Source organism: Equus caballus, chromosome 1 (assembly GCF_041296265.1).
Source record: "Equus caballus isolate H_3958 breed thoroughbred chromosome 1, TB-T2T, whole genome shotgun sequence".
NCBI classification, from domain to species: Eukaryota; Metazoa; Chordata; class Mammalia; order Perissodactyla; family Equidae; genus Equus; species Equus caballus.
Window position 1 is genome coordinate 37,803,829 of NC_091684.1, and position 72,089 is coordinate 37,875,917.

General features: G+C 40.5%; 1 long non-coding RNA gene across 3 annotated transcripts; it reads left to right on the forward strand.

Moving 5' to 3' along the window:
* Positions 1 to 387: 387 nt before the first annotated feature.
* Positions 388 to 49,571, forward strand: LOC138923378 (uncharacterized). 3 transcript variants are annotated; one of them, XR_011436896.1, is made up of 5 exons: positions 388 to 477; positions 38,368 to 38,500; positions 40,987 to 41,095; positions 43,879 to 44,138; positions 48,714 to 49,571. It is a non-coding gene; the product is annotated as an uncharacterized lncRNA (long non-coding RNA). The 3 variants fall into 3 exon arrangements; XR_011436895.1 differs by lacking the exon at positions 388 to 477 and adding an exon at positions 1,919 to 2,008; XR_011436897.1 differs by lacking the exon at positions 388 to 477 and adding an exon at positions 1,996 to 2,041.
* Positions 49,572 to 72,089: the final 22,518 nt, after the last annotated feature.

A 72,089-nucleotide genomic window follows, 5' to 3' on the forward strand; every position in this document is an offset into this window, starting at 1 on the left:
CTTTAACAGTAATTGACCCTAACCGTGTGAGTTGGGTTGCTTGGATAAAGGAGACAAGTAGTGTTCTAGGTAGAGGAACTAGCATGTGTGAAGGCCCAGAAATGACGCAGGGTATTGGCTCATCTAAGAACCCAAAAGAAGTTCAGTGAGACTGTTCGTCAAGTGTGAGTTATGGGTACAGTACTCAGTGGAGAACAAGGAAGCAAGTGCTGAAATTTACCAGTGTGGGGGAGCAGGTAGAGTGGTTGAGAAAGGAATTGTAGAAGCAGCAGGGCTTGAGCTGAATCTTCATGTATTCATTAATCCAATTGTTGGAAAAAACCCAAGACTATGTGCCAGGTGCTGGCAGAGTGCTGGGTATAAAAGCAATGATCCAAACAAATATTCCCCGGACCTGTTCTTGAGCAGCGTATGATCTAACTCTAGTGGGAAAACACACTAGAAATAATCACATAAATAGCTATTTAATAAACCAAGGTAAGTTCTATGAAGGCCAAGTGGAAGATGGTGTAATAGAGAGACCTAATTTAGATTGGTGGGAGAAAGCCTCTTTGAAGGAATGACATTTAAGCTGAGACCAGAATGATAAATAAGAGTTGGATGCGCAAAGAGTCATGGAAAGTGGTTCGGTAGAGAGAAAAACACACGTGAACTCCCTGAAGTGGGAAGAATTTGATATATTTGAGGACTTGAAGGAAGAGCAGTGTGGCTGGAGGAGATTGAGAATTCAGAAAAGATAGGAGATGAAGTCAAAAAGGTACAGGGAGCCAGGTTGTGTAGAGTCCTGGTGAGGATTCTGGATTTTTATCCGATTTTTTTTTTTTAAAGATTGGCACCTGAACTATCAACTGTTGCCAATCTTTTTTTTTTTTTTTTCCTGCTTTTTCTCCCCAAATCCCCCCAGCACATAGTTGTATATTTTAGTTGTGGGTCCTTCTAGTTGTGGCATGTGGGATGCCGCCTCAGAGTGGCCTGATGAGTGGTGCCATGTCCAAGTCCAGGATCTGAAGCGGCGAAACCCTGGGCCGCTGAAGCGGAGTGTGCAAACTTAACCACTCGGCCAAGGGCTGGCCCCTTATCCTAATTTTAATAGGAAGCCACTGAAGAGTTTTGATCAGATTTACCTTTCAAGAATATTTTTCTGACGTTGTGTGATGAATAGGTTGGGGAAGGGGAAGAGTGGAAGTGAGAACATCAGTTTAGAGTCTATGAAAGTAGTCTAGAAGGGGAAGGAAGGTGGCTTGGATGGGGCCAAATCCTCAGGAGAAGAGGGTGGGATTAAGATAGGTTTTGGAGGTAGAAGCATCAAGAATTGGTGGTGGATTAGATCTGGAAAGTAAGGAAGAGGGAAATATCAGTGATGACTGCCAGATTTCTGGTTTGAGCAAGTGGTTTAATGGAGGTGTCATTCACTGAGATGCGGAGCCTACAGGCTTGGGTGGGGAGACTACAGAAAGAATAAGGGTTCTATTTTGGACATGCTAGATGTGAGAAGCTTACGAGATATCCAAGTGGTATATGAGTCTTAAGGTCAGGAGAGAAACCTGATTTGGAGATAAAAACTGGAGTTGGTAGCATGGAATTGATGTTGGAATAAATGAGAGTGGATAAGATCATTCATACAGAGTGAGAAGAAAAGACACCAGGGTAGATGCCTGGAATAACTCCACTCTTTAGAGATTGGAAAGAGAAGGGAGAGCTGGAAAAGATCAAGATGGAGCAACCAGCAAGGTAAGGAAGAAACTAAGGAGAGCAAGGTTTCATGGAATCAGAAGAGAAGGGTGTTTCAATATGGAGGGGGTGGTCAATTGAGAGGTTTAAGAAGATGAGGATTGAGAAGTGTCTATGCGACTTGGCAACCTGAGTTAGAAAAATTTCATTAGAATGGGTCAGTGAAGGGGGCGGATGAGGGGAGGTTGAAAAGTGCATGAGAAATAAGGATGAGATAAGAACCAGGTGCTTGGGTGCAGGCACAGAGGTGGTGAGGTTCCGGCTGGGGTTTTGCCAGGTGAGATATTTGCCTGTGAAGTCTGTAGATATGGTGAGACTTGGTGGGGATGTGAGGATTTGGGATAATGTTTGGTTGGGAACGGAGCAAAATTCTAAGCTAAAGGAACAGGTGTAGGGTTGAGGAGGGGTTGTGAGAGCTGGGGCTTGAAAGTTTTGAAAGGAGGTATAAAAATTGTCCCTTTGTCTTTTGTGGACTTTCCATTCATGTCCTTTTCTCATTGGCCATTGTCCTTTATATGTTGATGATCTGAACTTTTTCTTGTCTTGTAATTATTTTCTTTGTTTTTTGTATGCACTTTTATTCAGTTTTGTTTGTGGCCAGTAGAAATTAAATTTTTTTAAGGTTAAGTTGATCCATCTTTTCAGACCTTCCTTTCCCATTCTACCTGTGGAGGTTATAAATTCCTTTCTGTCGGAGATTGGGTAAATTTTAATCTATATTTTCTTCTTAAGGTTTTAATTTTTTCACATGCAATTTTTAAATAGTCTGTGTATAGTGAAGGTCGAAATAGACTTTTTGTACAAAAAACTAAGCAATGGCATTATTTTTGAATAATTCTTCCATATCTTCTTCATCATTTATTGAATTTATATATGTATATATGTATGTATATGTATGTATGTATGTGTTTCTAAGTTATTTGTCCTGACATATTTTGGTATTTATACATCCTGATATTTTTCTGAGTGTTTCTACCTATGTCTAAGTCTACATTTGTGTCTGCGTGTGCGCATGCATGCACACACACACACACACACATTTAAACAGTAAATTTACATGGTAGGGTCGTGTGTTAGTCGAGGTCTTGCCAGAAACCATGCTCAGGGGGGTTATTAGAGGGAGTTTAATGGAGGGAGCATTTACAGAGGTATGGGGACAGGGTTAGGGGAAGCAGCAAGTATGGAAGCATCTAGGGACTAGATATCAAAGGAAACCTTTTCTACCCTAGGCCCCTGGGTTTGAAGGGGTACAGGGAGGAAGCTGTTATTGGAACCTAGTGGAAACTGAAGTTGTGAGAACAGGGCTATTTAACAGGCACTGTGGCTTTAGGTAGAGGAACACAGCATGGCAAACCACAGCTGGATGTGGAAAAGAAAAATTCCAATCTCCCTCTCCTGCTTCCTGTCTCTTGCTGGTGCCTCTCTTTGGCCAAATGCAACAAAAAGTCACTTTTGCAAATACTTAGTATTATTATGCTTGTAGGATTTTTCACATTTGACAGGTGGAAATATCTTTATCTCATTTTAATATGCATTCTCAAATTAATAGTAACACATGTTTATTCTCTTTCTATTCACCATTTGTATTTCTTAAAAATGCACTGTTACGGATTTTGCACGTTTATCTAACAAGGCACATTATTTTGTTAGATAGCTTTTTATATTTGAGTGATCCACATTTTCTCTGTCATGTATGTTGTATTTTTCTCTCCACAATTTGCCCTTTTTCGTTTGTGGTATTTTCTGTTAGAAAGAAGTTTAAAGTTTTTATTGTCAGTTTTTATATTTCATATTTTGACTTCTTTTGGTTTGTGCTTAGAATAACAATTGATATGAGATGTTACTGTCATCATGTCCTGGTATTTTTCTGGATTTTAAGTTCTGTTCCACTGATCTATGATTTCTCAAATTCCAGACTAATGTTTACGTTATTGTGGCTTCTTAGTACATTTTCTTATCTCGTTGGACAGGTTTCCCTGCAGTGATATTCTTTCTCAGTATTTTTCTGTTTTTTTCTCTTGCATGTTTCTTCTTGCGGATGATATTTTGAATCATGTCAAATTGAAGAGAAATCCTGTTGGCATTTTTATTGTCATTGTGTTTTTTATATTAATTTCCAGAGAACTGACATCTCACCACTGAGTTTTCTTCATATTAGATCTGCATATTTATTTTAAATATATTCTTAACTGTTTTGTATTTTTACAAAATATTAGCATGTATGGAAACCATTATTTTTATATATTTTGTAATAAACCACTGACTTACTGGAATTCCTTCCACTAGTCTTTTATTTGATTTATTTTTGTAAATTCTGGTAGAAAACCAGTTCATTTGCAAATCGCGATGTTTCTATCACCTCCTTTTCAATATTCATACCTCTTATTCAATTTACTTATTTAATTCTTCTAGCTAGAAGTGTCAGATTAGTTAAAAAAATAAGGTATAACTAGTGGGCATTCTTGGCTTTAATGGGAAACCATCTAGAATTTTATCATTAATACCATTTTGGGTATCAGCTTGCGAGATATTTTCTTTTATTGCTTTATGAAATAGTTATGAAATTCTCTTAGAATTAAAAATAGGAGAATTAAAAAATGGTAATTGAATTTTTAAATTTCAATTAATTTAGCATGTTAAAAACTTTTCAGAATTATGTAATCTTTGCATTCATTGCATAAAGCTTACATGATTAAAATATTCTAAAATATACTGCTGGATTAAAATTTTCAATATATTCTTTAAGATTTTAAAAATGGCTTTATTGAGGTATAATTGATATACACTAAGCTGCACCTATTTAAAGTGTAAAATCTGATAGGTTTTGACATATGTATGTAACTGAAAGCATCACCACAATCAGGCCCAAATGTTTCCTCATTCCCATTTGTCATCCTTCCCTTCCTCCCCCTCCCTGCCCCTGTGTGTGTATTCCTCCCCACACCCCATCCTCAGGCAACTGCTCTTCTGCTTTCTGTCACCGTAGATTAGTTTCTATTTTCTAGAATTTTATATAAATGAAATCATAGAGTAAGAACTCTTTGTTGATTTCTTTTTAGTTTGGCTTCTTTCACACGGCTTGCTTACTCTGAGATTCATCCATGTGGCACGTATAGATAGATAGTCCATTCCCTTTTATTGCTGAATATTAGCCCATTGTATGGATATACCATCTTTTATTTATCCATTCACCTCTTCGTGGCCATTTGGGTTGTTTCCAGTTTTTTGTCATTACAAATAAAGTTGCTTTGAACATTCATTTACAAGTCTTTATATGGATGTATGCTTTGGGTAGGTAACGATGAGTGGAATGGCTGGCTCCAATGGTGGTTGTATGTTTTACCTTTTTTCAATATTTTGTTTTGAAATATTTTAAACACATAGTGAAGTTGAAAACATTTTTACAGTGACCACCTGCATACCCACCATAAAATTTTATCATTAATATTTTATGTGCTTGCTTTATCAGATATCTATCAATGAACCATCCCTATGTCCACCCATCAATCTATTTTTCTGAGGCATTGCAAGGTAGATTGCAGACATCAGTGCAGTTTACCCTAAATATTTCAGGAAGTGTCATTAACTAGCGTTCAGTATTTATTTAGAGCTTTTTCTTGTGAAATAAAGTTTACACACAATGTAATGTACGCAAAAGCGTACATTTGCTGAGTTTTGACAAAGGCATGCATGTCTGCAACTCAAACCAATATACAGATGCAGAGCATTTCCAGCATCCCAGAAAACTGCTCATGATTGTGCTTAGTCAACCCCCACCTCTGATTCACCCCAAACTGGAAGGTTCCTACCTTGCTGGTGAGAATCTAAAATTGTACGACCACCCTGGAAAAAGTTCTAGCAATACTTTATGAAAGGAAGCATATACTTATTGTATGATGCAGATATTTAATTCCTAGGCATTTACCCAAGACAAATGAAAACGTGGTTCACAGAAAGACTTGCACAAAAACATTCGTAGCTTTATTCATAATAGCCCCAAACTGGAAACAGCCCAGGTGTCCATCCATAAGAAATTGGATAAACAAACTATGGTTAACACATACATTTGACTACTCCTCAGAGATAAAATATATATTGATTGGTATATTGTGTATTGATATATACACAACACAGATAAATTTCAAAGGCATTGTGATGAGTGAAGGAAGCTTTACACAAAATGTTACAGACTGTGTGATTCCATTTAGATGAAGTTCTAGAACAGGCAAAACAATCTATGGTGGAAAAACTGAGAAAAATGTTTAATTCTTTTAAAGAAACAACTTAACCATTTTCCAAAATGGTAGAAGCTTTTAACATTTCCCAGTTCTTTCACATCTTTACCAACACTTGGTATGATCAGTCCTTTAAATTTCAGCTCTTCTGATAGGCATATAGAGGTATCTCATTGTGGTTTTAATTTGCATCTCCACAATGACCAGTGATAGTGAGCATTGCTTTATGTGCTTACTTGACATTCATATATATTTTGGTGAGTTGTCTGTTTAAATATTTTTGTCTATTTACAAAGTTGGGTTCTTTGTTTTCTTACTGTTGAGTTTTGAGAATTCTTTACATATTCTGGGTATGTCTTTTATAAGGTAAATGCTTTGTGAGTATTTTGTCTCTGTCTGTGGCTTCTTTTTCACTTCTTAATAGTGTCTTTTGCAGAATAAAAGTTTTTAATTTTGATGAAATCTAATTTATTAATTTTCTTCCTTTATGAATTGTGCTTTTATTGTCATATTTGAGAAAGCTTTGCCAAAGGTCAAAAAGATATTCTCTTATGTTTTCTTCTAAAAGTTTTATACTTGTTAGGTTTTTCATTTAGGGCTATGATCAATTTTGAGTAATCTTTGCTTATGGTGCAAGGTTTGGATCAATTGTTGTTGCTGGCATTTTGCATAGAGGTATTCAACTTTTCCAGCACCGTTTGTTGAAAATACTATTCTTTGAAGAATTTTTTTACCCCTTGCAACTTTGTCAAAAATAAGTTGTCCATGTATGTGTGTGGGTTTTTTTTCTTTTTCTGGACTCTCTATTCTGTTCCAGCAATCAATTCATCTATCTTCAAGCTAATACCACAGCATCTTGATTATTGTAGCTCTTTAATAAGTCTTGAAACCAGTCAGTGTTAGTCCCCCAAGTTTGTTCTTTTTCAGAGTTGTCTTGTCTCTTTTAGGTCCTTTGCATTTCCAAATGAATTTTAGAATCAGCTTATTACTTTCTAAAAGACAACCTGCTGAGATTTTGATTGCGATTGTGTTAAATCCGTAGACCAATGTAGGAAAAATTGCCATCTGAGCAATGTTGGGTTTTCCAACTTGGGAACTTGGTATATCTATTAATGTATTTAGTTCTTCTTTAATTTTCTCTCATCGTTTTACAGTTTTCGGTGTACAGGTCCTCTGCACCTTTTGTCAGATTTATCCCTAAAATATGTAATATTTTTTGTTGTTATTATGAATGATATTGTTTTAAAAATTTTAACTTTAATTATTCATTGCTAGCATACATAGAAATATGATTGATCTTTATGTATTGGTCTTGTATACTGCAATGTTGCTAGACTTACTTATTAATTCTAGTAGCTTTTTTGGTAGATTCCATCAGATTTTCACGAGAAAAACATGTCGTTTGTGAATAAAGACAGTTTTACCACTTCCTTTCTAAGCTGGATGTTTTTTATTTCTTTTTCTTGGCTGTTGCACTGGCTAGAATCTTCACTACAATGGTGACTAGAACTGGTGAGAGTGGACATCTTGTCTTGTTCCTGATCTTAGGCAACAAACATTCTGACTTTCACCACTGAGTCTAGTGTTAGTTGTGGGCATTTCATGGGTATTTCTTATTGTACTGAGGACATTCCCTTCTATCGCTAGTTTGCTGAGAATTTTAGCAGGAATGGATGTCAAATGCTTTTTCTGTGTCTATTGATATGATCGCACGGCTTTATATTTTTAGTTTAACATGTGAATTACATTAATTGAATTATGAATTAAGATATTTTAAAAATACACTGCTGAATGACAATTTTCAATATTTCGCTTAGGATTTTACATCTCTATATGTTAGATAATGGTATTTTTTTGCATATTTTTTCAGGTTTAAATATCGAGGTTATATCATCTGGTAAATGAATTAGGAAACATTCCTTTTTCTACGTTCTTTAGCATATAGAATATGTATTCCTTTTCAAGATTTGCAATAACCAATCTGTGAAACCACATGGGACTATATCTCTATTTTTTGACACATTTAAACGTTTCCCTCTGTTTATTATCCTACTAGCTTTATCATGTTTTCACCAAAGATTTTGTTTTACATAGATATTTTTTCCAGGAAATTACCTATTTCACAGAGATTAAAAACATTTATCTGGGTTGGTGTTCCCTTTCTCGTTCCTTATGTTGTACATTTGTGTTTTTTCTTCTCACGTTGATTAAACTTGCCAGAGGTATGTTTGTATTGGTCTTTAAAAATGAATGACTTCTTAAAATAATTAATACTTATGCTGTATTGTCTTGCTTCATCTTTTCCTTAAATTTATTTTATGGTGCTTTTTACAGCTCCTTGAATAAAGTATATTTAACTTATTTTTATTTTTTGTTTGTTTAATTATAAGTACTCAAGGAGTTACATTTTCCTCTGAGTACTTTCTCCACAAGTTTAGCCATGTAGTATCCTAATTATTTCCTAAAGAGTTTGTAACTGCAAGTTTATATTGTTTTGTGGCCCAAACTATATAAGATAGTGTTTAATAATTCCAAATGGTTTACTTTTTTGTTTGTTTTCCCTTTTATTAATTGCACTGTGGTTAGGAAATGTAGCCTACACAATGTTTTAGTTTTCAGAACGTGTGGAGTTTTTCTTGTTGATTAGGAAGTGATAAAATTTGAAGTTTATGGGATACAAAGGGAGATATAATTAACTCAAGGTTTCGATTATACTTTCATAAGTTAACCATTTGCTTTTGTTAATTAGATCTGTTGAGAAGAGAGAGCTATGTTAAAACCACCTACTATGTTTGCAGTTTGGGACTTTAATCTGTATTTCCAGCAGCCTTGGCTTTATCCATTTTGACACTATGTTATTTGGTGCATGATTGATTACGATTATATTCTTGGTTGCATTTTTCCTCTTATCCATTTAAATTACCACTTTTTCTTTTTTAAAAATTCTTTTTCCATTGAATTCTATTTCATCTGATATTAATGTAGTGGGGGAGGAGTCCCAGCTGGTCTTCAAATTTTGTTTTAGACATTTTTAGCTGAGTTTGACTGAACAGTGAGATCAGGCCTCTTTTCTGCCACAGTGCCTTCTGGTATGTGGATGATACCATTACTTCATTTCCAACAATAATAAAAAATGTTTCTGGGGCCAGCCCCGTGGCTGAGTGGTTAAGTTCATGTGCTCCGCTTCCGTGGCCCAGGGTTTCGCCAGTTTGGATCCTGGGCGCGGACAGGACACTGCTCATTATGCCATGCTGAGGCAGGGTCCCACATGCCACAACTAAAAGGACCCACAACTAAAATATACAGCTACGTAATTGGGGGATTTGGGGAGAAAAAAAACAGAAAAAAAAAGAAGATTGGCAATAGTTGTTAGCTCAGGTGCCAATCTTAAAAGAAAAATGTTTTTGTTAGTATTTGCATGGTTATTCCAATGGGAATTGGTAAATGAAGTGGTGCTCTGACTCCTGTCTTGGACTAGAAGTCCCTGCCTCCAGGCTTGACTTGTTTTTGTGTAGCCCATCCTCCATACGGATCCTCAGGCATCTTTCTAAAATGCCAATCTGATCGTGTCTCTCCTCCAGGACTTTAATCATTTGATGTCCTCCTTTGTGTACAGTACACTACTCCTGGCCACTAAGCCTTCTTGGCACTCCAGCCACCCTGAGGACATAGCCCTTTCTTGGTACCTCACTTTTGCACAGGCTCTTCTCACTTTCTGGAGTGCCTTTGATCTTTTCTCCACTTTAAACAACAAATTTCTATCTCCCATTCATCCTTGATCCAGCTTAAATGTACCTCTGAAATGAAACCTCCCACTTCCCTCAGGCACAGGCAGTGTCTTCCTTTTCTGTGTTCTCATATCATGCCATTTATGCCTCTGCAGTAGTGGTTAAGAGAGAGAGCTCAGGAACTAAACTCTTCTTAAACTGGCTATGTGACTTTTGGGGAGTCAACCTTGCCAAAACCCCAACTCATAAAACTGTTGTGAAGGTTAGATGAGATAATGCATGTAAAGGGTTATACAGTGTCTGGCACATAGTAGATACTTAGTAAATGTTATCTTCACTGTTATTCTGAATTGTAAGCTATCTGCTTATATTTCAAAGTCCTTCACTGTCTTGGGAGTCCCTCCATAGTACAGGCTCTGTCTTATTCACCTTCGCATCCTCCAGTGCCTGGCACACCACCTTAATAATCACTGGTTACGTGAATGATTACTCTCCTACATATTACAATTCTGTGTTTGGAGAGTCAATCTTTCATCAAGTAAAACTCCCACTCTCCCCTGAATTACATCCCAGCGAATGTTCAAGTTTTGAGTAAGCAAGAGTTGGCATTGGTTTAAAAAAAATTGTAGCATACTTAAAAGATCTGTAGTTTTTCCAGAATTCAGCAGTTCGAATTTAGATTTGCTGTCCTCAAAACAGCTGGAAATGTTTATTTTCCTTTTTAAGCATGCAATTTATGGTAAAATGCAGAATTAAATTCTTGGAAAAAGGCAACATGGCTTATTTAATTATTGGCATGAATAGAATCCGCACTTCATAATAATACAGCAACAGTGTAGAAGACAGCTTTTTGATGAAAGGCAGTATTTTGAAAGAAACTATAAATAAATAAGCAGTTTTCCTATACAAAGATGATATCACTGGGTATTTGATTTGACTGGTTTTTAAAACAGTGGTGATGGGTCTAACATAAGCTGCTCATACTCTTTTCTGTATATTCAAAAATAATGAAGATAATCATAATAGTAACAATAGCTGCTGTGTACCATATGCCTACTTACTATGTGTCAGAGCTGGTATTTTGCATTATCAAAACAGCCCAGCAAGGCATATATTATTATTTCTGTTTAACAGACGAGAAAAGTGAGGCTTAGCAGGTGTATTCATTTCTCTTGGCTACTGTAACAAATGGTCACAAAGATGCTGGCTTGAAGCAACAGTGATATAGTCTCTCACAGTTCTGGAGGCAGAAGTCTTCAATCAGGATGTCAGCAGGGCTGGTTCTTTTTGGAGGCTCCACGGGAGCATCCATTCCTTGCCTCTTTCAGCTTTTGGTGGCTGTCACATTCTTTGACTTGTGCCACATCTCTCCAACCTCCGCCTCCATCTTCACATTACTCTCTCCTCTGTGTGTGTGTGGTGTCTATTCTCCCTCTGTTTCTCTCTTATAAGGGAACTTGTGATGGCATGATGACATCCTTAATTCATCACACCTGCAAAAACTTTACCATATGAGGCAACATTCACTGGTTCCAGGTATTGGGATATGAACACACCTTAGGAGCCATTATCAGCCCATCACGTCACAGTTAAGTAACTAAACCAAGTAACTTAACTTCTTCTTTTTTTTTTTAAATATCAGAGATTTATTTCCTCGCAGCTCTTGGGAAGTTGGAAGCCTGAGATCAGGGTGCCAGAAGGGCTGGGTTCTGGTTAGAGCCTGATTCCTGGCTTGTAGATGGCCGCCATCTTGCTGTGCCCTCTGTCATTCAATGTTTCTTCTTTTATCTTCGTTACAACTAGTAAGGGGCAGTTGTGAGAACTGAATCCTGATCTTGACTTCAGAGTTTGTACTCTGCACTATTTCACAAAGTAGGCATTTGCAAGATAGCTGTTATGTCAGGAAATGGTGGTGAGAGGGCAGAGATGGAAGAGTTCGGAAGTGGGGATTCACCCCAGCAGGAAGGAAGGCAGTGTAGTAATCTAACTTCTTTCAACCTTAACTTCTTCTTTTAAAATGATGACTCTCCAGAACAAGGCAGGTGCCCACGGGTGCTTTGTGCAGGTGACTGCAGCACAAGAAGAGGGCCAGGTCCTCTGGGATCTTACACCAAGTGTCTCTACGAAAGAGCCGAGTGGCAAGAAGGCTGGGTGGGGCCCTCAGTTTTGGCAGGCAGGCAGGCAGGCAGCATTCAGGATCCAGGATGACTGGGAGTCACAGGAGAAGCATTTTGATTGTGGGGGCTGAAAGGATCCTACAACACAGACTCTTTTCTCCCGGCTCCTATTTTTTATTTTCTGTGGAGAACAGTTGACCCTGAGGCCAGAAGGACTTCACAGGCCTGAAGGAAAATTCTGTCAGGGACAAAGACACTATGATTGTCTCCTAGTGTCTAGCTTAGATTATGAATTAAACCAGCAACTATGAAACAGATTATTTTTTCCTGCTTCAGTTCAAGAAGGTTACACAGATCCTAGTATCTTATGGCCTGATTTTCATCTTGCTCTGTCCAGCAGAGCTGATACTAGAAACATCTACAAATTTAGATTCCTTTTAATGTTTTAAAGTAACCAGTGTCACAACTGCCAGAAAAAGTAGTTTAAAAGAAATCCATATTGTGAAGAAAAAGAAAATATGTCCAGTTATGGTAAGTACCATGTAGACAGAAATATTAAAAGGGAAATAACATAGCTTGAAAAAAAAGTTGTCAACTGCTGTCAACTTTAGATAATGTCAGCTTTAAATAATGGAGTGTTATAAAAAGGCTGGAAAAAGGCACATATACTGTATATAAAATAACAGTGCCACAAAAACATCCACCTCTCCTTTCCTAACAGGAATGGGAAGGGCACAATTAAGTGGAAAATCACTGTGTAGCAGTGAAAAGCAGGGAGGAAATCTTTCTTTTTCCTGTTGCCAAGGACTAGTCAGCCTGGATCCATCATTTCTGATCAGAATGATTTGAACACCCAAACCTAAGGATATTTCAGAGAATTCGATATTAAACTTTTACCATTTGAAAGCTATATGAAAGAGCACATATAAATACAAAAACTTGGGGGCACTCTATAAACTTTTAATGTTTAAACATTTGCATAATAGTTAAAACCTGTGGATAATTCATAGACATTTTTTTCTAATATTTCATTATGAAAGCTTTAAAATATATAGAAAAGTTGAAAAAATTGTAGAGTGAACATCCATATACCCACTATTTCAATCAGGAGTTGGCAAACTAGTTCGTGGGTCAAATCCATCCTGTTGCTTGCCTGTTTTTGTAAATAAAGTTTTATTGGGACACAACCATGTCCATTAGTTCATGTATTGTTTCTGGCTGCTTTCGCACTACAACAGCAAAATTGAGTAGTTGTAACAGACTGCAAAGCCTAAAGGACTTACTATATGACCCTTTACAGAAAAAGTTTGCCAGCCTCTGAATTAAATGATGCAATTGTTAACATTTTTCTGTATCACATATCTACTTGTCTATCATAAACTTATTTATTAATGGGAAAAAATATAGTCATTTGGTGGTCAGGTTTATTTCTCAAGTAGTTAAGGATTATTACTAAAAATTCCCAAAGAAAAGAGTAATGCAAAACGGAAAAAAAATTATTTAACTTTGCTGTTTGGCATTATAATTAGGCTTATTCTCAGCCATCATGTGCATAAAATTAGTTACAATGTGAGAAGCAAAAATCAGATTAACTGAATTTTTGAATTTTACTGTATTTCTGCTTGAATCATACTGATTTATTTAGGTTTTGATGTCTCCAAATCTAGTACTAGGTATCTTTTATCAAGGTAGTTATAATCTGAGAGACAAACTTTCTCTATATAGTTGAGCGAAAACTAATTTTTCTCTAATAGTAGAAGTGTATATATTGTTGGTTAGTTGTTAGTGAAATTGTGTGTAGTTGGGGTTGTTACCACTTGTGAATTAAAGTCTACAAGAACTATTTATTGATTCTTTTCTATGCCTTAGACAGAGTTACAGTTTCAGGTACTTTGGGGGATGTGAAGATGAGTCCAAGATTCTGTCCTCAAAGCCTATAGTTGAGTATAGGGATCAGATATGGACACAACTATTGTAAGACAGGGTGGAAAGTGCTCGATGTTGTAAGAATACAATAAGTGTTGTGGGACGACAGAGTAGGGCAAGATCTGGCATTTTTTTCTCTTGGTAAGGTGGAATCCTGAAGGAAATGACATTTACTTTAGGTCTTTATGGACTGATGACATTTAGAAATATGGAGAAGGAAATGAAGGGCAGTCTTTGAAAAGCAAGGTTGGGAGATTGTATGCAAGCACCAAACTAAAGTTGGATTTCTCGTGGAATTTCTTGTGAAATTTAAACATGATTGTGAAACCCATATAGGATTTTCATTATCATTGGCTCCTAGTGTCTTGCAATCATGGGACAACTCTTAGTAAAACAAACAATAATCTTATGAAATTGTGGTTTACTAGGGGGTAGTTGCTAATCATTCTCTTCCTGCTAGCACTTTAGCCAGTTACCTTCTTGGCAGTGATACAATTTAAACAGTCATTTCCCATGTAGAACACTGGCTTAAATGAGTTACTGTAACTCCCCAGTAAAGATATTTCTATCTTAAGGAAATAATAAAAAATGTGGACAAATATTTAAATATGATGATAATCATCATAGTATTATTTATATAAAACATTGAAAAATATGTCTATGTTCAATATAGAGTAATTGTGAAATAAATAATGATACTGCATGGGGCTGGCCTGGTGATGCAGCAAAGTTCGCCTGTTCCACGTCGGCGGCCCGGGGTTTGCAGGTTTGGAACCCGGGTGCCGACATGGCACCACTTGGCAAGCCATGCTGTAGCAGGCGTCCCACATATAAAGTAGAGGAAGATGGGCATGAATGTTAGGTCAGGGCCAGTCTTCCTCAGCAAAAAGAGGAGGATGGGCAGGAGATGTTAGCTCAGGGAATCTTCTTCAAAAGAAAAAAAAATGATACTGCAGTGAAATAATATGCAAGTCCTAAAAATTAGTTTTTTTGGATGAATTCTTAGTGATACAGGAAATGGTAATTGTCTAATGTTTCAACATAAAAACCATATACAAAAAAGGCAGTTTATAAAATTATGTATACAACATGTGCCCAATTTTGGATCCACTACTTAGTTTGAACAAAGGAATTTCAGCTAGTGAAATGAACCAAAGTGATTTGGGAAGTGGAAACGCCATTTTCTGATAAAAATTTTGCTAAGATAATGTATGCTTTCCATTCAATAGGAAAATTTATAAAAATATTTTTCCCTGGGCTCTGGTAATGTGGCTCATTGAAATACCTCATGTTATCTTTTTTCCCTCACTCTGAGTACATATAAGTGCAGGACAAAATATTGCAACAAAAAATTTAAATGCAATAGCCAAGCTCAAAATAAAAAAAGAGAATTCCCTGGGAGCCAGAAACAATGAGGGAATGTGAAGTCGGTTGTGTAACTTAGTGACCTGATGCCACAATGGTCCAGGAAGGTATTGGTCTGGAAATAGATCGAAGGGACTAATGACTGGGAATTTAATGTTTCTGTTCACTTGAGGACAGAAGATGCTGCCCTGGGCTCCTAGATGGGAAGCTAGATCTGAGACCTCTCTGTAGAGGTAGAACCCTTGCAGGGCTGCAGTTTTAGTGAAATGGACTAGACACCGTGTGTCTGCTCACCGAGGGAAGGAATCCACAACATTTTTCTGCCCTTGGGAATTCAGAGACCCAGGTTTGTGACTTGTGTAGGTGGGATTCAAATTGATATTTACTCACCTAGTCCCAGAATCTTCAATCCAAGAGAGAAGATAAAAAAAGTAAGAACTCAGTGGAATTTGTAGAAGCAAATACCAAATCTCTCTGTAGCAACACTTCTGTAACAGGATACACAGGATTTCCATGGGCATCCCCTGCTCCCCTAAAAAAAAAAAATCCCTGCTGAAAATGTGCTCACAGTAAAAACCACAAACTCCTAAGGAGGAAATGACTCTCCCGGAGGGCAAGTCAACGGGCCAGACAAGTCGAAGGATTGGTAACCCACATATTTGAGATCAACAAGTTGAAAGATACGTAAAAAGAATGTTTAAAATGATAAAATAGATAACAGAAGTAATAAAAATCACAATGAAAGGAGAGGACAGTATGAACAAAGGAACTTTCGGATTTCAAAATGGTTCAGTGGAGCAGTTTAAATATTTAGAAAACCTTATGATCTAGGTAACAGCATAGATGATTTCATGGTACCCAAAGATTATCCTCTGGGCTGGCTTTCCAGGAGTTGGAACGGACTTATTTCTGCACCATCCATACTCTTTTTGTTTCATTTCTTGTCTTTGTGTGACCAACGACATGAGTAGGTGGGAGGACTGGTCAATACCGAGAGTGAAACGTGCTGCTTTAAAAATAGAATGGCTGCTCCTTTGTCCTTGGTCTCTTCAGCACTATTTTAAAACCAGTTGAACAAAATAGTCACAAAAGTGGTGTGATGCCTTCAAGTTAATTATTTAGTACAGCAATAACTTCAATCAAAATAGTTTATCGACTGATCAGCAAGTCTGCAGACATAGAAAATTTGAATTATGAAGTTCGGTGATGTGAACTGAGAGCTGGGGGCCAAATCTAGCCTGCAGGGGTGTTTTATTTGGCCATAGAGTATTTATAAAACAATTTTTGAATTAGTTGTCTATAGTTAAAAACTGGGACATTTCACATAAATACATGGATTTTTGGCTTCACTTGAGAAGCTGCATTATCTGGCCATGTTGAGAATGGTACTTCCGGCTGGCAACAATGAGCTGGAACTAAGTAGCAATGGCCCCTTCTCCAGTTCTATTCAGACCCTTCTATTCCTTATTGAGTCTCCAGCACTGTGGACCAGTATTAGCGCTGTTTGTTATCACCCTTTAAGTGTGTGGGTTGTATAGTTCAGATCACCTGCCTTTCTATCAACAGGGATACTGGGAGTCAGGGCAAGTCACATGATTAGAAGCCGGGGTCAAGCTGCAGCTGGACTCAGGGCAGCAGCACTGGTGTTGCAATCTGACAGTCTGACACTCACTGAGTCCTCAAAGATTTAAATGCATTATTCTTTCATTCATTCATTCATGACACATTCCTTGAGCAACTATGCTGTGCTAGGCACGGGGACCAAAAGATACAGGACCCACTTCAAGAAACTCAAAATTTAGTAGGGAAGATCGCACCATGGGTGACGGAGAGTGGGGAAGTTAGTGGTTATCTCTCTACTCTGGATAGGGCTGCCAGATCCAGCAAATAAAAATATAGGATGCCTGTCATATTTGAGTTTCAGATAATTATGCAATTTTGGGGACATAATTGTACTAAAAATTATTTATTGTTTGTCTGATTCAGATTTAACTGGGCATTCTTATTTTGTCTGGCAACTCTAATTCTAAGGCATCTGGGTCTCTGTCTAGTTAATGACTTGGCTGATGACCTGAACTGTTTACATTTATTTCCTCCTGGAAAGAGAGAGCAAGAGGTAGTAGCCTTTTCCTCTTAGAAATTTCTGGTCAAGTCAGGCTCCTGAGTAATGTTTGGCCTGCCTGATGAAATCCAAACATAGATGTTGGTCATCTTGAAATCTAACCACTACCCAGAAAATGGGAATCAATAGATGGAGATGTGTTAATCATTCTAAAGGATAAAATTTTAGGGGACACAGCATGAGAAGTAGCAGCAGAACATATGGCATTTATAATACTTGCTTTTCCAACAAAGCACAAGTCTCCCAAAACTGGACAAAATTGTTTGTTTTGAGTCAGAGGTAAGAGTGTATCTTCTACTCCGGAAGAGATGAAATTATAGCTTAAAGGTGTTTATTCAAAAGGTTCTAAGGACTGGCAATTTGCACGGGACATATTGGTGAGGTGATGGATATGACATCAAATTTTGAATCTAATATTTATTTGTTTTTGACATACATTTCCTAACTTTATAAAATATCATAGCTACCTAATAAAGGTAACAATTATACAAATATCCATTTCTTATTGAATGCTTCCTATGCTATTGACTCTGTGGCAAGCATTTTGCCTGCCTTATTCCATCTTATTCTTATAACCCTGTGAAGTAGGTTTCATTATTTCTACATAGAGATGAAGAAAGTGAGACCTGTAGGGGCCAGACCTCAGAGCAGTGAGGTCTTTCCAAAGTCACACCATAGTAAGCGGTGGGCTTGGTCTTGAACCCTGAGTGAAGTGTCTTACTCTGCATTCTGAGTCTTATCTACTTGACTGTGTCAATGACTCAGTGCCAATAGTGGGAGGACTCACCAGCAAGGTCATGGGTGAAGTCCTTTCAGGGACTGAAGAGAGGGGGTGTTTTTGATGCTGTCAAAAATCTGTGGATTCCTTTGTGAAGAATTGTCTTTTCAGAAGAAATTGGATATGAGCACATTGCCTACAATGAGTTTAAGGTTATCGAAAAGTGAAGTTTTTAGACTTTCTTATCTAAAAGACCTATACGTTAACAAGACGGTTGAACCTTTAATTCTTTAGCTCTTTAGATGTAAGTAATTGAAACTTTTATTTTAAGAAAACAAACAAACAAAACCCACCACTCATTAAGACATTGTGTTCTTTTGGCTATGTCATTTCTCAATGGAGCTCGCCCTCCTTATAAGGGTTCTTTTCTTGGGTGACACCCTGGGAAATGTGTATCCTCGTGAGTAAGGGAGTGTTCTGCCAGTGAATCTCTTTTCCTTTTTCCCAGTGACGTCAGTTCCTTGCACTCGGACCAGCCTGATGCTTCATTAGACTGAACTCAAAAGAGTTTCTGAAGGACAAGTGTACAAAAGAGTAACCCACTTGGAAATCTTTAGGCATAGTTAATCCTCCAAGGACTATCTCCAAGTGAAACACAACAAAACAAAAACAAACAAGCAAAAAAGAAGTAAGGATTTTTCGAAAACAGCTATTGGTCATTAATTTTTTTCCACCTAATAACACATATGCTATTTGTTCATACAGTCAGTCAACAGTGACCGTCACTGTTCCAGGTGCTGGCATTTTCCAGTGAAGAAAACAAGACTTCCTGTCCTTATGGAAATTACATTGTAATTGGGGCAGACAGAAAAGAAATGAAATGAATAAGAAAATTACATAGAATGTTAAAAGGTGATAAGTGGTGTGGAGAGAAGGAAGGCACAGAATGGGGAGAAGTTGCTGTTTTAAATAGGGTGCTCAAGGTGCCTGAAGGAAACGTCTGACCACGTGGATATCTGGGGAAGGAGTATTTCAAGTCGAGGGAACAGTGAGTGTAAAATCTAAGTACAGAATCTACGATGGTTAAAAAAAGATTCAAAGAGTACAGAATGTTTATAATGAAGAGCAAGGAACCATAGTTTCATCCTTTCCTCTGAGGCCCCACTGCCCAAAAGCAACCATCTTGTTTCGTTTTAATTGTTTCTGTTTTTAATTCTGTTGGTTATGTCTAGTTCTCTAATTTATGTGCTCAAATAACTCCATCTCGATTTACCAAGTTCACATGTTACTAGTAACCTCCTGCATTAGATGAGGCTTCAGCTCACACCATCCCACATTCCCTCCTTGTTCCTCTCAATATTTGATAGATATTCATGATCTTTTAGTTGTGACTTTAGTTACCATTTTCCTTTAGCATATTTGAGCTTCTATTTATGGTTCCATTGATTTTGGGAAAGAACAACTGGAATTGGGAAGCACAGACAGATCCATGGGGCTGGGCAAAGGTCAGAAGTCTGGATATGGGCCCAAAGTGCAGAGGCTTTGAAGAAGCACACAGAGTTCAAAGCTGGTCAGAGTCTAGATCAGCCTCCATGGACAAAGATGATGAAATGTCAGTACCATCGGTCAAATGCAAACAGAGATTAAGAGTGGGAAGTACAAGTGTGTCTGGGCCTGGTGTGGGGGACCTATTCGTGGGGAGACTGGAATTTAAGGGCAAGAAATTTGAACATCCGGAGAGACTGAGGCACTGGGTTCTCTTCCATGAACGGAGGAGAAGTATCCTTTTCATGGCAAAATTCCAGCTCTTTGCTGGTGCACCATGCCACTCCTCTGCTTATTTGAACTGAGATTCCCATATCTACTTCCTCCACTCTTCTCTAAATCTAAGCATGGCTGCCCCTGTAGACTGCATTTCCCAAGTTTCCTTGCCAACTGGCTTCTGTTTACATTTCACCACTGGGAAGCCCAGGAGGGAGACTGGAGAAAAAAAGAAAAGGAGAAGCCAGGGTTTTTCATCCCTCCTTTCTCTGCTTCAGGAAGTGGTGTGAGTTTCCAGTTTCTGCCCTGTTGCTCTGGCTTCCAGGTTTTGATAATATGGTGTAGCAACTTCCTGCTGTTTTGAATCTCTGGGTTATCTCATTGTCCTTTGTTCAGCCTCTCAATTTTTCCGACACCTTTATAACTGGTTCCCTGAATTAACTTATCACCATTGAACCAACTGGCATGAGCGCGATTTTCCTGAGAGGACCTTGATTAATACATGCTCTAAACACTGAAGATACTTTCTACCACTGAATTAAATCCATTGACTCCTGAGTAGTAAATGAAGATAGTATTGGATTTTAGGAAGATCCTATATTATTGTTACTATTTTTTTTTTTTTTACCTTATATTTGATTTTCCTTCCTTTTAGTAGCATTTTTCCACACATGATTATTGTCTGGTGTCTCTGAGACGCTCCAGCAATGGCACCTCAGACAAGGTGCTGGATGCGTAAGTTGCTTTGGGTAGCTGCCAAGCCAGATGCTGTATGTCAAATGATAATACATGCACAAAATGTTCTAGAACAAAATGACAATTTAGATGTAAATAAACCATTTAAGCATATGGCATCCACCCAACTGTTTCTGTAGGTAAAATCGTGGAAGCATTGCCTAAAATAAGAACTTTAAAATTACTAAAAGTGACCAGATAACTGGTGGATTAGCAACATACATCTATCAGGAAGTTCCAGAGGTGACCGTGGGAGTTATGGGCTGCTAAATTATTTTCACTATAATTCTTGGCACTATTGAATCAATTGAACTTGGCACTAAGAATCAAACATAAAGTCTAGGGTCAGTAGCATAAAATAAATATAACTGAATGTGAAAAGGTACTTAGTACAGAGCTTTGCATGTAATAGATGCCAAACGAACAAGTATGGAATGTTGGAGAAATGTGCTTTATGAAGGGGTAAATCTGTGAATGAACATATGCAAACCAGTGAACAAAATTTATTTAGACGTTCAAAAAGCCTTTGACGTAAAGTAATAAGATGGCATTTTTCCTCTATTCAAATTAGAAAAGATTTTTTAAAATTATGGTATGCCATACTGGAGAGAAAAACAGGCATCCTGCGAGGGAAATCAGTACAATGTTTCTGGAAGGTAATTAGGTAATAAAAATCGTAAGTCTTAACTGTGTTTGACTCAGCCTTTTCACTGCTAGGAATTTATTCTATGGAAATAATCATGGATATATGCTTTGATTTATCATCATGGTTGATTACAGTCTAATTTGTGACTGGAAGAAAAAATACCTCACCTACATTTCCATCAAAGGGATTTGGTTAAGTAAAGTAAGATCCATCTATACAGTGGCATAATGGGCAGTCATAAACATGACATGTAAGAATAATGGATATAGGGGGAATGTCTATGATTTTTTGGTAAGTAAAAAAGCAGGTTATAGAGTAGTTTGACCCCATTAAACAATTATACAGAGGAAAGTAAGTCACTAAAATGTTAGTAGAGTCAGATTAGGTGATTTCCTTTTTTTCTATGTGCTTATCTCTATTTTTCAAATTTTCTAGAATAAGTTTATTTTGTAAATAGGTGAACATAAATAAATATTGTAACACTTGCTGTGAATTCTATTTTTAAAAACTCAGCAATTGATTCTTTTGGAACTGAGAATCGTGGCATAGAGGAGGTGTTTTGTCTCGGTAGTAAACTTCTTTAGAGACTTAGGGTGCCCTGAGGATTTTGTTACATTGTACTAAGAAACAAAGGGTGGGGAAAAAAGTGACTTTGGACAGTGGTTTAAAACTTTGTTAAATGTGTTTCTTCACATAATTTTATAGGACATTTGGAAAATAGATGTGTCAGTGCCATTACTCTCATAGACCATTGTTACTGGCATCTTGAAATGTCTTCCAGTCTTTTTTATTTTTAACAGCGTGGAAGTCATAACGTTACTTTGTATTATGTCTCTTCACTTAATGCTGTACTGTGAGTCTTTCCCCACTGTCATTGGGATTATCATGACTACATAGTATTCCCCCATGGGGACGATTGCAGAGTATTACCTTAGTGTTGGGATTCTTTCATGGATCAGTGCTAAGGTGATGTGATAACTAACACATTCCTCAGTGATCTGAAAGAGGCCCTCACTTCCGGTTTCTACTGACTGTGTGGGGTGCACGAATAAGCTAGAGGTGACCCACAGAAGAGGTGCCTGGCAAACTGGGTGCTGTGCGCCTGGGCAATAGCACAGTGATGGAGCACCAGTGTGGACTTGAGACTCTGCTCATGATGTGAGTTCTATGACCCAAGGGACTTTGTCATGATTGACCTTCCAGGAGGGATGCTGCTCATTTATTCCCACTTTCTGGATTGCGCTTTCTCCCTATTTCTACTGTGAATTCATCCCTTAACACCTAGACGCCTGTCTTAACATTTCTTTCCCTGTGCATCTATGAATACACCTTCTTCTTACTCATTGTTATGGCTGAATTGTGTCCCTCCCCTTCACTTCATATGTTGAAACCCTGACCCCCACTAACTCAGAAAGTGACTGTATTTGGAGATAGGGCCTTTAAAGCAGTAATTAAGTTAAAATGGTGTCATTAGTATGGGCCTTCATTCAATATGACTGGTGTCTTTACAAAAAGAGGCAATTAGGACCTAGACAACATAGACAGAGGTACAACCATGTGAGGACACAGTGAGAAGATGGCCATCTGCAAACCAAGGAGAGAGGCATCAGGAGGAACCAAACCTGTCGACACTCAGTCTTGGACTTCCAGCCTCCAGAACTATAAGAAAATAAATTTCTTTTGTTTAAGCCACCTGGTCTGTGGTATTTTGTTTTGGCAGCCCCAGCAAACAAAATTACTCACGGAAAAGAGGACTAATAAGTGGGTCAGGTAGCGTAAGTGACGGCAGCAGAATGGTGCCCTCCCCCCACAATTGCATCTCTAAAATGAAGCATTTGGACATGATGGTCCATCTGCAGGATCCCTTTCCGTGTTGATATTCTAAAATTCTGTGTATCATTCAATAATTCTGTGAGTTATTTCTCACCCAGATTAAAACATCAGCCTCTCAATAGATTTAGCTCCTCTGATCCATTCTCCTTATATAGCCAGAGTATTTCCACGAATCTGATCATATTACATTAAAACTCTTCAGTTTTTTGTTTTTATCGCTGAGGAAGAGTCACCCTGAGCTAACATCTGTGCCAACCTTCCTCCACTTTGTATGTGGGTCACTGCCACAGTACAGCTGATGAGTGGTGTAGGTCTGCGCCTGGGATCCAAACCTTGGAACCTGGGCCACCAAAGAGGAGTGTGCTGAACTTAACCACTATGCTCTGGGACTGGCCCTGAAAAACTCTTCAGTTTTAATGGGATGGCTGCCCATCCCCTTCAGTTTGAAGTCCAATCACTTTAGCATGGCATACAAGGCCATACGAGGCCCTTCCTTACCCGTGCCCTTCTTCAGACTCGTCTCCCAGCACTGTCCCATCCCAACCTGCCCTCTGGCCTTGCTAAACTTCTTATAGTCCCCCAAAGTGCCATTAACTCTCACACTCTGTGCTTTTGCATGTGTCACACTCTCTTCCTAGAACATCCTCCCCTCTCTGTCTTCTTGGCTTGTCCTACTCATTTTTAAAGACTGACCTAGGCACCATTTCTTTCTGGAAAGCCTTGCCTAACCCACCCCTCTTCTCCTCCATCCTCACTCTCTCTGGGTTAGGTACCTGTGGGTCCCCTCAGCTCTATCAGATCTTTGATCACACACTTGGATAAAGTGGGATTCTAGTATTTTGTGTACACACTAAGCACTCTTTGCAAACAATGCTGACAGTAAGAAATAGCCCATATTGGAGTCTCTAAATTGGGAGGGGTGGGATTATTTGTCAGAAATTTGGCCTAACATCAAGTCTTAAAGAGCATATGAGTCGGAGGGCAAAGTGAGACAGTGAGCTAGAAAACAAGCAGGTACTAGAGTTCCTACCAATCTGTCCAACATTTATTGAGCATTGTTATGGGCACGGCTCAGTGCTGGGCAGAAACTGGGGCTTGCACTGAGATGCCACTATTCAGAGCATCTCCAGCTGGTTAGAAATGGCCTGACTTCCCCTCTGTGGGAAGCTGGGGACCAGGAGCAGAAGAAGCATTAGAAGGGTCCACCTCACAGGTGTGGGTCATACGAACCAAGAATGCTGGAGGAAGTGGTTCTTACCTGGAGCTTCATGTGCTCCAAATCTAAGGTTTATGCTAAAACCAAGAGGGAATCTGAAGCAAATATTAGGAGCTGGGGCACATAGCCTCCAGGTCAAACAAAAAGTGGAGGTGGACGGGGCAGGCACAACTCAGGAGACCCGAGTTCAGTTTCTGCCTCTGCCACTGGTCACTGGACAATTATGACATTGGCCAATTAATTTAAGCTTCTTAAACCTTTGGTTTCCTTTTTAGAACACGGGGATGCTAGTATCTACCCACCTACTTCTCAAGATTGTTGTATCTAATGAGAAAATATCTGTGAAAGAGCTTTGCACACCAAGAAACCTGAGCACAAGAAGAGCATTACCAGTGAGGGGTTCCATCCTGCAGGGGCAGGCACGGGGCTCTGGCCTTCCTGGGCCGGCAGGGACAAGCAGTGAAGGGGCTGCTCTTGGCCAGGGCGGTATGTGGGCAGATTCTGGAAAAGGGCATTGGCAACAAAACTGGGTTTTCTACCATTGCTGACCAACTCTCTCAAGAATGACCTGCTGGGGCTGGAAGAAACCCAGGGGAGGAGAAGTAAGTGGTAAAGGGAAGGGAGTGAATTCTAGGAGAAGGTACATTGAGGAGATAAGGATTCCCCACACAGGATGATAAAGACTGAGAGACTATGAATGAATTCGTAAGAAGTATTTAATCCAGCAATGGTGTGATAGAATCAAGCAGTAAATAGGTAAAGTTCAAGAAGGATTTAGATATTCACGGGTGACAAAATTGATATAAATTATTGAGCAGCTTTGGGGATGTTTAGGGTAAATCACCACCATGAAGCCACTATCACAGAGGACTCCCCTTTAAATAACTTTTTTTTTTTTTTTTACCTCTCATGAGACTAGGGCTGGATAGTTCCTAAGTCTGACACCTATTTTCAAATTCTCTTCATTATGGAATCAAGTGGAAGTGTCCTTTTCTTGATAACGGGACTTCTTTGCAATGCTTAGAGCACCTGTAACTACTGGTGTGATGTCTATAATTCCTTCTATGTGGAAGCTCCGTGAGGAGAGGAATAGGTCAGTCTTATTCTCAGCCGTACTCTGGTGCCTGGCACAGCTCCCAGTATACCTTGGTGCTCAATCAGTATTGTAAACTGAATGCTGTTTTCCCAAGAGTGGCTGATGTCTAGATGTCCTTCTTGTCCAGAGAAGCTGCCTCTTTAGGACCCTGGCCTGAGCCAATGGAAGCATTCCAGAATCTCACACAGAGAGATGTTGGGCTTCTGCAAGGTTTGCCTTGAGCCATCCGCACTCCCCTCTTGGGCCAGCCTGCCTCTGTCTGCTCCATGGCCGACTCTCATTCCTTCACAGGTTTCTGCTTTCTTTCGCCCTGTCTGTGGTTATGGACCTTCTGTTTTCTTCTTGTGAGCACAGGTAAATCTCTAAGTTGATGGCCTGTCTCCTTGGATTCCTTTCTGAGTCATCTAATTTCTCAGGCCTGGCCATTTGCAAATTTCTTTCTTGGGCGGACCTACTGGTTCCAGCCTCAAGCCCAGGTTTTGGGGTGTTGCCTTCCCTCTAGCCTTGAGGAACAGGGGGATGGGGCTGGACATTACACCAAGGATCCGTGGTTCCAGGGGCACTGGGGTACGGAAGAGAGGGGAATGAGCAGAACCCAGGTCAGTCCTTCCTCTTTGCCTGAAGAAGGAGTTGCCTTGAGGATAGATCATGCTTACTTGGTAAGGTAGTGGGGGGCTTGTAGAGGAACTGACCCCTGTTCTGGGTCAAGCTCTGCCCTTCCTGCAGCATCACCACAGCCAAAACATAGCATTCCCCTCCCATATAGTCATCAGTGCAATTCTTCTGGATCCCTGCGAGAGCTAGAAGTTGTTGCGGGCCTTTGGGCGACCATTGTCCTGGGGAGGCTGAGAGCAGAGATCTTAGTGTCCTCATCAACGGAGCCAAGAGGTTGGTAATTGTTGATTCTCACTGGAAGCCCAACATGTGAAAGCTACGCTAGGCTCCTGGCCAACATGCTCCTGCAAAAGCCTGCCCTGGCAAAGAGCGTAGGAGGGGGCACAGACTTGGGCGCGGCCTCTGTGTGATCCACTTGCCTCAAGGTAGCTGGGCCTGGCCCATGGCCTGTGACTTGGCCTGGAGCAAGGCAGCCCCTTGCTCAGTTCCATGAATGCCTGGCAGAGCCTCTCTGGGATGAGCTGGCATGGACCCCAGGGTTTCTGGTGGGAAAGGAGGTTGGCCACTGTCTGCATTTACTCCTTAGTTCTCACACCAACGCTGCCCCGACTACAGCTCTGAGCAGCCCTGTCTTAGTCAGTTTGGGCTGCTATAACAAGGCACCAGGGATTGGGTGGCTTAAACAACATTTATTCCTCACAGTTCTGGAGGTTGGGAGGTACAAGATCAAGCTGCTGGCAGATCCAGTGTCTGGTGAGGGCCCTCTTCTTGGTTTGCACGTGGCTGTCTTCTTGTATCCTCACATGGTGGAGAGCAGAGGGGGAGCAAACTCTCCTGTTTCTTCTTATAAGGGCACTAATCCCATCATGAGGGTTCTACCCTCATGACCTAAATAACTTTCAAAGGCCCCACCTCCTAATACCATCACACTGGGGGTTAAGATTTCAACATAGGAATTTGGGTGGGACACAAATGTTCACTCCATAACAAGCCCTCAGCCAAGGCCTGGGTCCCAGGTTGCTCACCAGAATCCTGAAGTGCTAGGAAAACTTCATGGCCCTGGGCCTCCAAAAGTTGTGTCTTTGAGGAACTTGAGGGGGAGAAGGAAATGACCTTGAAAACTAGGGTTTGTGGCAGCCCTAGCAGTGTCCTTGAGTGGCCTCCTCATGGCACCCACATATTTCACTGCCTGATAAGGAATGGTCTGCCCAACCTCCAGAACCAGAAGGGGAACAATGGTAATAATAAAGTGAACATTTATCAAGCATTTCCTACCTGTGCTGCCACAGGGCTTGTCATATTTAACACTCTAAGGTAGGCACGATCTTCCTCCATTTTACAGGTGAGAAAACTGAGGAACAGAAGTGGTTAAGTAATTTACCAGCAGTCACACAGCTAGTGAGTGGCGGCGCGGGAATTTGAACAAAGGCAGCCTATGCTCTTCACCAACGTGCTACACATCCTAGTCAGAGCACCACTTGCACCCTACTCCCCCAATCTTCACATTTTTTTCTCTTTATTAGAATGAATTACCTTTTTGGACATAACCACCTTCTTAGAAACTCAGAGAAGCATGCATTCGAGCAGGCCTAGGCTGAGTGTCCGGTGTACATATTGTCCCTCAAGGTGCTCCAGAGGGTCCTGTGGTTACAGCGTCGGGGCCACTCCCAACTATTGAGGCTAGGTAAGGGATTGTGGGGTCGTGGGCTGCTGCTATCAGGGCATCCCACAGTTCCCCACTCTACTGCTGGACCAGCTCCAGATGCTACACCTGGGGCATCTGCAAGTCAGAGGTATCTGTTCTCAGCCTGGACGTGACCTTTATGAAGCCTCTTGCTATTTATCGCTGGATTTCTGAACAGGAAGGTTCTATATTCTTGTCAGGAGTGTATGAGATCATTTCTCTTATGAAATATTTTGCCAGCATAGAACGTTATTTTAAAAACATGACTGTTGAAAAACATTTCATTATTATTTTGATTTGTATTTCATTATTAATGAGGTTAAATATTTCTCATGTTTATTACTCAGTAAAATACCTACTTTTTGTGCATTGTTTATGTCTTTCAATATTTGCATTGTTAGTATTTTTTCTTACCAATTTATAGTTCTTTATGTATTAAGAATATTCTTGTTGCTGTATTTTTCCAGTTTATAGTTTAATTTTATTAATATTATTTTGAAGTATAGAAATTAAAAAATTCAATATAAACAAATCTATCCATATGTTATTTTATGTTTTCCCCATTTTTTTATGTTTAGAAAGTCTTGCCTCATCCAGCAATATGATAAAATGTGCCTATATTTTCTTACTTTGATCTCTACATTTATCTTTGTAATCCACATAGAATTTAGCTATGCATGAAGTGAGGCTCAAAGCTTTTTCCCAAATAGTTAACTTTTTTGACTGTCATGTATTTAATAATTCATTTATTTCCCAGTTGTTTGTGATACTTTATTATATATTAAATTTTTTTAGATATCAGCGTATATTTCAGGGTTATTGACTCTGTTTAATGGATCAGTGATAATTCCTGTGCTAGGACCACATTGATCTGATTATTTCAGCTTTATAATATATTTTTATGGCCAGTAGAACAAGACCCTCTCTAAATATTTTTATTCTGAAAGTTTTGAAGCTAATTTTGCCTGTTTGTTCTTTTATATCAACTTTAAATTTATTTGGCCAAAATAAAAAAATATTTCCAATTGGATTTTTATTGCAAGTGAGGGAAGACTTGACGTCTTTATAATAACCAGGGATAGTGTATATCTTTTTAAAATCAAATATTCTATACATCTCTCAATAATGTTTTTTACTTAGACACTTGTGAATGAGTAAATGATACAATAATTTGGCTTCCTGAAGTGCTAAATGGAATGTGGAAACAAAAGTTTCATTGACTGTAGTGAACTTCCTGGTGACTGATGTCTTTGGTTGTATCTCACTTTCTTCTCTGAGCACTTAGTTTTCCAAAATTACCCAACCAATCCTTACCTTAGTCCTTTCTCTGTTAGCTTACGTTAGCTCTGTTAGCTTATCTCCCAAGCTCACTGACTTCACTGCTCATTTCACCGTTATATCTTTGTTTCAGACCCTTAGTTATCTGAATGTTCCCATCTTTCCTTTCCCAATGCAGAATACTGTCTCAACTATGTTTCCGGCTCTTAGGTCTGGCTATGCATTCACGGATTATCTTGGGTAATGCTCTTCTAGGCTTAACCAGGACCTATCTCATCTGGATGCTTCCCTGTAGATGCTCATGCACTGTGTCCCCAACTTATGGGTGGTACCTGAACAGAGTCACCCAAAAAGGACAAAGAGAGAGTTATGCCCTTACCTTTTGGAGTAGACTTCTCTATCAACACCTGCATGCCCACATCTCTCCCAGTAGGAGGTGCTGATGCTGTCTATTTATAGCCTTAGTTTATCACTTAGCTTGGTGTGAAATTAATATTTCTGCCATAGACCTGTGATGTGTATAGATTAAGCCCTAGGCATCTGAATGTAAACCAAATTAAAAAACTCTCCTTCCTGACATTAGAGTTCAAAAGAGATGATAGGATGTTATCTATTATTAATCACATGTATTGAGCTCCAAATGTATAGCAGGTTTCTCATGTCACAAATGAGACACATTTATTCATTCAAACAAGCAATAATACTGAGTACTCTGTGAGATATAAAGATGATGAAGAGATGGTCCCTGCATGCAAATAATTTATTGTAGATATAGGAGACAAGAGATTTTCTAAGTAACTATAAGACAAGGCAGACAGAGAAAAGTCCTATAAGAAAAGTAAGAGTCCCACAGGAATTCAGATTACTTCCAGTTGGGGTGATCCAGGACAGTTTCATGGAGGAGGCAACAGATGAGTTGAGCCTTAAGGGGTGAGGATTCAGGAGGCAAGGATTCAGGAAAGCACAAAGCTTGCATGAGGAAAAAGGCAAAGTTCGATCTGATTAGAGTGAAGGAAGATGGGAAAGAAGCCTGGAAAGATGGCAGTTTGACCACATAGGGCAAAGCTCCAAACAAAAACATTACAATTTGGCTTGACTTTCACCACAAACAGCACATATTGCATGGATGTATTTGCTCTGGCCAGAAGTTCTCAGCTGGCCAGCACAGAGGATCGAATCTGTATCTTTCTGGAGGAGGTGATACCAAGGAAACTGGACTCTCCACTGCTGTGTCAGCAGCAAGTACCAGGTACATCATCTCAGCTATTTGGCAAGCAAATAAGCAAAGAGCAGATAAAAACTCTGGCCAAAGTCACCAAATAAAAGAAGAGATAAGAGTGTCAAGGGGGAAAAAAGATAAGCTGCAGTTATTTGTGACTTGGGATGGCTCAATTTGATGCAAATTGAATGGCTGTGGAGTGGTGTGAGGATGGAGACCAGGACCATTGACCACCCATCAGCACCATCTTAATTAAATATTATGTTGAAAAACAGTGACTAATGGCAGTCAGTTATAATGGTTTTGCCCAGATGGTTTCTGTTAACACAAGAAATATTAAACTACTCCAGTCTGTAAGGCTATTTTAATTATTTTTACATTTTTAGGTTTCAATTTGATCTTAAGTTCTCTGGAGTTGATATTTAGACTGGGAAGAAATAATGGAAAAACGCTGATGAAAAAATGCATAATGGAAGTGGAAAAACTAGTCTAGATTTGGTTAGTAAACTAGATTATATACCTAAATGTTAATTAAAATGATTATCAGATCAGATGAGAGATGCTAGAAAGACAAGAAAGTGCCAGAAAGATAAGACTTTCCGATTTCTGTTCTCACAACAATTACCCAAGATATTTTAAAAACATAAATATATAAAACAATAAATTGTCCTCTATGATGCTAAACAAGATATTGGAGAATGAACGGCTGATGAGTGGCAGATTTTCACTTAATCATTCCTCTCCCCATTTCTTTCCTGGTAACTACAGAAGGGAGCTAATCCTTCTTTCATATAATTATTTATTTTTGTTGTTGCTTTGACTAGATGAAAAGTCATAGAATATTAAAACTAGATTATTTGATATCATTTATTCATTCATTCATTAATGAATATTTATTGAGTGCTGACAATGTGCTAGGTGCTGGGTGTACAGTAGGGGCTCAGAGGGCCAAAGGGAGCTTAACGTTCTAGTGGAGAGCACAGACTGACACCAAGAAAAACAAAAAATAATCACAAATTATGTTAAATTATGAAAGAGTCAAACAATGAGCTGAAATAGAGAAGAATGGGGAAAGCTTACTTAGAGGAAGAGATCAGAACAGGGATTGGGGTGCAGCAGGTGAAGGGGCCCGCCCAGGGTCACCAGACAGTCAGTGGTAGGGCCACAACACCCTTCTCCTAACTCCTGGCATCTTTGCACTTCATCACATGTTGTCTATTTTGACTGCTTTCTGTTCGTTGGCAATCTGTATGGACACAGGACGATTTCTTGGCTGGTTTCCAAAAGCAGGTGGGAGGCTGAGCTGTGGGGAGCAGAGGGGTTCACTGACTGGAGGTGTGCTACGTGCTGTCATCTGTCTCTGACAAGCTCACAGAGAAGGAACACAGCATCTCTTAGAGGTCATTGTCCTTCCTGGAGAAGACCCACCTTATAGTGTGATGTAATTCTTAGCAATGAAACATGAGTGGGTGTGTAGAGGTGGGCGTGGGGGCTTGCTGCCTTTCTCCCATCTCTGGCAACTGTCTTGAGGGTCCCTTTCCACTGGTTTAGGCAGAGCTGCTTGTGAGCCTTTGGATTAAGTACTAAGTGAAATCATAGTGAATGAGGCCCAGCTCAGGGAAAGTACCATTATGAATAGAAGGATTGGACTGATAAAGAGAAATTTCGTGGCCTGTAACATTTTGTAAAAGAATGGAAATTGTATTTTCAACACAACAGGCTAGAATGGTATTTCTCTAACAGTGGGAGTTTCTAATAATGAATATAATGACTTTGCAAATGGTAATGTAAAAAATGCAAGGGGTAAGTCTAGCCCTTTTGGAGTTTCCAGCCCAGGCCTGCGGTAGACAAAAGTTCAAGGACGAAGCGGTGAGGCAAGAATAAGTTCACCACCTCCGGTTAATACCCTGGGAAGTCGGTAGGTCTGTCCTGTCTTACCAGCGGAGTGTGAGTCATAGGGTCCCCTGTTTCAGAGTAAATCTCCAGTGCTCTGTAATAAAGCATATTCTTATTTTCCGAGGGCACAAGAACTATAGTATATAGAACTGTAATAGAGTTTTCTTACCTGGCTCTGGGGAGAAGGACGTGCGTTTGTCCGAGGGCTTTGATTTCTTAGTTCTCTCTGCCATCCTTCCAGCCCACCTGATTCCACCATAGTCTGTAGACCATCAGACTACCTAGAATCGCCCTCAAACCACAACACGGCACATTATTTTGCATAATCTTTTATTTTAGACGACTTTTTAATGTTTATAACATCTGATTATTTATTTATTTATATGAACCAATTCTTCTTTAATAGAGTGAAAATTTGTATTGTCCTTTTTTCTCTGTGAACTCCAATTTACCTTCCCAACAAAATTTTATACTAAAGTATTTCATATTTTATCTTGAAAATCTTCTTTTTCCAATTATTTTATTGAGGTCATAATGGTTTATAACATTGTATAATTTCAGGTGTACATTATTATTTATCAGTTTCTGTATAGATTGCATCGTGCTCACCACCAATAGCCTAATTTTTATCTGTCACTATACATATGTGCCTCTTTACCCCTTTTGCCCCTCCCCCGGTAACCACTAATCTGTTCTCTTTATCCATGTGTATCTTTATCTTCCACATATGAGTGAAATCGCACAGTGTTTGTCTTTGTCTGGCATATTTCGCTTAACATCATACCATCAAGGCCCATCCATGTTATTGCAAGTGGGATAATTTTGTCTTTTTTATGGCTAAGTAGTATTCCATTGTATATATATACATACATACACTACACTTTCTTCATCCGTTCATCAGTTGATGGACACGTGGGTTGCTTCCACATCTTGGCTATAGTGAATAATGCTGAAATGAACATAGGGATGCATAAATCTCTTTGAATTATTGATTTCAAGTTCTTTGGATAAATACCCAGCAGTGGGATGGCTGCATCATATGGTATTTCTATTTTTTTAAATTTTTTGAGAAATCTCCATGCTGTTTTCCCTAGTGGCTGCACCAGTTTGCATTCCCACCAGCAGTGCATAAGGGCTCCCTTTTCTTCACATCCTCTCCAACATTTGTTATTTCTTGTCTTGTTAATTATAGCCATTCTGATGGGTGTAAGGTGATATCTTGTTGTAGTTTTGATTTGCATTTCCCTAAAAGTTAGTGATGTTGAACATCTTTTCATGTGCTTCTAGGCCACCTGTATATCTTCTCTCGAAAAACGTCTGTTCATATCCTCTGCCCATTTTTTGATCAGGTTGTTTTTTTTGCTGTTGTTAGTTGTATGAGTTCTTTATATATTTTGGAGATTAACCCCTTGTCAGATATATGATTTGCAAATATTTTGTCCCAGTTGATGGGTTGTCTTCTGATTTTGTGCATGGTTTCCTTTGCCTTGTAGAAGACTTTTAGTCTGATGTAGACCCATTTGTTTACTTTTTCTTTTGTTTTCCTTGCCTGAGTAGACATGACATTTGAAAAGATGCTGCTAAGACTGACGCCAAAGAATGTACTGCGTATATTTTCTTCTAGGAGTTTTATGTTTTTAGGTCTTACATTTAAGTCTTTAATCTATTTTGAGCTAATTTTTGCATATGGTGTAAGATAATGGTCTACTTTCATTCTTTTGCATGTGGCTATCCAGTTTTCCCCATACCATTCATTGAAGAGATTTTCATTTCTCCATTGCATGCCTTTGATTCTTTTGTCAAAGATTAGCTGTCCATAGATGTGTGGTTTTATTTCTGGGATTTCAATTCTGTTCCATTGATTGTCTATTTTTGTACCAGTACCATGCTGTTTTGATTACTATAGCTTTGTAGTATATTTTCAAGTCAGGGATTATGATATCTCCAGTTTTGTTCTTTTTTCTCAGGATCGCTATTGCTATTGCTATCAGGATCGCATGGTGTTTTGTTGTTCCACATAAGTTTTAGGATTCTTTGTTTTATTTCCATGAAGAATATTATTGGGATTGCATTGAATCTTTAGATTTCTTGCAGTAACATGGACATTTTAACTATGTTTATTCTTCCAATCCATGAGCATAAAATATCTTTCCATTTCTTTATGTCTTCTTTGATTTCTTCCAATAATGTCTTATAGTTTTCAGTGTATAGAGGTCTTTCACCTCCTCATTTAAATTTATTCTTAGATATTTTATTATTTTTGCTGTAATTGTAAATGGGTTAGTATTCTTGACTTCTCTTTCTGCTAGTTTGTTATTAGTGTATAGAAGTGCAACTGATTTTTGTAAGTGGGTTTTGTATTCTGCAACTTTGCTGTAGTTGTTGATTATTTCTAGTAGTTTTCTGGTGGATTCCTTAGGTTTTTCTATATATAGAATCATGTCATCTGCAAACAGGAAGAGTTTCACTTCTTCCTTTCCAATATGGGTACCTTTTATTTATTTTTCTAGCCTAGTTACTCTGGCCAAAATCTCCAGTAATATTTTGAATAGGAGTGGCAAAAGTGGGCACCTTTCTCTTGTTCTTCTTCTCAAGAGATGGCATTCAGTTTTTCACTGTTAAGTATGATGTTGGTGGTGGGTTTGTTATATACGGCTTCTATTATGTTGAGGTACTTTCCTTCTATGCCCATTTTATTGAGAGTCTTCATCCTAAATGGATGTTGGATCTTGTCAAATACTTTCTCTGCATCTATTGAGATGATCATGTGATTTTTATTCCTCATTTTGTTAATGTAGTGTATCACATTGATTGGTTTGCAGATGTTGAACCATCCATGCATCCCTGGTATAAATCCCACTTGATCATAGTGTATGATCCCTTTAATGTATTGCTGTATTGGGCTTGCCAATATTTTGTTGAGGATTTCTGCATCTATGTTCATCACCAACATTGGCCTGTAATTTTCCTTCTTTGTGTTGTCCTTGTCTGGTTTTTGTATCAAGGTGGTGTTGGCCTCAAAGAATGAGTGAGGAAGCATTCTGTCTTCTTCATCTTTTTGGAATAGCTTGAGAAGGATAGGTATTAAATATTGTTTGAATGTTTGGTAGAATTCTCCCAAGAAGTCATCTGGTCCTGGACTTTTGTTTTTTTGTAGGTTTTTGATTACTGCTTCAATCGCTTTACTTGTGATTAGTCTATTCAGATTCTCTATTTCATCTTGACTCAGTTTTGGAAGGTTGTATGAGTCTAAGAATTTATCCATTTTTTCTAGGTTATTCACTTTATTAGCATATAGTTTTTCATAGTATTCTCTTATAATCCTTTGTATTTCTGTGGTATCTGTTTTAATTTCTCCTCTTTCATTCCTAATTTTGTTTATTTGAGGCTTCTCTCTTTTTTTCTTAGTGAGTCTGGCTAAGGGTTTTTCTATTTTATTTATCTTCTTGAAGAACCGACTCTTAGTTTCATTGATCCTTTCCACTGTTTTTTAAGTCTCTATTTCATTTAATTCTGCTGCTCTAATTTTTATTTTTTCCTTCCTTCTACTGACTTTGGGCTTTGTTTGTTCTTTTTTTTCTAGTTCTGTCAGGTGTAGTTTAAGATCACTTATTTGAGATTTTTGTTGTTTGTTGAGGTGGGCCAGTATTCCTATGAATTTCCCTCTTAGAAATGCTTTTCCTGCATCCCATAAGAGTTGGTATGTTGTATTTTCACTTTCATTTGTCTCCAGGTATTTTTTGATTTCTCCTTTTGGTTTCTTCATTGATCCAATGGATGTTCAGTAGCATATTGCTTAGTCTCCAAATATTTGTCATTTTCTCAGCCTTTTTCTTGTAGTTGATTTCTAGTTTCATAGCATTATGGTCAGAAAAGAAGCTTGATATGTTTTCAATCTTCTTAAATTTATTAAGGGTTACCTTGTTTCCCCAGATATGGTCTATCTTTGAGAATGTTCCATGTGCTCTTGAGAATAATGTGTATTCTGCTATTTTTGGGTGGAATGTTCTATATATATCTATTGTCTATCTGATCTAGTGTTTCATTTAAATCCACTATTTCCTTGTTGACTTTCTGTCTGGATGATCTATCCATTGATGAAAGTGGAGTGTTGAGGTCCCCTACTATTATTGTGTCACTGTTAATTTATCCCTTTAGATCTGTTAATGGTTGCTCTATATACTTCGGTACTCCTGTATTAGGTACATATATATTCATAACTGTTATGTCCTCTTGGTGGAATTTTCCTTTTATAATTATGTACTGCCTCTCTTTGTCTCTCATTGCCTTTTTTATCTTGAAGTATGGCAACACCTGTTTCCTTTTGTTTGCCATTTGCTTAAAGTATTATCTTCCATCCCTTCATTCTGAGCCTATGGTTGTTGTTAGAGCTGAGATGTGTTTCCTGGAGGCAGCACACTGTTGGGTCTTGTTTTTTAATCCATCCAGCCACTTAGTGAGGAGGGCTCCCACTGGAAGGGCCACCGTGGCATAGAGAGCACTCCTGTAGGCCAGGATAGCATTTGTGCTCAGGTTGGACTGCCCCGACTCCTCTTAGAGTTGCGCCTGCTGCTGTGTGAGGCTCTGCGACCTGGCTCACTGTTGTTGGGGAGAGGGAGTGGTAGGCTCACCTATCTCCATTCTTTCCCAGGGATCTAGTCCATCAACCTTTAGATGTATAGCTGCGTGGGTCTCTATGGGGTCCTGTTGTGCTGTGTAGGTATCCTCCATTGGTCGGTGAATGTCTGTTTAGTTGTAATTCAGAGGGGGAGAGACAAAGGGAACAGCTCACTCCATCGTGTTGCTGATGTCATATCACTTGTAGATGACTTTTTAAGTACTTGAACAACTGCAGGCATGACTGAAGTTCAAGGTAGATTTCAAAATAATTAGCCACATCTTAAACATGGTGCAATATATACACAAATCAAATTAAAAACAAAAATTACTATAACCAGTGGCAGTCATTTTCTTAAGCAAGGTAATGGAAATATCTGGATGCAGAGTCTATAAACGTACTTGCATAATTTAGCTTGACCTCTTGTGCTCCTGTGACCCACCATGAGAAGAACATGTCCTGCATAGTTTGGTCCTAGAATGAGGAACTGTGTAGAGCAACTCTGAACCCAACCTGCAGCCTGCAGCCCAGCCCAGGCAAATTGCTGCCTGAAGCAGAGCTGCCCTAGCTGAGTGAGAAAAATAGTTGTTGTTGGAGATTGTGTGTGTATGGGTGTGTGTTTGTTATGGAGCATTATTACAGCAATAGCTGATTAATACAGTAAACATCTGTGGAGCAGGCTACAGATATTAACTGGGACAATGGCAGTCTGGAATTCAATTATTCATCATATGTGTACTAAACTGCTCCTTTTGGCAAATGTTGTGCTGGACGCTGAGCATCAAATAGGAATAAAACTTGGTCATGGCTGGAGGGGCAATGACAGTCCAGTAATATAACAGATTCCTGAAAGACAATGCACAAGAGCGACAGTCGGGCCATGTACAGTGTGCTGTGGCCACGTAGTATGTCCAGAGGAACTCGGAGAATGTGACACAGAGGCTGACATTTGGATCAGGTCTTCAGGGAACTTAGTTAGCAAAGGGGAGAAAGGCATTCCAGGCAGAGGGAGCAGTGCAAAGGCAGAGCGACAGGAGTGTTCATGAAATAGAGAGCACCTCCATGTGGCTAGAGAATGAAGAGGAGTGGCAGGAAATAAGGTCAGGAGGTTGGACTGGGGCTAAGTTGGAAGAGCCCAAGCCTACGGGGTGTGGACTTTATTTAGTAGCTTTAGTTTGTGGACTTTTTTCAGGGAACTCTCGGAGATTTTTAGGCAGTGGGTGATGAAATCAAATCCATGGTTAAGAACAATGTCTCTTCAGGTGTGGTCCCTGGACCAGTAGCATCAGCATCACCTGGAAAGTTTTAGAAATGCAAATTCTTGGTCCAGACCTACTAAACCAGAAATTCTGGGGTGGGCCAGTTTTCAACACAGCAACTATATTTTAAAAAGCACTTCAGGTGATTCTGATGTGTGCTACAGTTTGAGATTCATTGCTTAGGACCATCTCCTTTCAGCCATCAGAGGCTGGAGTGAGGGATTCATGTTGGGAAGAGTTTCTGAGGAGTCCTAGTAGATTCAGGAGGCTCCTCCCTTGAGGGGAAGGAAAGGTGGGAGATTCTTACCACTCACCTGGCCTGAGTAACCAGATCAAGGTGGCCAGAGCATAAGCAGGTAGGCATTCATTCATTCACTCTTTCATTCATTTGGTTAACAAGCCTTCCTTGGCATTGACTGTGAACAGGCATTGAACCGGGTCCTGGAGGCAGAAATCTGGAGAAGAGGATGGAGGGTGTTGCGGCCCTGTACGGGACTCACACTTAGTGGGATCAGCTTTGTCCTGGTTGGAGCAAGATTCCAAATGCTTACTAACCTCTTTCTCTTTAGAGGTCACTGAGCAAAACTTTGATTAACTTCAAGGTCTCCAGCGATTAAGATGATGATGATCGAACACTTACTATGTGCCAGACCCTGTTCTAAGCTCTTTGCAGCCATTGAGTCTGCATCACAGCTCCTCGAGGTAGGTCCTACGATTATCCCCATCTTACCAATGAATGAATCGAGGTGCACAGAGGATAAATGCTCTGCCTAATTTTATACAAACCTGTAAGTGTAGAAATGGGATTTGAACCCAGCCAGCCACAGTGCCAATGACATCTTTCAACCTGCTGGGCTAGCAGAATATTGTGCATCCCTGGGGAAACTAGGTAAGCATTACATTGTACGAGCAGAACTTTGGAGAGTGCAAGGAGAAACCCACTAAATTCTTTTCCTCATCACCTGCTTGAACCTGTTCTGTGGAGCTAGTTCCCTTTAGCGCCCTGGGTTTGTTTAGGGCAGGTCTCCTGACTTTTCTAGCCATCTGTAGATAATTAAAGGTTTTCCAATTACTTGTTGTCACAAACATGATGTCAGTCCAGTAATAAAAGTGTCTGGTCATAGGTGTTAGTTAAAACTCTAAATTTCATTTAAAGTTCTTTCTGGCAGCTCCAGCCCACACCAGGCCTGGAAACTTTAGTAGGGGGTAGGGCATGGTTGGCTTCCTCCTGGAAGCAGATTTTTTTCTGGAGTATTTAAGGGCAATGAAGGGACAGAGAACAAAGAGTCAGATTGGTACTCCACATCCCTAAAGATGGCATGATAGCCTCGCTGTGCTTGTACATGAAGTCATCTGTCTTTGATCATAGCTACCCTGTTGGGGAACATTCAAGTCCCAAGGCCCTGCTGGGAGTGTGATCTGTTGCTAAAAGTCCCTGAAAAGGATGCCAACCTGACAGATATAATCCAAGAAGGGAATCAAGCCTGAAGATGGAAATGCTCTAAATACCCTCCACAGTCCCCATCCTCAAGGAAGTGTGTGTAGGAGGGGTGTGTGTCTGTAATTTTGCATTTGTCCTATGGCCTCTGCTGACTTTAGATTCTGAAAATAAACATGTGTTAGAAACAGTTCGTTGAGAAACACCCAGTTCTTTTTCTTTTCTGGAACTTTATTAAGAATTTCAGGTAGTACTCCCAAATTTTGGAGCATTACGAGTCACATAATAGGTGCTCAGTAAGTATTCATTAAATTGACTAACTAACAGGAAGTTTGCTCAAAGGTGGAGAGATGATGATAGATTGGATGGCATTTGGGGCCCTTGCCTTTGCTCTTGTGTCCCTGCTGCCTCTCTTTGGCCTTCACTCAGCAATCTCTTCTTGGCTAAGTCAACACCTGCTCATCCTTAGAGGCTGCCTGTGAATGGCAGCTCCTGTAATGGAGCCTTCCACGAATGCCCTCTGCAGAATGAAAAGCCCCCTCTCTGGGCTCTCATAGCACTCATACATGCCATGGTCCACTTTACCAGCCACACTGTAATACAGTGATTTGTTTGTGTGCTCATTGCCCCTGTTCTGCATTCTTGTGTCTCATTCATCTCCATTCCCACAGTGCCTAGCACGGTGCCTTCCCAGGGAGGGCTGGTAGATGGGTTTTGAGTGAATCCATCCTGCTGTCCATATACCAAATAGTAATTGTACAGTGTTCCCCTCTAGCCTACTCAGGCCTCTATTTCTGATAGATTTCCCAATTCAACTGCCAGCTTTGAAAAGCCACTTTTCATTTTGTAGGTCAGTTAGAGCTCACATTGGGCAACGTCTCCCAGCACCTTGGCTCGGTAGCTGGCACTGCCCCCCAAATGCTGCCACTGCATTGGAGGGGCTGGGACGGAGTCAGAGCCCTTTGGGGCCTTGGCATTGCCAGTTATTAGGTACAGAGAAGCTCTTTGATCCTGAATTTGAGAGCTTGGAGTTGAGAAACTGACGTGACCAAATAAACGGTGACTCGGCAGCATAGAGAAAGGCTCACTCATGGGGCTTCCAACAGCCTCATCCAGAACTTGGATGAATTTTCTCTAGAGTAGGAGCAATCCTCATGAAGAAGACAGGCTGTTGCTGGCCTGACCCAAGGCCTTTTGGAGAGCCTGGGGTTCTTCCATTTTTAGAGACTCCGGGAATATTAAAAAACACTGAAATGCCAAGTGTTTCCATGCTAAGAGGTGAATGATTTTAACCCGTAAAATGGAGATGTGATTGTGCTATTATCAAGGATTTATTTTTAAATTGATTACTTCATAGTCAAGTAGTTAAGCAGAGGGACTCTGGAGCCCACACAGCCTGAGTTCAAATCCCGGCCCAGCACTTATCAGCTGTTTGATCTTAGGAGCTGTGTGATCTTGGGCACGTTTTTTTGATCTTTCTGTACCTCAGTTTCTAATCTATAAAATGGGCATAGTAGGACCTCCTCGCAGGGTATGTGAGGATTAAATGCACGTCTCAGAAGAGTACCTAGACTCTTAGAACAGTACGCACTATACAAGTGTCAGTAATTATTATTATTGTTGTTATTTTAATGCTCTCCAAGCAGCATCATTTGGTAGAATGATGCTAATTTAAAGTTTTATCTTGAATGTCATTTTCTTTCACTCTTGTCAGGTATCTTGGTGACTGTATATATATTTTCTTTTGCAGATCATTTCAAAATTCTACACTTGAGGCCCTTTGTGAACTGAGACCTGGGCCAGAATGGTCTCTTGGCTCCCCTGGTGAAACAGGATGCCTGCCCCTGCTTCTGAGAGTGGTAGGTACTCCACCTAAGACCTTCCCTACTTGTCCCCAGTGGCCACAGCCTCAGGACTAGGGCTGTAGCTGGGCTCCCATGACGGCAGTTTAGCGACGGAGGGTGAGGTGGTGGGGTGACCTCCAACAAGAGACGCAGACACGTAGGTTGCTGGATTCAATTAATCAATCGTTTGACTGCCCACAAGGGTGTGGCTCTTTACGTATCAGATGCTGTTCTCTCCCTGACTAAAGTTAAAAGGGATTGAGTTTCCAGCTGGCATGGAACAAGTTCTCCGTTGCTAATGGGCTCCCTGGCACAATGCAAAGAGCCCTGCGCCAGTACTCTCAGTACCCAAGGGCTGTGCTCATCTCCTTCCCTAAATATACTTGCGATTGTCAGCAGCCAACTTGTGGGTGGTGTGCAGTCACCACCTGCATACCTTGCAGGACTCAGATGTCACCTAACACCTTCCTGTTGTGGCCCTAGGAAGCTGATAGCATGTAGCAAGTGTGGCATGGAAGATGAACAAGCAGGAGCCAGGGCGCACTCAGGGCATCCTGACCTCTGAGGTCACACTGAGCTGTGTGGTGACCTTGGCACCTACCCCACGGTCAGAGCTCAAATGCTGGCCCAGTGCCATGTGTTTAGATGCCTGCTCTGTATGCTGCCGAATCTTGGCCGCGTTCCAACACCGCCAATTATCCCTTGCCTAGCAGCAGTGAGGTGGCAGTCACAACGCAGAGGTGTGGGGGCGGCTGCGCTGTGCTGCTGGGCCTATGCTTTGCTGCAAAACCCCCTGCCACTCTCCACCCAGCAGGAGGGGAAGTGGCACCTTGAGAGTTTAAAGGCATGACGCTGGAATGAGAGGAAGGAGTTTGTTTTCAGCTAAACATTCCAAATCATTCCGATGGCTGTGAGAAGACCTATACCAAAGCCTTCTGGCGTGCTGGCGGGCATCATCAGCTGCCAGCAAGGATGCCGTTCCCTTACACGGAGGAGGTGTGGGCACCTGGCGGGGTTTGGGCGTAGGGTGCCCATTGATTGAGTTATTTTTAGGGAGATTATTTTCCTGGTTTCTCTTCCTGTTGGAAAAAATGACCCACGTCAGCCGCATGTTTGAGTGCCCTAGGTTTCGAACGTGTTTTGCGTGGAGTGGGCCATGAGCACTACTACCGCCTTGTGAGGAGAGAAGGCAGCATGGAGGGGCAAACACGTTCAGCTCCCTGGGCCTGCGGGCAGGGTGCCCAGCCTTGAAGTTTCAAGTTTCTACCTGGAAAGGACAACATTTACCATTTCTATTCTGAATATTGAGAAAGACTTCAGTAAAGACTTTCTTCTCCTCTAGCACTTTCACTCTGTGCACAAGGAGGAGAAATTCTCTAAAGGAACAGTTTCCAAAACTAGGTTTTTTAAACCCAAGGAACGGTTTTTTTTCCACGTGAAATCTTATGCTACATCCCAGACTATAGAACTGGAACAGCAACCACCCTCCCTGTTGACAACTAGGCCTGGTACCAACTCTTTCTTCCCCAGGAAGCTTGGGAGCAGCCTCACAGATTTCCCGCATCCTCAGTGCTGCCAAAGCGTCTCTCGGTTTGATTTCACAGTCGTCTGCCTCATGTGCAAAGCTCCCAGTTTGCTCGCTCAGATTTGCGAGGGGGCCTTTGGGAGTCTTTAGGGGCAACTGGGTGTTAGCAGAGAGCCTTTGATGCAGAAGCTCTGGGGCCCGGATATCTTATCCTGCATGGATCAGGTGCCTGGAGATTGAGGGTCCTTTCCTCACTTCACGTGGTGTTGGCCAGTGCTTGGCAAAGATTTGCAATTTGTCGAGTTGTCATTTAATAAATATGAATTACACTCCTTCTATATGCTGCCCACATCTCCGATCTCTCTCATGGGTTTTATAGTCTCAAGTGAGAAGATGAAATAAGGAAACAAGCAAGTAAACATGAATGAGTATTTCTGCTGGTGATAAGTACTACGAAGAAAATAAAACAGGTGAAGGGGATAGAGAGAAAATGATCAGCCAGATAGGGTGGGAGTGGGACGGAGGGGGGGGTTCTTTAGACTGGGTGTTTGAGGAAGGCCTCAACAAGGAGTGACGTTTAAGCCGAGACCTCAACAGTGAGAAGCTATCCAGCCAGGAGAAAACCTCGGGGGAGAGTATTTCCCGTACAGAGCCTAGCAGGAGGGCACACGCTTGACTTGTTTGAAGAGCAGAAAGCTGGCCAATGTGACAGAGACCTTAGTGACCAAGGGCAATAAGATTTAGGGCTGATCAGACAGGCCAAGGCTGGGTGTTTTGGTTTTATTTTAAGGGTACTGTAATGGGACTGTGGTGGAAGATTTTAAGGTTTTCTCCCCTTGAGACTCATTCTCTTCTTCCAGTGTTTGAATTGCAATTCATATCTAGAAGATAAACAAATTTATCTTTATCTGTTAATAATGCTACCTAATCAACAACCAAAACCTACAAGTACTTCAAATTGAAAAAGTTGTGGGGTCCCAAAGGAACCAGAAATGTTAGTATTCATTTAACAAATACTAATTTCTTTTTGTGGCTCTAGGGTCTATACTGATAGCTGTGTGACCTTAGGCAAGTCACTTAGCCTTTCTGTGCCTAATTTTTCTCATCTGTAAAAAGGGGATAATAATAATATTTCCCTTATAGTATTTCGAGGATAAGACATTTGTAAAATGCTTAGAACACATGGTAAACATGATATATGTTCACTATTATTATACATGCAAAGGCACAAGTGACTGATATTTGTTCATTTATTTCACAAATATTTCTTGAGTACCTACCACGTGCTCAGGACTGTACTAGATGCTGAGGATACAGCTGTGAACATGGCAGACTGAGTCCCTGCCTGGCATCAGGGCTCCTGCTCCAAACTCTGTAAAAGGAGACGAGGAATTGCCGACAAGGGATCCATCACGTTTGGCCAAAGTGTGCGGAGGTGGTGAAGAGAGGTGTAGGGGTCCTTCCTCATTACACCAGGAGCCACTGGGGGTCCAACCCAGGTCCCATCCTGTGGAAACCCCCTGGAATCTGCAGGTAATGTTCAAATATGAAGAAAATTCCCGTAGAGGTACCATCTCACGGGATGAGTGTGGGCACCTGTTGGGTCCTCAGTCCCTGCAGCCATCCAGCTGACGACATATTATCACGGAGCCCTCATCCCGAGTCCTGAGCCTTAACCTTCTTTCAGCTCTAGGCCTTGCTCCTGGCTTTTGCTTGAATCGGTTCCCAAAACGAATCGCGAGCATCTCTTTTCCCAGTTCAGGTGTGTGCACCAGGCACGTCCCAGGAGGAGAGAATCTGGCATGAACACTCTGAGAGCCAAGTTAGTTTCCCAGATGAGGACAGGGGTTACTTGCACATTCCTATCGGTCTAGATTCAGACAAGTTATGTTATTTAAAAAAAATTGCACCAGTTCCTTGTTTCAGAGTTAGAGCAGGGAGGGTCAGAGAGCCCACATGGGGAGCAGCATCTTAGAGATCTGTCTAAACGCCAATGATTCTCACGGTACTTCCCTTTTAAAAGCCTTCCATGCTCTCATAGCTTTCCAGGTGATCTAGACACCTGGGTGCCCAGCCTTTCTGATGTGGCTCCCACACGCCGCAGCGGCCTCACCTCCTCCCCGTGTTTCCCACCACGCAGCGCTGCTCCGAGTTCTCCAGGCGCACCCTGAGCTCTCTCCCTGCCCCTCCTGTTACTCCCTACCCCTCCTGTTACTCCCTACCCAGACTTATTTGCCTAGGGACACTTCTCCACTTTTAGGACTCACTTGGGTATCACTTCCTCCAGGAAGCCCTCCTTCCTCCCTCCACACTGGATCCGGCGCCTTTGTTCATGCTCCCCTGGGCTGCACAGGGGCCCCACTCCCACACTGCAGCATGTAGGCCGACTCCTTACGCACCCCTTTTGGCAGACCTGGGAACTCCTACAGGGCAGGGCTCACCTTTTCATCTCTGCTGCTTCTCAGGGCTTAATAAGTGCCTGTTAAATGAATAAATGAATGAACTGTGATAACTTTTTCCTGCAGTCCTATTGCAAATCTCTGTAAGTACATTCCTATTTATCACTTCCCGTGTGTCCATTTTGCGGTGAGGGAAAAAGTGAGTCATTACACCTGTAAAAGACCTTGGAACACTGAGGAACTGTCTTGTGGGACTTTTCTGTGACACACCTGTCTTGCATCAGATGATTATTGATTTTCCCTTCTCTGAGGCACATTGGGATGAGTATCTCATGATTACAGCTGCTTAGGGTGTCTGCTAGGGTCTATTTCCCCAGTTTCAGGATTGGGGCTTGAACCTACAGTAGTATCAGAATTCCCGGGTAATTAGGTAAGTGTACTAGCTATCATTAATTTCAGCTACATAAAACAGAAACCACCACCCCAACATGGGCTACACAGAGAGATTTATTCTTCTCTCCTGTAAAAGCAGCCTGGAAGCTGGCTGGCATCTTCCACTTCCTAGCAGTGAGAACATGGATAAGTTAAAAACTTCTAAACCCTTCAGATATCGATGAGTTAAAAATGTTATCACAGGGCTTTTGTGAAGATCTAGTGATGAACCCTGGCCTGGCACAGAGTAAATATTCAATAAATGCTATAAAAAAATAACATTTTCTTATAGCTAGTTGTTTGCTCTGTCAGCTCCTCTTCAGGTTTGCTTTTTTTTTTTTTTTTTTTGGTTAGGAAGATTGGCTCTGAGCTAAGATCTGTTGCCAATCTTCTTCTTTTTGCTTGAGGAAGATTGTCACTGAGCCAACCTCTGTACCAGTCTTCTTCTATTTTGCCTGGGATGCTGCCACAGCGTGGCTTGATGAGCAGTGCTAGGTCCATGCCCTGGATCCCAACCTGCGAACCCCAGGCTGCCATAGTGGAGTGTGCAAACTGGCACCACTACGCCACCAGGCTGGCCCCTCAGGTTGCTGCTTTTTAGTAGAACTGATAAACTTCTAGAGATTTGTAAAATTTCAGACATTAGCTGTGGGCACCCTTGTGCCACCATTTACTGTCAACATTTGTTTTCAGCATCCTGAGATGAACCCTGACACAGCAGTATCGTATCCTCCTGTCCTTAAGAATCCTGGAGAGGCTGTGCTTCTTGTGGAGAAAGAAGACTATTGCAGGAGTCAGAATGGGGCCTCGCTGCTCTGGGCCATGCTCCTGCGGCTGATATAAATAGCTACCATTGGTATTCAGGGTGGTGGGTTATGTGATTCTGAGAGATGGCATCCACCATTTCTTTTGATTTGAATTTAGCAATTAAGATGGCTCAGTGTATAACAATTCATCTGGATGTTTTTACTTTGTCTTAGTCTGGGCTCTCCAAAAATAAGGGCCTAAGATAAAGGGTTTATGTGCTATTTCTTTATGAGAGATTATGACCCCAGGTAGCAGGGTGAAGAGACAAAGAAAGTGAGGCAGCGAGAGCCACCAGGTCGATATGTTCCTGAGTTGGTTGCTTCTAATTATTTGATCCCATGGGACCATCACAAGTATCCTCCAAAAAGCCAGATAAATTCTGTATCTGAATAGTCTATTAGAGAGAAGAAAGGAAGAAGAGTTTATTCATCAATTCCTGTCTCCCATTGGTCCCATGGGGTGTTAACTCCCACGTACTTCCGTGTTGCACAGGCGTTGTGGGGTTTCGAGACGCCTAGACCTCTGTGTTGACAGGGAAGCACCAAGGCAAGAGGCAGGAAGGATAGAGTGCCCGTGTGAAGTTGCTCAGAGCCTGCTGTCATGCTGGTCTCTGCAGCAGCTGGAACAAGAGACAGATGGGGCCGAGAGAACGTGAAGTGGCATTAAGCAGTATGCAGGACACTTTTCATTCCACAAAACTCACTGCAGCCTTGCTGTTTGCACAGTGATAAGAGAGGGTGATTCAGCAATGACAAGGCAACACAACCTCCACCCTCAGAAACTCATCATTTTGGGCAACCTGCTCATAAGCCAGGACATGAAATGATTCCACCTTTTTTTTTAAAATGAATAAAAGGTGTGCATTTATTACACTGAAGAATTCCGAGTGCCAATGAGCAATCAGGAGAGAGACACTGTGAGAGCACGGAAATATCCTGCTCCTCAATAAACTTTCCTCTTTATCTTAAATGTTTGAGGATTCTTGCCCGAACCACTCTCTACCGTGGCCTGAACTTTCCAACTCTGCTACTCCTTCCAGTGCAGAGCTTTTTGTACCTTCATTGGAGAGGGGAAAGATCCTGTACTCACAATGAAGCAATGTTGGAGACCGCTGTGAAAACAAGTGAAAAACATCAAACATCTTCCAAGACTCCCAGGACTATAGATGTAGGAAGTACACAAAACATTAAAAATGAATCATCCAAAAGAAAATCATACTCTTTGGCTTAATCCTACTCTGAGTTCAGAACATTAAAAATAATTTGCATGTGATGAATATGGTCCCCTAAATATATAGTTGATTAGTTATTTTACATACACATTTTAAATTCAACTCATTATGTATTTACGATTGGGAAGCAACCTCAAACTTTTTTTTTTTTGAGGAAGATCAGCCCTGAGCTAACCTCTGCCACCAATCCTCCTCTTTTCATTGAGGAAGATCAGCCCTGAGCTAACGTCTGCTGCCAATCCTCCTCTTTTTGCTAAAGAAGATTGGCCCTGAGCCATCTGTGCCCATCTTCCTCTATTTTATATGTGGGACCTGCCACAGCATGGCTTGACAAGCAGCATGTAGGTCCACACCTGGGATCCGAACCAGTGAACGTGGGCCCCCCAAGCGGAATGTGCAAATTTAACCACTGTGTCACCAGGCCGGCCCGCCTTAAACATTTTTGAGCAGCAGAAATATACGAGACAAATAATAACACTGGCAAAGTGCCCTGTATTTTTATCCCAGAGTTAAACCATAAACAAACAGTCTCAGGTTACTAAGAAAACTTGGAAAATGTCGTTTTGTATTTTAAGAATCGTGTTTTGGGGAGGGAGGGAGAGAGAACAACAGCTTTCTCTGTGGCTTAAAATACTCAACAGTTCGAAGTCAGACACTTAAATTAGAAGGGAGCAGCTCTAAGGCAGGCAGCATTCTGAAGAGGGAACTCCAGCATGGAAGCAAACCATTGCTGTTTCTTCATTCAACTTCTTCACGATGCTCCACTGAAGATGTTCCCACTTAGAAGCTGTGGAGGGCATTTCTATTTCAGAAGGGCAGACGCTTGGCAGCGTGAATGACTTTTTCATCTTGTTAGCTGGAATGAATGGTAACTTGTGAAATGTTTTTCCATTTTTAAACAAAAGAGTCTCTGTATCCCAAACCATGTATTCCAGCGCAAAGCAGCCTCCTTTAGGGGTCTACGGGTAACACCTGCCACCCACCAGTCTACTGTGAGCCTTGTAGGTAGGAAGGATGGAGGGTGTGGGTAGGGCGGGAGTTCAGCTGTCAGGGAGCTTGACTGTAGTAACCTTGCCTCTACGACTTACAACCAGAGAGATGCTCCTTCCCCTCGTATTTTAATCTCATTGGAGGCTCTTCATCAACACGTTGTTCCTCTGAACACATCTGGAGCACAGCACATTGGCAAATGGCAGGCAGGGAGCAAGAAGCACGCACTCACTTTCCCTTGTTTTTCAGGAACCCAGGCTTGATCAGCATGAAACTGCAGGGGAACCCAACCAAATGTCCACAGGAAGACTTCTCCTGGGGACGATGCAGCACCCGACATCATTAATCTCTTGTGGCCATTCCACTGCCTCCGTCTTCCAGACCCTGGCTGCAGTTCTGGTCCAGGGGGCCAACACAGCCTCCAGGTGGAAGTCGTTGTCTCAACAGTATTAACTCTTGCAAGGAGAGTGGTAGACGGTAGACTCTTCCAGTGCAGGCACCCTGTCCAGAAGGAGCCACTTCTGGAGGTCAGTCCCCTCAGATGACATCTTTTTCTTAGACCTTTCCAGAGACATTTCTCCCTTGTCCACCTTTGATTTTCTCTATGACCGTGCCTGTAACTTTTTCTCCTTGGCTGTGACAGGAATGTTCTTTTGATTTGGGTAAGCATATTCACAGAGTCACTTATATGCTTCTAGTTTCTAGCCTCTAGTGCTCAGCTTTAAATGATGGCACCAGGCCCCCACAATGTCTCCGTGAAGCAGCTTGACAGGTGGTACTTTGGAAGGTAATGGAGGAATGGTTACCTTCTTCCAAGGTTTTAGGCTGTTGTTGCATTGAGCGTTCTCCTGTGGACGGGATGCGTTGTCATCCTTCATAGACCTTTGTCCTTCAGTTCCCTTTGCTGAGGTTCTTGATAAAGTGGATGTGCTTGGCTCACTCGAAGCCCGCTCTTCCTCTCTAGTGTCTACAGATACCACTCAAATTTGAGTCATGTCTGCTTCCCCTGACTTCTCCGTGGAGGTCCACTCCTTGCCTTTTGCATTTTCCATAGTGTGAAAAGAGTTTAGATTGATAAAAATAAAATTCTTCTGACTTCTGGCTCAAGATTGCTCTTTTAAACTCTCCTCCCACTTTCTACAACCCAAAGGCACTCTCAATTCCATCATTCTTTAAATGGTGTATATTTAATATATACTTATTAGAAAAGCAATAAATCAGATGCTTTACCCTAGATGTCAATTTTTAAATCCTTGGAGTGCTAAGGTGGTGACAAAAAGAATAGTTGGACAGGTAGCAAAGCCCTCACGAAGGGGTTAAATTTCAGGGGAACTGGCTTTAAGTGGTGAGGCCGCATTCCCCTAGAATTCCTTACGGGGTGAGAGGAACACAGCTGATCCTCACGTGTTTCACTCACTGACTGAATCTTGCCGGGATAAGGGTGTGAATCTGAGCTTGAATTCAGAGCTTTTGCTGACTTTGTAAAACTCGACTTGTGCCCCATTCTCTCTCCTGCTGTGTGGCCCAGACTCCACCTATGGGGATACATGTAGCAGAGAACATGGTTTATGGAGCCATCCAGACCGGTTTCAAATCCTGGCTTCACCATTTCCTAGCAATGTGATCTTGGATCACTTCTTTTAAATTTCCTTAATTACACATGGGCGCTGTTGTGAGCATTAAAGGAGAGATGTACTTAACATAAGACCTGTTAAAGTAAGCACTCAATAAGCTATTATTAGTTTTATTTTGTGCTAAAAGAATGCACACTATATCTGTTCGTTCCTCCTTCCCGGGGGTCTCCACCTGTGACATGTTTACAAGCCAGGCAGGAACGGCTGGGCATGTCAGTTAGTTAAAGCAAGTTAAGTTCAGCTGTTAATAACTGGAAAAACAACATTGGCTTAAACATGGTAGAATTTCTCTCTCACCTTATAGTCAGGACATAGCTTCTGCTCCACAAAATCCCCGGGAACTGGGCTCCTAGTCTATTGTGTGGCCTCCATTTCCAAGGTCACCTCATGGTACAAGATGGTGGCTGTAATTCCAGCCATCTGGTTCTCATGTGCGCCAAGAGGAAGGAGGTTGAGACAGGAAAAGGGTGATGCCAGCTGTTTCTTAAAGAAGGTTTCTGGAAGGTGCTGCATGAATTTATGTTTATGTCTCACTGACCAAAAAGTAGTTTCATGGCTTCACCTAGCTGCAGGGAAAATGTAACGTTTATTCTGGGTAGCCACATGTCTAGCTAAAATTGCCATTACTATAGAAGAGGGGGAAGAAGGGACAGTTGGGACCAATTATCACTCTCTGGCACAGAGAGCTTCTCTCAGGGGTGGTCAGAGGGGGAGAGTCGTGGGAGTCTGATGGAGCTTGATGACGTGGGGTAAAATAATTATTAAAAGTACTTGACACTAAGAAATTGGATTTGCCTTTGATCTCATTAAGAAAATATCATCTGGAATTCCTCTGTCCAATGAGGTAGCCACGAGCCATATGTGACTATCAGGCACTTGAAATGCGGCTGGTACAAACTGAGAGGTGCTGTTATATGCACACTCGATTTTGAAGACAGTATAAGAAAATAACGTAAAATATCTGAATAAGTTTTTTTACAGTGCCTACATGTTGAAATATTTTGCATCTACTGGATTAAATAAAATTATTACAATTAATTTCACTTAGTTTTACTTTTAAAATTTAAAATTATATGAGGCTTGCATCATTTTTCTATTGAAAGCACTGATCTAGAATGTCCCAAATCTGATGGAAAATGTCTCCTCAGAAAGGAGATTCTATATAGTAACTAACAAGAGGGACCATTCCCTGAGTGAATGATTAAATGAATGACAAATCCTCTCACATGGAACTCAGTAAGATTTTGGTATCTAGAAGTGTCTTCCAAGGCAGGTGGTTCTGTATTCCTTGCCCTTGACAGGCCTGTCCCCACAGGGGGTAGATCTTAGTGTCACCACCCTGTAAGGGACCTCCACCTCATGCTACGGCTCTTGTTCAGTGAACCATGCTACGATTCCTTTTCAGATTACCCTTAGCGTTTCTATGAATATTTCCACATAGTGAGAAACTGACTAGTAGCCACGTGATCTGCTTGAGAGGAGTAGCCTTTCTGCACTTCAACTTAAAAGACTGGGATGCTAATGGTGAGGGAATGTATTTGCCCACTGGAGGGTCTTGGCATTTTTATTTCTCTTCCTGTCAAAAATCCCTAGTTCTCTAGGGCAGTAGCTCTCAAAGTATGGTCTGTGGACCACAGCATCAGCATCACCTGGGAGCTTGTTAGAAATGCCTCACCCCAGAGCTACCGTATCAGACACTGGGGTGTAGGCCAGCACTTGCTGTTTTAACAAGCCCTCCAGTTGATGCTGATCTTAGCTCAAGTTTGAGAACATTAGCTACAGGTAATAGTTCTTGACAAATACAGCTTCATCCCCCAAAGATGTACTTAGCAGTTTTTTTTTTTCTAAAGGCTCATCCTGTTTAATGTAATATGTCATGAAAGGGAAAGTATGCAGGAATTGTTACCTTTAGGTTGTAAATAAATGTGATACCACATTTCTAGAATGGTTTCTAAGTGAGTAAAGTTTGATAAGAAGAAGAAAGCTTTGAAAAAAATCTGAAAAATGTAAGAGGCTGGAGACTGTTCTCTGGGGTACCAGTCTCCTTAGCTCACCTCTTCCAAACCTCACTGCCGAGCCCCGCCCTTGGTTTCCTAGAATTCCTCCCCAAGAGTGGTCACGGCTGGCAGCAGCTGATCTGTCCACGCTCAGCTTGCTAGCTCTGGTGGTCGCCTGGCCATCCTGTCTGCTCACAATCTCAGCTCTCCATTTCTCCCCTCACCATCCCGATTCCCATCGCTGAGTGGCGTTATTTTCCCAGACAGCTGTTCTCACTTCCCCACTTTTAATCATTGTGAGCAGTTTCACCCTGTAAGGCCTTTCCTCACTGATGGTCTCTTAAGTCTGTGCTCAACTCTACAGATACCCGAACCCAGTTCTTCGAAGGCACAGGGTCTACAGTTCCACTTTGAAATCTGATGAGTATTGACAGTTTCAGCCAGCAGCAGTGTGCAAACTTGTGGCACCATCATTAAACTCTTGGGAACCTGCAAAGATGACAGGCACGCAGTGGGCCAAACTCCTTGCTTGCTGAGCAGCGCCTCTCAGCTCCCCAGGGAACTGACCTTCATCCCAGAAACTCTGAGAACTCTTGTGTTTCTTGAACTGCTGGTGGAAAGTCATGCCTGAGACGCAGACCCTCCTGTCAGCAGATCTTCTCGGATGGGGTAGGGGTGGGATATTACTGCATCTGAAACTGATGCCTTGTCATTTCCAGCTCTTGCACAGGCAGGCATCAACAATGTGTATGGAGTTTTACAGTTTACAAGACACCTTCAGATTTCATCATTTATAAAGCATCTTCACCCCTCTGAGAGGGCAGCAAGAGTCATCATCACCACCCTTTACAGATGAGATAACGGATCTGGAAGGTTGCCATCTTTCCCTGGGTGGTTCAAACAAGAAAAGGTGAAGTCTGGCGTATAGCCAGATTTTATGTCAACTTGACCTTTAGTTCACCAACTCTCCCTTACTAAGATTTTAGTCTCACATTACAAAACCCCAAGGGACATCTTAATGACTTTGTTCAGTGAAGATTTGACACAGTGAATGCACTTATGGAAAACACACGTATTCAGTTTACCAGTGGCAGTCACATCCATTACTTTATCTAATCTCTATAATGTTCTCATGTAGGTGCTCTTAACATTCTTGTTTTACAAATGAGAAAAAACTCACACTCAAGGAAGATGGGTAACTTGCTCAAGGTTACACAGCTAATGACTGTCACCCGGTTCTTCTCACAATAGAACCTCTGTCCACTGCGTTCCGCTAACTCCTCTCTGCTATAAATTCTAAACTCAAAAGAAAGGAGGTGAACTCAGTAAGGTAGGGTTTTTCAAACCATTTCTGTTTAGAAATACAGATGCTTGGGGTTCTCCCACTGCCTTCCATGAACTCCCTGAAGCTCTAGGGGTGGGAGCAAGTGCCCCAGGGGATGCTTCTGATTGGCTGAGGCTGGGAAACACTGAAACGGAGAAAAGCATGCGGAGTACTGTGATGAGCTCCCTCTAGATGCCTCCATTTTTTCATAGGCAGTGTTTCCTTTTGATGGATGTTTTGGGTGGGCCCTTGGGAAGGGGGTCATTGAGAGGACTTAACCACTGGATCTTTTGCTTTATTCTTTCTGCACAATCTTCTATCCATCTGAGGTCTGGCTTCCTTGGATAGCAACAGCGACTATAATTAACTTGCATCTGGTGAAACATTGACCTGGTTAAGATAATTTTAGATTCAAGTTTCACCCTCTAAGGGATAGCTATCTCTTCCATCTTGCGAATTCTGTCTAGTTCTGAGAGTCACAATTCTTCTCCAAATAGACATCAGTTGTTAAATCGGTTCTTAAATATTCCCTGTCAAGATCCTCATTGTTGGAAGATTCTAGAACTTTCAACCAGCATCAGCATCATCTGGGAGCTTGTTAGAACTGCAGAAGCTCAGACTCTGCCTCAGGTGGGCTGGGTCAGACTCTGCCTTCAACAAGTTCCCCTGATGATCCTTGTGTACAGGAGCACTTGAGAAGCACTGGTGTAGGACGCCTTTCCTTTTAGTAATAGTTACAACTTATCAGGTACCCAGCATCTCTCAAGGGAGCTACTTCACATTTTGTTAATCCAGTCCTTACAACAGCCCTGCAGGGAAAGGATTATTATCCTCAATCGATGAAAGAGGAAACTGGTTCTGAGAGATTTCATCACTTGCCCAATTAGTAGTTACTTAATGACTGAGATGGAATCAAAACCAGGTCTGTCTACTCCTTGTTGGAACGCTTACCATAACACTTTTTCTTTCTTTCCTCAAGCCTCCCCACTCAGGTCAGCATAGTAAAGAAACAAACAATAGATTAAAACCCCCCCAATTTTATTTCAAACTTTGGTGAATAAAAAATTCTGTTAACAAAATTAAAAATCTGGAACAAATATTTTTTGTATATGTATTTGTAACATATTTGACAAAAATGTTAAAACTTTAATATATAAAGAGCTTTTTCTTTTTTGAGGAAGATTAGCCCTGAGCTAACATCTGCCACAAATCCTCCTCTTTTTTGCTGAGGAAGATTGGCCCTGAGCTAACACCTGTGGCCATCTTCCTCCTGTTATATTTAGCATGCCTCCACAGCATGGCTTGATAAGTGGTGTGTAGGTCTGCACCCAGGATCCTAATTGGCAAACTCTGAGCCACCAAAGTGGAGCATGTGAACTTACCTGCTGTGCCACTGGGCCAGCCTCTTTTTTTTTTGGGGGGGGGGGTCGAAGCTTTTTTTTTTTTTTTAGGAAGATTGGCCCTGAGCTAACATCTGTTGCCAATCTTCCTCTTTTTTTTTCTCCCCAAAGCCCCAGTACATAGTTGTATATCCTGGTTGTAAGTCCTTCTAGTTTCTCCATGTGGGACGACACCACAGCGTGGTTTGATGAGTGGTGTGTAGGTCCACGCCCAGGATCCAAACCAGTGAACCCTGGGCTGCCGAAGTGGAGCATGTGAACTTAAGCACTACACCACCAGGCTGGCCCCTAAAGAGCTTTTATAAATCAGTAAAAGTACTTCAATATAAAAGATAAAAGAAAAAAGTAATAGACAAAGGACCAATTGACATAAAAAAGTTCAACCTCACTAGTAGCAGGATGAAAAAAGACATCTTTTCATCCTGCCCATTACAAAAGGTTTTTTAAAAAAGATAAAGTCCAATGTAGGGGAGAATTGGGGGGGGGGGCAATAGATCCTCAAATATCTGTTATTAAAAATGATATTTTAGAAGAATACTTAATGAAAAGGAATGTGACTTACCATATACAAGTAAGAAAGGCATGGAAAATGTATATAGTCATCCTATTATTTTAAGTTGAAAAAATTTTCTATGCTTATATATAAAAAAAATCTTTGGGATAACAAATACCAAAATGTCAACGATGTTTAGCTTTGAATAGAGAAGAGCCCCATTCTCTTTAAAATGGAAGTTGCTCATCTTTAAAGCGGGACAAAGATCAGATTAAAATAATTTAAGGCTTAATTTTTCTATAAAATACTTAGTAGAAGAGAGAAAAATTGAGTGGTAGCTGGCTGGCTTTTCACTTAGGGCCGATTTACTTCTAGTTAAAATCTCAGTTACTAGTACATTATTATTAACAAACAATCACGCCTGGGAGGGTGGGGCGCCTCTGTTAATAAAACATGTAACGTTATTCTTATTTCAGAATAAATCAGTAAAATTAACTATCAGACAAATGTGTCTGAAAAGCATTAAACAATTTGCAGCTGAAGCCTGAAAGTTAACTGAGGAACAGTTTCTTGTACTGTCAGGCCAAGTTCTATGATGTTCTGATCGTCTCCCTGAGGTGGGTCCTCGATTTACAGTGATTAGCTGCTTCCAGCTCACATTCATTGAGCCAAAATGTGCTGGATAACTCACCGTATGCCAAGAAGAGTCAATTCCCGCCCTCGAAGAGTTAAACTCAAATAGAAGAAATTGACGCTTCCCCCATCATTTTTTTTAATTTGAAAAATTTCACACATAGAGAAAAGTTGAAAGAATTTACACACAACCTAAATTCTAAAATTAACATGTTGCCATATTTGTCACATAGCCATCCCTCCCCTCTATGCATCAATTCATTTTGTTTTTATTTTGCAGAATTTCAAAGTAAGTTGCAAATATTGCTACCTTTTATCCCTAAATGCTTCAGCATGAATGTTAACTTGATTCAACATTTGTCTACAGTTTGTTTTAACTTTTGAGACAGAGTTGTCATACAGTGAAATGCACGAATCTTAAGTGTGCCGTTGGAAGAATTTTGACAAATGTATGTGTCAGTGTAATCTAAATTTCTATCAAGATACAGAGCTTTATCTTCACTGCAGAAGTTTTTCTCCTGCTCCCTCCCAGTTAATCCCTGTCCACCTGCCTCCTACCCAGACGTAACCACTGGATTCGTTTTGCCTGTTTTAGAACTTCATATGAGTGGAATGGTGCAGTGTGTGCTTTTAAATGTAAAGTTGCATTCATTTAATGTAATGTTTTTGAGATTTGTCCATGTTGTGAGCATCACAAGTTACCTCCTTTTTATAGCTGGGTAGTGTTCTGTTGTATGACTACACTATAGGTGCTTTATCCATTTTTCTATTGACAGCATCTAATCTGTTTCCAGTTTCAGGATTTTTTTTTTTTTGGTGAGAAAGACTGGCCCTGAGCTAAAATCTGTTGCCAATCTTCCACTTTTTGCTTGAGGAGGATTCTTGCTGAGCTAACATCTGTGACAATCTTCCTCTATTTTGTATGTGGGATGCCGCCACAGCATGGCTTGATGAACAGTGTGTAGGTCTGTACCTGGGATCCAAACCTGTGAACCCTGGGCCACCAATGTGGAGCACGTGAATTTAACCACTATGCCACCAGGCTAGGCCCAGGATTTTTTTTTTTTCTGAGGAAGACTTGCCCTGAGCTAACATCTGCTGCCAATCTTCCTCTCTTTGTATGTGAGCTGCCACCACAACATGGCCACTAACAGATAAGCGGTGTAGGTTTGCTCCTGGGAACTGAACCTGGCCGCTGAAGCAGAGTAAGCTGAACTTAACTACTAGGCCATGAGGGCTGGCCTGGGATATTTTGAATAAATCTGCTATATACATTCTTTTCCTTTTGTGGACACAGCTGTCATTCATCTTGTGTACATGCTTACGAGTGGAATTGCTCGGTCATAAGTTAGGGGCTATATTTAATTTTAAAAGAAACTGCTGGACCTTTAGAGCAATTGTGCTTTTTAACACTCCCATCAGCAAGACGTGAGAGTTCCAATTGCACTGTACCTTCACCAACATTTAGTATTGTCAATTTTTAAAATTTCAGCCGTTTGAATAGCTGTGTTGTAGTATCTCATGGTGGTTTTACTTTGCATTTCTCTGTTGACTCAGTGTTGCACACTCTTTCACGTGCTTATTGGCCATTCATATATCTTCCTGAAGTGTCCATTCAAAGTCTTTTCCCAATTGAAAAATGGATTGTTTGTCTTTTTATTATTGAGACGTAATTGTTCTTTATATAGTCTGGATATAAACTCTTTTGTCAAATACATATTTTGTGAATATGAGAAATTGACTTTGAAGGTAAAGTGAAAATAAATTCAGTTCATACAGGAGGAGGGACTATCGCTTAGAAAGTCAGCTTTACCCTGAAGCTCAGTTCTGCAGAAATCACTGCTGGACTTGGCTTTTAACTAATCAATTAGTCTTTGTTTCCCAAATTGGGTTGTTCTTGTCTAGTTTTGGGTTTTATCTGACATCAAACATACCATCAAACCTGAATTCCTGGTTGTCCCTCTGACTGTTTCACTCAGTCCATGGTCTCTCTTCTGGACACCTACAGTGGTATCTTTTTGATCTTTTCGTGTCACTCTATTCACCCCCCCACAGTTCATTCTCCATGTGGCAGCTATGGTGCCACCTTTGAAAAACTCTCTTGGGGCTGGCCCCATGGCATAGTGGTTAAGTTCAGCATGCTGTGCTTCAGTGGCCTGGGTTCGGTTCCCAGGCACAGACGTACATCACTCGTCTGTTAATGGCCATGCTGTGGTGATAGCTCACATACAAACAGAGGAAGATTGGCAACAGATGTTAGCTCAGGGCTAATCTTCCTCAAGGGAAAAAAAGAAAGAAAAAAGAAAATATCTCTCCTCAGAATTGCCCAATGGCTTCCTATCTCTCTGAGTTCGTTTCCCATTCTCTCTTATTAACTCACTGACTTACTCGTTGCTAGCCACACTAACCTCGCTGTCTTTGGGAATGCCAAGCATGCTCCTGTCCCAGGGTCTTTGCACTTGCATTTCCCTGTCTATAGTATGCTCTTTTCCCTCATTTCATTCAGCTCTCTTCAACCACACCCTCCTCCGGGAGATCTTCACTAGTCACTCAAACTAACAAAGAGAAACTTTCTTCCAAACTTTTAGTATCTCCTTATCCTACTTTACTTTTCCTCACATCACTCATCTTCATCTTTGCCTGATTGTTATAACTTAAAATTATACTTAATTGTTTACCCCACCCTCCCACCATCTCCCATCCCCGTCTCCCTAGAATGCAATCTAGTGTGGTGACTGGCACATACAAAATAGAGGAAGACTGGCAACAGATGTCAGTTCAGGTTAATCCTTGTCAAGCCCTGAGGAAGGCTTTAAAGATTTGTTAAATGACTGAATATGAAAAGAACTGAGCCAGATGTGAGTGTCACTCAATACAAGAACTGCATATGCTGGAAACCCAGTGGTGAAGACAATGGGGTGCTTTGTTTAGACAACTCACTTCTACCTGGATGACAGCCCCAAACTTGGTTGCCATGCAAGCACTAATTGCTTATAACCGCAAATATAAAAGCACACATCTTAAATACGTAACACGGCAGTTTTTCTACATCTGACCAGGCATTTTATTGTTATTGTTCGATGGACTTTGGGCAAAAAGAGAGATGCAGCTAATGACTCCTTGCTATTCAAGGAAAAAAGGCCACAAATTGTTTGCTGCCAGGAAGACTAATGCAATTGCAATTTAGTATTCAGAATGTTCACCTGAGCAAACCAGAGCTTTCATTGTTGTTTGTTCTTTTTTTTGAATTGTTTTTCGGAGCAGTTTTCGGTTTACAGGAAAATTGTGCAGAAAGCACAGAGTTCCATGTACTCCCCCTCTCAGTTTCCTCTCTTGTTAACGTCTTGCATTGATGTGGTACTTTTGTTACAATTGGTAAACTAATATTGATACATTATTAGTAACTAAAATCCACAGTTTATGTTAGGGCTCGCTCTTTGTGTTGTACATTCTGTGGGTTTTGCCAAATGAGCATGTAGTTTGCTGCCCTAGAAATCCCCTGCGCTCCTGCTCTCCATCCCTCTCCTCTCCCCCACCCTTGGCAAACATTATCTTTCTCCTGTCTTTACAGCTTGGTTTTTCTTTTATAATAAAAAAGTGACTCTTGTACATGGGAGAGGAGTTGAAAAGAGGTGAATAAAAAATCGAGAGCGGTATTTTGTCCGTCTAATTCCTCATTGTATCTCTAGTATCTGGAGTGGCTACTGGGGATACCTAGGGAAGACATCTTTACGTTTTGACACATATCCTTCCTTAATGTGATTACACGTGGATACATGATTACATACATACTCATAGATACAGTCTCCTATGTATGAAAAGATAGTCTATTTGTGCTAAGATTTATGACATTTTTAATATGCTTCAGACATTCTGCTAGGCGCTTCATGTCTACCCTCTCTTGATCTTTACCGCAAAAATTTGAGAAATTGCAGATAAGCTCAAGGTGCTTCTTAACTTACCGCAGGGATTTTCAATCTAATAACAATAATACTGAATAATGGACATTTGTAGTTTGCCAAAGAATTTTCACATGAATGATCTTACCCTCAAAACAATCTTTTGAATTATTATTAGATTTATTTTGCTTTGAGTTTAAGTGCCTTGGCCTGGGACCAGATCTAGTTTTAAGTTTTCTGATGTCACATCCTGCACCATTACCCTGTTGATTCAGACTGAGCTCCGTGTAAACCAAAACTTCTTTTTGCTGCTCATCTCAATGTTTAACCATGTCATCTTCATTCTAGACTTGTGCTGTTGGTGAAGTTCAGTAACGTATATATTTTTCTTTCAATAAACGTCCAAAAACTATTTACCAGCAGCTACCATTGTGCTGGGAGCTTTGTGTACATGGATGAATAAAACATGTTTGGTCTTTGCTCCTATGGAGCCTATGATCTGTCCAATATGTACTTGTTTGATTGACTAGGTTGCAGTGGTGAAGATTTTGTTATTCTGTTTTGCCATTAAGGTATCAGATGCGCTTTTGTATCATTTGCAAATCTAGGAACCACAATTTAAATTGTCATCCACGTCTTTGGATTTCTATGTCAAGACCTTTATTTTCTTTCTTGATGGATTTAAAGAAGAGAGCTAAAGATGGAGCTCTCTTGGGTTAATGTTGTCCAGCAAATTTTGTAGCTAACATTTCTACATCTTTTTCACAAGGATATCATGAAAGTCTTTACCCAGTGATTTCCAGAACTTAAAGGTCACTATGTATCAGTATTTCCTGCTATCTAGTGGTTAAGTGCAGGGACTCTGGAGCCTGGATGCCTTGGGTTCAAATCCAAGCTCTACTGTTTATTAGCTGTGTGATCTTGGGCATCTTACTTGATCTCTCTGTACCTCAGTTTCCTATGTTTATAAATACATTTATAAATTTGAGGCTTATTAATACATTGTAAATTGATACATTTCAGTAAATCTGAAAGTCTAAACAATATGAATGATTTTCTGGCAAACATAAATGAGCAAAATTGGCACAAGAAGAGATAGAAAACCAAGAATGATAGAAGAAATGGAAGGTTGTTAAACTCTCCCTTTATCAAAAAAACCCTACTCAAATTGTCTTACAACTGAATTCCATCTAACCTTCAAGGATATGAATGTTATTCAAGGATTTGTATGTTATTCAAATTATTTCAGACTCTAGGAAAGTATGGAAAGTTCCTCAATTAATATTATGAAACAAGTGTAACTTTAATACTAAAAGCTGACAAATATAGCACAAAATGCTCCTGTAGTTCAACTTATGAATATACATGAAAAAAATTCTAAATAAAACTTTAGGATACTCATTTGAAAAATGAAAACAAAATTGAGGACTCACCACTCTCTGATTTCAGACTTACCATAAAGTCGCAATAATGAAGAAAGTATGATAAAGGCAAAAGAATAGTTTTATAGAACGATGGAATAGAACAGGGACTCCAGAAACAGACCCAAATATATTTACGATCAATTGAATTTTGATGGAGGTACAAAGGAAATTCAATGGAGAAAGAATAGCCTTTTAAACAAATGAGGCTAGAGCAATAGGAAGTCTTTACACGAAAACAAAAACAAAAGAGTAACAGCCATAACAACTACAATAAAAGCTTCACCCTCATCTCACAGCTGTAAAAATACCACATCGGAATGGATTATAGACATATGTGTAAGAGCTAAGGCTACAAAACTTCTAGAAGAAAACATAGAAACATAGGAGGAAATATTTGTAATCTGGGGTTAGGCAAAGATTTCTTACAAAGGACATAAAAAACATGAACCATAAAAAAAATTGGTAAAATGGGTTTTGTAAAAATAAAAAACTTCTGCCCTTTGAAAAATGACGTTAAGTAAATGAAAAACGACACACACACTGGGAGAAAAAATATTTGCAAAATTTATGTCTAATAAAGGACCTGTACCCAGAATATATAAAAAACTCTTATAGCTCAATGACAAGAAGTCAAACAAGCCATTGACAATACCAAATGCTGACAAACATGTGGAGTAACTGGAGCTTTCACATCTTCCTGGTAGGAATGCAAAATAGTACAGCAACTTTGGAAAATAGTTTGGTGGTTTTATAGTCTTTTTTTTATTTTATTGAGGTCATATTGGCTTATAATGTTGTGTAAATTTCAGGTATATATGATTATATATCAGTTTCTGTATGGACTACATCATGTTCACCAACAATAGTCTAGTTTTTTTAAAGATTTTATTTTTTTCCCTTTTTCTCCCCAAAGCTCCCCAGTACATAGTTGTATATTCTTTGTTGTGGGTCCTTCTAGTTGTGGCATGTGGGATGCTGCCTCAGCGTGGTTTGATGAGCAGTGTCATGTCCGCGCCCAGGATTCGAACCAACGAAACACTGGGTTGCCTGCAGCGGAGCGCACAAACTTCACCACTCGGCCACGGGGCCAGCCCCAACAATAGTCTAGTTTTGATCTGTCACCATACATATGTGCCCCTTTACCCCTTCCGCCCTCCCCCTAACCCCTTCCCCTTTGGTAACCACGAATCTGTTCTCCTTATCCACGTGTTTGTTTATCTTTCACATACCTCAAGGGCCATCCTTGTTGTCACAATTGACAAGATATTGTCTTTTTATGGCTGAGTAGTATTCCATTGAGAGTATATTTATAGGTCATATATATACCATATCTTCTTTATCCACTCATCAGTTGATGGGCACTTGGGTTGCTTCCAAGTCTTGGCTATTGTGAATAATGCTGCAATGAACATAGTGGTGCATATATCTCTTTGAATTGTTGATTTCATGTTCTTTGGGTAAATACCCAATGGGATAGCTTGATCATATGGTATTTCCATTTTTAAGTTTTTGAGACATCTCCATGCTGTTTTCCATAGTGGCTGCAACAGTTTGCATTGCCACCAGCAGTGCATGAGGGTTCCCTTTTCTCTGCATCCTCTTCAACATTTGTTATTTCTTGTCTTGTTAATTACAGCCATTCTGATGGGTATAAGGTGATATCTCATTGTAGTTTTGATTTGAATTTCCCCAATAATTAGTGATGTTGAACATCTTTTCATGTGCCTATTGGCCACCTGTATATCTTCTTTGGAAAAACATCTGTTTGTATCCTCTGCCCATTTTTTGATTGGGTTGTTTGTTTTTTTGTTGTTGAGTTGTATGAGTTCTTTATATATTTTGGAGATTAACCCCTTGTTGCATATTCAATTTGCAAATATTTTCTCCTAGTTGGTGGGTTATCTTTTCATTTTCTTCATGGTTTCCTTTGCTTTACAGAAGTTTTTTAGTCTGATGTAGTCCCAATTGTTTATTATTTCTTTTGTTTCCCTTGCCTGAGTAGACGTGGTATTTGAAAAGATGATGCTAAGACCAAAGTCAAAGAGTATACTGCCTGTGTTTTCTTCTCGTTTTATGGTTTCGGGTCTTTACATTCAAGTCTTTAATCCACTTTGAGTTAATGTTTGTGTGTGGGGTAAGATGATGGTCTACTTTCTTTCTTTTGCGTGTGGCTGTTCGGTTTTCCCAGAACCATTTATTGAAGAGACTTTCCTTTCTCCATTGTATGTTCTTGGCTCCTTTGTCAAAGATTAACTGTCCATAGATGTGTAGTTTTATATCTGGGCTTTCAATTCTGTCCCCTTGATCTGTGTGTCTGTTTTTCTGCCAGTACCATTACTGTTTTGATTACTCTAACTTTGTAGTATAGCTTTGTAGCATAGCTTTTTTCCCCCTTAAGATTGGCGCCTGAGCTAACATTTGTTGCCAATCTTCTTTTTTTTTCTTTCTTCTTCTTCTCCCCAAAGCCCCCCAGCATGTAGTTGTATATTCTAGTTGTAAGTCCTTCTGGCTCTGCTATGTGGGATGCTGCCTCAGCATGGCCTGATGAGCAGTGCTAGGTCTGCACCTGGGATCCGAACTGGCAAAATCCTGGGCCACCGAAGTGGAGCACGTGAACTCAACCACTTGGCCATGGTCTGGCCGCTGTAGTATAGCTTTGTAGTATATTTTGAAATCAGGGATTGCGATACCTCCAGCTTTGTTCTTTTTTCTCAGGATTGTTTTGGCTATTTGGGGTCTATTGTTGCCCCATATGAATTTTAGAATTCTTTGTTCTATTTCTGTGAAGAATGTCATTGGGATTCTGATTAGGATTGCATTGAATCTGTAGATTGCTTTTGGTAATATGAACATTTTAACTATGTTTATTCTTCCAATCCATGAGCACGGAATATCTTCCCATTTCTTTATGTCTTCTTTGATTTCTTTCAATAATGTCTTACAGTTTTCAGTGTATAGGGCTTTCACCTCCTTGGTTAAATTTATTCCTGGATATCTTGTTCTTTTTATTGCAATTGCAAAAGGGATTATATTCTTGACTTCTCTTTCTGCTAGTTTGTTGTTAGTTTATAGAAATGCCACTGATTTTTGTAAGTTGATTTTGTACCCTGCAACTTTGCTGTAGTTGTTGATTATTTCTAATAGTTTTCTGGTGGATTCTTTAGAGTTTTCTATATATAGAATCATGTCATCTGCAAACAGCGAGGGTTTCACTTCTTCCCTTCCAATTTGGATCCCTTTTATTTCTTCCTCTTGCCTAATTGCTCTGGCCCAAACTTCCAGTACTATATTGAATAAGAGTGGCAGGAGTGAGCACCCTTGTCTTATTCCTATTCTCGGAGGGATGGCTTTCAGTTTTCCACTGTTGAGTATGATGTTGGCTGTGGGTATACCATATATGGCCTTTATTATGTTGAGGTACTTTCCTTCTATACCCATTTTATTGAGAGTTTTTATCTTAAATGGATGTTGGATCTTGTCAAATGCTTTCTCTGCATCTTTTGAGATGATCGTGTGATTTTTATTCCTCATTTTGTTGATGTGATGTATCACACTGATTTAATTTGGCAGTTTTATAGTCTTAAACATACATTTATCATACAACGCAGCAAACTTATACCTAGGTATTTACTCAAGGAAATGAAACTATTAGTCCACACAAAGGCCTATACCTAAATTTTTATAGCAAATTTATTTGTAACAGTCCCAAATGGGAAACAAAAAGTCTATTCACTACTGAATGGATAAACAGATTGTGGTACACCCATACAATGGAATACTATTCTGCAATAAAAAAGGAATAGACTACTGATACAACACCATGGATGAATTTCAAAAGTGTTATGTAGAGTGACAAAACAATTCATAAAAGCCCATACTGTGTGGTTTTATTTATAACATGACATTCTGGAAAAGGCAAAACTAGAAGAACAGAAACCAGACCAGGGCTTCCAGGGGTTTGGGATGGGACAGGGGATTGACTGCAAAAGGGCACGGGGAAATATTTTGGTATGTTGGAAATGTTTATATCTTGATTGTGGTGGTGGTCAAAAACTCATCAAATTGTATACTTTAGAAGGATAAATTTTACTATTTCTAAATTACACCGCAATAAACTGGACTCACAAAATGTAGTAACTCTAGTAGTGGTGTTGAAAGAAGAATAAACCCTAATTAAGTATATTTTAGGAATGCCAGAAAGGTTTGCCATTAGGAAATCCAATAATATAATTCACTACAGCAACAAATTAAGGAAAAAATGTGATGCCATCAATAAATGCCAGAAAAGGTTTTGACACAATCAGTAGTCATTTCTAATTGAAACTTTAATTAAAATATTGACGTACAAAAGAAATTCTTACAAAAATGTGTTAAGAAACATGAGCAAGAATACTCATAACAGAAAGCTGGAAACAAACCAATGACCATCAATAGGAGAAAGGAAAATAACTTACGGTTTATTCATATAATGTATTACTATATTCGAAAGAGTGACTCACAGCTACACATAAGAATATGCATGAATCTTAGAAATAGAATCATGGAGTCAAATACTTAAGTCCCCAAAGATTACTTGCAGCTAGATACATTTTTTTATAAAGTTAAAAATAACTAGAAGGCCTTTTGTTTCTGGATGTCAAGAACTTATTCACCAACCTTAAACTGGACAAAATATCACCTATTTTTAGCCATGGCAACAGGCATTACAGGACCATGAGCCCTCATAGAAGGGAAACAAAGGAAGTGACCCTGCAATTGCCCTAGTTTTCTGCCTGGAGGCACTTGCTGGATTACAGAGCAGGAGGAAGGATTTTAGGCAGAACATAGTGGGCTCGCTCAGTTGAGGAGACAGAGACTGAAGTTCAAGGAATCTCATGTGGCTAGAAATTGAGGACTGAGTTATAGAGATGAGGGAGCTATGCAGAAAAAGGCCTCTAGAAATCCATATGGGGGATCTTGGAGTCTTTGCTGAATACGAAGGCTCAAATATGTGGAGTGAAACACTATGCGGTATGGGCAAAGAGTTATTGGAAAGCTGTGATCTGAAAAGGTTCTGGAGCTCGCACAGAACTGGGTCCATTGAGTTCCCACAGGCCAGATTGGAGAGTTCTTGTTGATCATTTGGGATATTCAGTAGAGAACCCAGAATGGCCTTGGCTTAGTAATGGGGCTAAGTCATTCTAGAGTAAAAGCTCCTACAAACCTATCCTAACAAATTTGAAAAACCATCAAGTTGAATCTCCAGCAAATAACCTGCTTACCAGAACAAAGCCCAACACTCTTTAAAGGAAGACAGTGAAAGCTAGTCACTCAACAACTTAAAATGATAATATCCAGCATCCAATAAAAAACTACCAGACATGCCAAGAAGAAGGAAAATGTGACCTATAAACAGGAGAAAAAATCAGTTAATGGAAATAGACTCAGAAATGATAGGGCTGATGGAATTATCAGACAAGGGTGTTAAAACAGCTAATATAACCATGTTTAAGTATTTAAAGGAAAACATGAAGACAGTGAGGAGAGAAATTGAAGATACAAAAAAAGAACGAAATGAACTTCTAGGGATGAAAAATAGGATATCTGAAGTGAAAAATTCAGTTGATGGGATTAACAGCAGGTTAAACACTGCAGAAAAAAAGATAATTATACATTATAGGCTTTCTAATATATGCGGAAGTAAATTGACAACATTAGGAGAAAGATTGGGTAAGGGAAATGGAAAGATACTCTTGAACATTCTTATATTGTATATGAAGTGGTTAATATTACTTGGAAGTATATTGCAATAAGAGAGAGATGTACATTCTAAACTCTAGAGCAAACCCTAAAAAATAAAAACAAGTATAAGAAAATAAGCCTTTAGTTGAGATAAAATAAAATCTTTAAAAAAATAATTAATCCCAAGGAAGGCAAGAAAAGATGCAAAAAAAAAAAAAAAAAAGGAATAAAGAACAGATTAGATAAATAGAAAACAAACAGCAAGATGGTAGTTGTGAACCCAACCACATTGGTAATTACCTTAATGCAAGTGATCTAGACACTCCAATTAGAAGGAAGAGATGGTCAGACATGATAAAAAAAAGCCACACCCAAATATGTGCTTTCCACAAGTAGCCCACTTTAAACATAAAGGTTGAAAGTAAAATGATTGAGAGGCTGGACCAAGGGCATAGTTAAGTTCGCAGGCTCCACTTCAGCAGCCTGGGGTTCACGGATGTGGATCTACACACTAAGCCATGCTGTGGCAGTGTCTCACATACAAAATAGAGGAACATTGGCACAGATGTTAGATCAGTGACAATCTTCTTCAAGCAAAAAGAGGAAATTGGCAGCAGATGTAAGCTCAAGGCCAATTTTCCTCACCAGAAAAAAAAAAAGTAAAATGATGAAAAAGAGATACCATGAAAAAACTAATTATAAGAAAGCTTGAGTGGCTATATCAATATCAATATCACACAGAGTAGACTTCAGAACAGGGACATGGTGTCTACAGAAACACAGCAAACTGCATACCTAATGGTATATAGGTACAAACAAGGTCACCTGTTTTTACTTCTCAATTACTTTTGCAATTCCCTCTCTTTTCTAGAAGCTTGAAGAGTTACAAAGGTGTCTCATGGCATTCACAGGGATGTCTCATCACAGTGTCATCTGATTCATACCCTCTGCCTGTGGTGTCCGTGTCACTCATGCCTGGGCTTTGGCTCATGATTTAACCTGCCCCTGGCCTGCTGCATTCTCTCCTAAGGCTGCTGCCACTGCCGCCTGCTTCCTGCTGTCCCATTCTGGAAACTCTGCCAGCTACCCCAGCCAGTCACCAACAGAACCTTGCCACCATTACTCTGTAGCTTAGGGCAGGTGCTCACCAATTCGCTCAAAGATGGGTGGAGCAGGAAACGACTTCTCTTTGGAGTTAGGTTCTATTAGATGGATCTCATAGCAAGGTAGCTTGGTGCCCTGGTTCTTTTATACACTTATACATTTCCTCTAGGGTGCTGAGTAGGGGTGGGTTCAAGTAATAGCTGCCATGCTGTACCTGAAACTATTTCTTCCCTCTCACCTCAGGTCCTGTTGCCAAGTGCAACACATGAAACCAGATTCTTTCTTCTCTTATGATGGGTTTTCTCCTGGGAACTCCACAGTTCCCCTTCTGTATTGTGATTTGGCCCCTGAGGATCCCTCACGCTCATCTGACTTACCACAGTGTCCACTGTCCTTGCCTGCATGTGCCTGAATTCCATTCATTGATACTGTTGGACTTTGTTTCCTGGGAGTCCCAGTTAATTTAGTTGATGCAAGCAAATACTGTGGGGAAAGTTCTTCAAGTACCCATTTTTCATTTAGTTTCCACCAAAACCCCCACTTATAGAAATTTGAACTAATGGAGTACACATCCATGGGCTGTGGCATGAGATCGTCTAGAGGCAAATTCTGAATGGCCCAGGAGATGGGTCCCTATTTAAAATTTCTGGAGACAACTCACAAAATGTGAAATGTGAAAAATAGGCTAACATGCTTCTTATCCATTACATACAACGGGGCACCCAAGATGGACAATCAGAAGGCAAAGTGCACACTATTAGCTTGAGTCTCTTACAAAATGTGGTTGTGAAAAGCCGTAATGACCAATTCTGTTCTTGGAACTGATCCCAAACAAGGCTTTGGGCAGTCTGTCCACACGACCCCTTAGGTGAGGAGGGAGAGGACCCTGGATGGTGATACCAACCCCTTGATTGTTTGATCTGGCCAGTCTTGGAAAGGGGACAAGGGGACACTGGCTGGTGTTGAAGTAAGATGTCTATCTTAAGGAGAACCACTCAAGGACTACGACCTCCTTTTCGCAAACACCAATCCCATTGCTGGTTGAATGATGTACGCCATCACCTTTCACTGAATCTAGATCTCAAACAACCCACCAAAAAACTTGTTCCTATAAAATAATTCTGCTGTTTCATTTGGGATTTGACCTGATGGATTTAGTCACTATGTTTAGCAAGTCATCAAGATATGTACGAGGCATGGAGGAGGAGTCAGAGCTTTATCTGTAAAATGGGATTATGGTAATACTTGCTTCTAGGGTTGTTGTAAGGATTAGACCAGGTAACATATGTGAGGTAATATGCATGCACCCACCGCTCTAGGACTTCGAAGGCAGGCTATTGTCTGCAGTAGATAGTTCAGACTCCTTACGTAGCTTTCAAGGATCTTTGGTGATCTGATTTCACTCCTACTCTCCTCCCTTTGGTAACTGAACTACTTAAAGACACTTATACTTCTCCACCTTTGTGCCTTTACTCCCTCTTGTACCTCTGCCTCAAATACACTCCTTTCCCATCTCTGCCAAATCCTGCCTTTCCTCCATGACCTGGTTCACACACTTCAGGAAGGCTTTTCTCATTGCATAGGCCGAAGGGAGAAGTTCCATCTCACAGCACCTCTACTTTCTACATTTTTTACCAATTGACATACAGATCTAAACTCTGTGAGATTCTAAAGGGCAGGAGCTGAGCACATTGCATTTTGAATATCCAGTCATACCTGGCCCTTGGTCCTGCCCAGAACAGGGACTAAACCAATGTTTTCTGAATGAACAGGTTAAAGAGAGCTTGTACTCAGTATGGGGGTGCCTGAAGTTTGGGCATTCATGGCAATCATCTTATGTGTTTATCTCCACTGTTTAGGATTTTGTGTGTGTGTGTGTACTGCTAATTGATTAAGGAGGGGGAGATTATTCTCCTATTCAAAGGTATCTGATCAGAAGTTGGGTTAGAATACCTCACTGGTCCCAGCCAACTTTAGGAAACTGTGAGTCTATTGTCAGGAGAGATGCCAAGATGACAGCCCTGAACCATCTTTGCAGGCATTCGGGCATAGGAGCCTACGTGAATGTGGGTGGAACTAAACCATTGCAGCTGATAGATTAATTTGTGCCACTCCAGAATTAATAGTCTAGTGCATGGAATCTTTGGATCTTTCCTTGTCCAACTTTCCAATGTGTATTTGAGTTTCTGCACAATAGAGTAAGAGAGTCTTTGTGTTGGAATGGAACTACCTTGCCATTGAGGCCAGCCTCCCTCATAAATCCTGCTGCCGTTAGCGTCTCTGATGCATCTTGCAGGCTTTGCCTGAGCATGTCCAGGGAGCAAACTCACTGGTTTTCCAGCCCATTGTTTGATAGCCCAGTTGTTAGAAAGTTTCTCTTATATCGAACCAAAATTTGTGACTTTATCACTATGATAAAATGGTCCTATTTCAGCTTTGGAGAAATAGAAAAGTCTGCTCTCTCTTCTATATGAGAACTTCACAGATTAAAAAAAAAATGTATCTTGTGAATTCTCTGAGTTTTCTTAGGCCAAAAGCCTCCAGCTCCTTCGAGAGCATGTGGAACAATCTTCTTGTCCTCTTTTAAATTTCCTGTCTGGCAATGATTGTCCTAAAATGTAGTGAGTGGAATATACTACTTTCATACTTAGTTATAACTGCCATTTACTGCTTAGGCACCTTATTGTAGATGCTTTACATGTATCCTATTTAATCCCCACAACCGTGCCATGTAGACACTTCCTACGGTTTTTATAGATAAGGAGTCTCCGGCTCAAATAACTTATTAACGGACTCAAGATTACAGAGCAGTAAAGAGCTGAGCGTGATGGCTTGCAAAACTCACAACCCTCCAATCCTATGATTCTTTTTACTACCCAACAAGTTATAATAACAGAAATCTGATTCCTTTTTTTCTGCTTTGCAGTGTACATAGTCCCTGTGTTTAAGTCAAAAGTGACCCAGAAAGTCTGGTGGCTGAGAGATAACTGGCTCTACCTTGGCTGGAGAGTCCAGCAGTGTGGTCTGAACAAACACCCATGGACACTCTGTCACTCCCCAGCACTGGCTGAGTTCCTTGATGGCACACTGTAGGGGTTCCGGTGTTCATTTGTTAAATATTTTGCAAGTGCTTACTTGGAGCAAAGAACTGTTAGGAAACAGCTGTGGGAGGAACTATAGGCAGGTTGCCCTTATAGTTTATTATAAAAAAGATAACACACGCTAACCAGCAATAGTATGAAGCTGAGGGTGGTGATGCTATCGGAGATGCACTGCAGTGCCTCAGATTTCAGAGAAGCAAGGAATCATTTTCAAGAGCGTGGCGAACCTGGTAAACTTTTGTGGAGAAGGTTGCATTTGAGCAAGTTTCTCACTTTCTCTGCTTTAGTTTCATACTCTAAAGATGACATTAAAATTGGTTCTCGGGGCCAGCCTGGTGGTGTAGTGGTTAAGTTTGTGTGCTCTGCTTCGGCGGCCCAGGGTTCGCAGGTTCGGATCCCAGGAGTGGACCTAGCACTGCTCCTCAAGCCACGCTGTGGTGGCACCCCACAGAAAGTAGAAGAAGATTGGCACAGATGTTAGCTCAGCGACAGTCTTCCTTAAGCGAAAAGAGGAAGATTGGCAACAGATGTTAGCTCAGGGACAATCTTCCTCACACACACACACACACACACACACACAATTGGTTCTTAACTCATAGAATTGTTATAAAGATCAAATAAAACAATTAAAGGGAGTGTTCAGGACATTGCCCATTATTTAATGAGTTATCCATAAAGTTAATTATTTTTATTTGAGAAGCATTGTTAGATTGGGATCAAACACAAGGATTTTGAAATCATCCAGGCCTGAGTTCAAGTCCAATGTGGCGTGACTGTGGGCGCTTAATTTCTCTGAGCCTCAGATTCCTCATCTGTAAAATGGAGTGGATGATCGCCCTTCTTCATAGCGAGGTGGATTACCTGAGCTAATGCTCGTAACATAGAGCCTGGAAAA